This window comes from Panthera leo, chromosome B1, assembly GCF_018350215.1.
Source record: "Panthera leo isolate Ple1 chromosome B1, P.leo_Ple1_pat1.1, whole genome shotgun sequence".
In the NCBI taxonomy this organism is placed as follows: Eukaryota; Metazoa; Chordata; class Mammalia; order Carnivora; family Felidae; genus Panthera; species Panthera leo.
This window is the reverse complement of record NC_056682.1, coordinates 150,945,125-151,017,213: the sequence shown is the minus strand read 5'-3', so window position 1 is coordinate 151,017,213 and position 72,089 is coordinate 150,945,125.

Here is a 72,089-nt window from a genome sequence, read left to right as displayed (position 1 = left end):
ACTATGATATAGTGCCCTTCTGCCTCTCTTGTTATAGTCTTTATATTAAAATCTAGATTGTCTGATGTAAGTATGGCTACTCCAGCTTTCTTTTGGTGACCATTAGCATGATAGATGGTTTTCCATCCCCTTACTTTCAATCTGAAGGTGACTATAGGTCTAAAATGAGTCTCTTGTAAACAGCAGATAGATGCATCTTGTTTTCTTATCCATTCTAATATCCTACGTCTTTTGATTGGAGTGTTTAGTCCATTGACACTTAGAGTGAGTACTGAAAGATATGAATCTAATGCCAGTGTGTTGTCTGTAGAGTTGGAGTTTCTGGTGTCTCTGGTCCTTCCTATGTTGCTTTTGGTCTTTTTTTGCTTTGTTTCATCTTCTCTCCCCTCAGAGTCCCCTTAAAATTTCTTGCAGGGCTGGTTTAGTGGTCACAAACCTCTTTAGTTTTTGTTTCTCTGGGAAATTCTTTATTGTTCCTTATACTTTGAATGGCAATCTTGCTGGATAAAGAATTATTGACTGGATATTTTTCCAATTCAGCATGATGAATATATCCTGCCACTCCTTTCTGGCCTGCCAACTTTCTGTGGATAGGTCTGCTGCAAACCTGATCTGTCTTCCCTTGTAGGTTAAGGCCTGCCCCCCACCCCCACTGGCTGCTTTCATAATTCTTTCCTTATCTGTGTATTTTGTGAATTTGACTATGATATGCCTTGTTGATGGTCAGGTTTTGTTGACTCTACTGGGAGTCCTCTGTGCTTCCTGGATTTTGATGTCTGTATCTTTCTTCAAGTTAGGAAATTTTCCCACTATGATTTACTCACTTAAAACTTCTACCCCCTTTTCTCTCTCTTTATCCCAAAAGATATGATTCAGATATTATTCCTTTTTAAAGACTCACTGAGTTCTCAGATTCTTGTATTGTATTCTTTTGCCTTAGATTCCCTCTTTTTTCTGCATGATTATTCTCCATAATTTTGCCTTCTATATCACAGAAAGACTTCTGGTGGTCCTCTAGGACCAGTGCTTGGTTGGCACAATTAGACAGGGCTTGGTGTAATGGCTCCGTTCTCCACTAGGTGGTGCTGCTTAGCTTACTGAGGTGGATTGATGAGTAGGAGAGGTGAAAATGGCATCCCAGTCTCTGGCACCAGAACTCTGTGCTCTCAGTGACCAACAGTCAAGCACCCCTCCTTTGTCACCAGCTTCTGTCTACTCCCTACTTCTACACTGCCTGCACCCAAGCCACCTGTCTGCAAGGCAGCATCTCTCTCTTGAATTATATCTCCTATGGGGCTGTGTTTCCAAACCCCTCACTTCTGAGAGCCCCACAGTTTGGACCTACTCTGACCCTCTGGGGGAGGGTCTCACTGGGCAATGGCTGGGTGCCATCTTCCCCGAGGAATGTTCATGTGGTTGCGCTGTTGTAGAGGTTCAGAGATTGTAACTGAGTGCCTGCTTGTCCCAGAAAAAGTTCACGTGATCACACAGCAGCAGAGGTTCAGAGATTCTGGCAAAACACAACACACAGCCAGCGCCAGGTTTCACAGCATCTTGGCATCTTTGTCCCAATGCCAGCAAACGTGGCTGTTCTCCAGGATCTTCTGGGACCTTTGCCTGTGGGGAGGCCATATGGCCTCTACCAAATGTCCTTCTAGCAGGGGAGCTGCTTCTCCTCGTGTGGTCTGCAGACCCATTGGACCTTGCTGCCTGTTCCTGGGGATTTGCCCTTCCCACCAGAGCACCACCAGAGCTGCAGAATTTCTGATTGCTCTCCTGTTTATATAGTCCTAATGGTATTGAAACCCTCTACTTTTTCCTTTCTCCCTTTCTTGTTCAGTTCCTTATGGGTGTTTCCACTATTTCACTTTCTCTCCAGCTACTTTGCAGGGAGTGCTTTTCCTATACTCACCCTCCTTTCTCTGTCCTTTCTCTGCAAAAACATCCCTCTACTCTCTGCGGCTTTTCTTTCCCGCAATTTACTTCTTCACTAGTTATGCAGATTGTTGTATTAGTCCTCAGATCAAATTTCTAGGTGTGTAAAATGGTTTGGTGCTGATCTAGCTGCATTTCAGGAACAAGAGAAGCTGTGAACTTCCATGCTGCTCCATTATCTTGGCCCCTCCCCACAAGAAACAACTTCAATGACTTTCTTTGCCAGTTCCAGGCAATATCAGAGAAAAAGCAAAGGTTTTTCTCGTTTATTATGATGATGATTTTATTTTTTTATATTAAAATTATGAATCAGGAAGGGAGATTGTCATGGATGGAAAATATTTGAAATGCTAGCAAGAGATTAGTTGACATTCTTTCATGGATTTCTGTGGATAAAAAAAATCAAAATGAATTAAGATGATAACCATGTTGAACAGGGACGTTGATTCAGAGAAAATAGGAAAAGTCAAAGATTGTTCAGGTTCTAGTAGGAGGAAGGACAATAATAAGTGAAAGTAAGTAACAGAGAGAGGTAAAATAAAAATAAGTGAAACACAGTGGAAAGCTATCAATGGAGAACATTAACATTACTATCAAAATTTTGTGATTTATACATGCCATCAGGAAATTTCCTGTGGTGAATTATTGACAATTTATAGTGGCCAGAAATCATGTAGCTTAGTTAAATATAGATTATAGCTAATTAAATTATAGAAATGGGATTTTCTGGAAGACAATCCTAATAAAATATCCATATTGAAATAGGATTAGAAATGGACAAGTGGATTTGAATTATAAGAAAAGGCATATAAGGCTTATAAACTAAATGGGTTGGGGGGACATTCCTCTTAAATTTCCTGAAAGAGTCTTATTCATGATTTTATGTAGTCATTTTTTGAAAATTTTAATTGCAATACAGTTAATATATAGTATATTAGTTTCAGATATATAATACAGAGGTTCAACAATTCTATAGATTAATCAGTTCTCATGATAAATGCACTCTTTTTTAAACAATTTCTTAAAAACATTAATTTTTTTCTATATATAATTTTTTATTTTCAGTTTTTAGTTTAATTCTAGTTAGTCAACATAACTGTAATATTAGTTTTGGGAGTAGAATATAGAGATCCATGACTTAAATATAACACCCAGTGTTCATCACAAGTGCCCTCCTTAATACCTATCACCTATTTATCCCATCCTTCTACCCACCAATCCTCAGTTTGTTCTCTACAGTTAAGAGTCTCTTTTGTGGTTTGCCTCTCTCTTCCCCCCACCCATGTTCATCTGTTTGTTTCTTAAATCCCACATATGAGTGAAATCATATGGTATATGTCTTTCTCTAACTGACTTATGTTGCTTAGCATTATATACTCTAGCTCCACCCATGGCACTGCAAATGGCAAGATTTCATTCTTTTTGATGGCTGAGTAATATTCTATTGCATGTATATATGTATGTGTGTATACATATACGTATATATATATACACACACATATATACACATATACATATATATATACACACACATATATACACATATACATACACACATATACACATATACATATATATATGTATATATATACACACACATATATACACATATACATATATATACACATATACATACATATATATAACATATATACATACACACATACACACACACTTCTTTATTCATCAGTCAATGGACATTCGTTTTCTTTCCATAATTTGGCTATTATAGATAATGTTGCTGTAAACATCAGGGTACATGTTTCTCTTTGAATCCATATTTTTGCATCCTTTGGGTACATATTCAAGGTACGATTACTGGATTGTAGGGTAGTTGTATTATTAATTTTTTGAAAAACATCTATACTGTCTTCTATAGTGGCTGCACTAGTTTGCCTTCCTACTAACAGTGCAAGAATGTTCCTTTTTCTCCACATCCTAACCAACACTTGTTTCCTGAGTTTTTAATTTTTCTCATTCTGACAGGTTTGAGGTGATATCTCATTCTGGTTTTGATTTGCATTTCCCTGGTGGTAAGTAATGATGAACATCTTTTCATGTGTCTGTTTGCCATCTGTATGTCTTCTTTGCAGAAATGTCTGTTCATGTCTTCCCATTTTTTAATTAGATTATTTGTATTTTTTGGTGTTAAGTAGTATAGGTAATTTTTATATTTTGGATAATGATTCCTTAATATATTTATAATTTGCAAATATCTTCTCCCATTCTGTTGATAGTTTCTTTTGCTGCACAAAAGCTTTTTATTTAAGTGTACTTCCAAAAGTTTGTTTACCAATCATTGTTTTCAATCATGAATATTTCAGTAAGAAGTATTAACATTAAACCCATAAAAAAGAATACTTAAAACATAATTTGTGAAAAATTAAAATATGAGTCAAATAAGATACTCTAGAATTGTTTTCCCTGGGTTAACAGATATACATAAATGTTGCATGCATATAGGGAGGAGCACATTTATAGATTTGAGGCAAGAGGCCAGACATTGTATGGCAAAGATTAAGAAGATGTTTAACTTCCATCCTTCACCTGAAGGTACCTTGGGATTTCCTACAATAGTCTCACTTTCAGTCTCTTCATCTTGGCCAACAAGTTTACTCAACCTACAATCTCCTGGGAGGAGAAGTAAGCAGGGTTTGACAATGATTAACTATATAGAGTCTCTATTATGGAGCAAATGGATAGAAGTATGTATGATGTTTTCAGAGCCTTTTGAAAAGATGAGTGAATAAATGGATAAAAAGGAATACAAGTAAGGATTATGTTAAAACAGAAATTATAGAGGATAAGATAGCATATAGTTCAAACCTCTAAAAAATTGTAAAAATGGAGAATGATCAATTGGAAATAAAAGTATATGAATGTGTGCACTTTTCTACCAATTCTCCATAGGAAATGTGAAATAATTATTGTAAAAGATATCTTAAGATTACTTCTATTCTTTCTTTGAAACATTGGCCAACAATAGATGTTTTTTCTACATTGATCTTATTAGATGCTATTTTTTAAATGTTTATTTACTTCTTTTGAGAGAGACAGCAGTGAGCAGGGGAGGGGCAGAGAGAAAGAGAGAGAGAGTCTCAAGCTGACTTCACTCTCAGTGTGGAGCCCAATGTGTGGCTCAGTCTCATGAACTGTGACATCATGACATGAGCTGACATCAAGTGTCAGATGCCCAACCCACTGAGCCACCCAGGAGCCCCCGATTTTATAATATACTCTCAAACAGAGGCACATTAAAGAGTATACACACACACACACGCACACATGTACGTAGATACATTTATATATTTATTTATATATTCATTTATGCATATAATTTATATGTTTATTCATTTATTTAACTTGCTCTTAGTGTATAATGATGAACAAATATTTGTTAACAAAAATGTAGGTAAGATTATCCAACAAAATTTCTTTAAAAAATTTTAAAACTGTAGTTAAAAGTGTATTTTTTTAAATTTTAGAGTGAGAGCATTAGGAAGAGAGGCAGAGAGAGAGAGACTCATAAGCAGGCACCATGCTCAGCATGGAACCTGATGTGGGGCTCGATCCCATGAGCCTGGGATCATGACCTGAGCCAAAATTAAGAATGAAACGTTCAACCAATTTAACCCACTCAGGTACCCCTAAAAGTGTATTTTTATAATGTAATGATAATAAATGCATAGAGCTTATAGAATGACTCTTAAATGTTCTTGAAGCATGTAAAAAAGTAAAAGGATAGTTATATGGATAATATTAAATTGGATATGTTAAAGAGTAGGTTCATAGTTAGAAATTAGACATATCTTAAGACATATTTGTAAGGAAACGTTTTTAATGGTAGAGCAGGAAAACAGGGTCATGTAAATATTATTTCAGGACCATATTTATTTTTCTAGTTTATCTTTCTTTCCTTCCTCTGATGTTAGGAACCTTATGTAGACTATAAGTAGATGTGGTAAATCTTTCTTGGCAAAAGAAGAGCAAATCAGAATGCAAATTCTCCAGAAATCCTCTAAGGAAACATGTCAGGTTTCTTTTGCATGCATATGGAATTATCTCCTCGAGAGAAAAAGAGAACAGGAAGAGGAAGGACAAGATCTTGCATGTAATATTTGCTAAAATCTCATTACATAGACTTTGAGTTTTCCATTTTCCCAATAGAAGCTATTATTCATTTCAAGTTCAAATATATTGCTCAAAATTAAAAGATTTTCGGGCATTTTTTATTAAAAATCCAGATGTTCTAGCTGTCATAACTAGATACTGCAGCATCTTAAAGCCTGTATGTTCCTGGGATCCAAATACTTTTAAGAGTATATATACAGATCACTTTCTTGGATTTAACTTCTTTTTAAAAAAATTTTTTTTATAACATTTACTCATTCTGGAGAGACAGAACGACAAAGCATGAGTGTGGGAAGGGCAAAGAGAGAAAGGGAGACACAGTATCCAAAGTGGGATCCAGGCTCTGAGCTGTCAGCACAGGGCCTGACACAGGGCTTGACACAGGGCTTGAACCATGAACCGTGAGATCATGACCTGAGCCAAAGTCAGATACTTAACCGACTAAGCCACCGAGGCACCCTATCTTTTTTAAATCAATACAAGGAAGAGGTGCTTTATTCCTATTTCCTAAATTTCATACAACCATGTATCATCATAGCTCATCAATTTTCTCTGACATATTTGAAAATAAATATTTTCTAACTTGTCAAATACCTGGAGTGAGTAGGTTCTTACCTTGTCTTACTAAGTCTTACCAAGACTTACCAAGTCTTTTTACTATGGCACAAATAACCAACACTATATTCACTTACATTGGATGTGAATTCATTTTGTTCACTTTTATGAAGTCTGATTTAGCATACTCTAATAAACAAATATTGCTTAGTAGAACATGTGGGTAAAGACTGCTTAGAGAAAATCTAGGAATAAAATTATTTAGAAGTATAATTTTCATAATTTGTTAATAATAAATCTGTAAAACCTGAAAAATATTGTCTCTTAATGGACCACTGAAATGAAAGCAAACTTATTTGGAGCGAATTAGTTTGGAGAGGTTGAGGCCTCAAATTTTAATTGAATGTAAATGGTGCATTCAGTATGCAAGGCACCATCATTTGAACAGTCTTGAAAAAGATTAAAAGAAGTCTCTCTGTTCAGGAAATAGCACATTAAAAAGCTGTGTATAGCCTAGTTATGTCAGTAAACCATATTATGTGTGTGTTAGCAGACCACCTTAGTGGATGAGATGTATTATAATCAGGATGTTTATCATACATAATTACTGAACAGGAGCTGTATTATATGGCACTGACAAGCATGGATCCGTAGTTCTAGATTTATGTCCTTTTAGGTTCCTGAGCAGAGCTTGTTATGTATAAACCAGCAGAAGCAGATGGACTGCTCTCCAGAGTACAATAGAGCAACATAGGATTTTACAGGAGAGAAAGTTTCCTTTAGCAAAACCACAGAAATGTAGATGGCTACAGAGACAAATTCCACAACTGAGCAAAAAGAACCGTTGGTCACACTTAAAATTTGATTGATAGATATTAAAGCTGATGAGCAGATGCTTGTGAAAAAAGAAAGGGGGGAGAAGGAGGGGAAAGAGGAAGAGGGAGAGAGAGAGAGTGCATTTCTTATCTAAAAATTAGCACAAACTTGACTGTATCAAATAAACCCTGAAAGCACAGACTCTAAAGCTACTTTTTTTTTTTTAAAGTTCATTTATTTATTTTGAGACAGACCGAGACAGTAGAAGTGGGGCAGGGGCAGAGAGAGACGAGGAGATAAAATCCCAAGCAGGCTCCACGCTGTCAGCACAGAGCCCAGTGCAGGCTCTAGCTCATGAAACTGTGAGATCATGACTTGAGCTGAAACCAAGAGTCGGATGCTCAACAAACTGAGTCGCCCAGGTGCCCTAAAGCTACTTTTTAATAGATGTGTAACATTGGACACATTTATTTACCTCTCATCCAGTCCCTCTTCCGAGATAGAGACAATAACTGCACTGGTCATAGAGATGCCATAAGGATTAAATGAGATGAGAATGAAATAGTCACCTCTATACAAATGTTGGTTGTAATTATTATCCTGATTTTATTGATGAGTAAAATTCTCAGATTTTAAGGGCCTTAGCCAACATTTCCCAACTCCTAACAGAGTACAAAGCAGATAATAAGTGCCTCAATTATCTGTTGCTGTATAACAAATCATCCTAAAGTTAATGACTGAAAACAAGAACAGTGTATGATTTCTCACAATTCTATTGGTTGACCAAGTGGTTCCCCTGCAGGTTGTCCTTGGGTTCACTGTGCAGCGGTATTTCCCTAGTGCTTCAGCTGGGCACTTAACTAAAATAGCTGAGATGAGAGGGCCTTTCTTCCCAATATTTTTAACGTATGTTTTTTCTCAGGACTTCAAGTGATAAGCCACCAGTCTACAAAGACCTCATCACATCTCTGTTTGCCTTACATTTACTGATGTCACATTGACCAAATTAAGTCCCATAGGCAAGTCCAGGGTCAATATGGAAGAGGACTACCCAAGGGTATAGGTAGCAGAAGGTGTGAGTTATTGGTGGCCATCATAAAATCAATTATCCACATCTATGGATCTGAAAATCCTTTGATTTTTTATGTGCTCCTTTATTTATATAAAATATGTTTATATAAATATAAAACATTTATATTTATATAAAATACATACTTTTGATACTTTTTATTTATATAAAATATATTTATATTTATTTAAAATAATTATGTACTTTCGACACTTTTTTCAGAATGAAGAACCTCTGTGTATTTGTGTGTGTGTGCGTGTGTGTGCATGGCACTTATACACGAATGCTTACATGGGGAGTATGGCTGAAAATTCTTGAAATCTACGATTTAACTGGAAAAAAATCTGCATAATGTTCTAAAAATTTGTGGCAAACAAAGTAATAATAAAATTGTTAAAGTAGGAATTTATTCAGAATACAGGTACATCGATATTAAATCTTGCCTGTGCCACTAACCTGTTAATTGATTACCTGCTGATGGGTATTTGGTGATAAGAATATGTAAGGCAGTGGACATTTGCTATCATACTGAATGCTTTACTCATCTGGAAAGGTGATTATCAAATAATGTATATATATATATATATATATATATATATATATATATATATATATATGTGTGTGTGTGTGTGTGTGTGTGTGTATTTATTTATTTTAATGTGCCCATGATTAATTATATATATTTGTCTCAAGTGAATTCACTTTTTTGTTTTTTTGCGATACTCCTTCATTTATACCACATGGTTTCCTCAAAGTTTTTGTTTCCCTTCTCTTTCAAATGCAGCTAATAATATCTACTATGATACCAATTTCTTTTTTATTTTTAGAATTAGCGACGTTGTACATCAAGAATCTGTCATAATGCTTGGCCCCCCTTAATAGGCACTAAATAAATCTAGCAACTGCTCCTCTGTTTTGCTGCTGCTAAAGCTCTCCCTCCTCCTCCTCAAAGTCTGGTCTCTCCCTTCCTTCTTCCCCTCCTTCTTCCCTCTCTCCTTGCCTTGAATTTTAATTCTAGTGTCTTTTGCTATGAACCATTTTAAATATTTATTTAGTAATATATAACAATATTCACCTACATAGCTTTTGGATTACAACATACTTAATAAGTTTATAGCCATAAAGTATTTTTTTAATATTCTATATTTTCTTCCAATAGTATATAGTTTTTGAAAGTGTTTAAATTTTAAATCCACCATAGTTTTTATGCATATGCTTGGGCATATGTTTGTTATAGAGTCAAGCTCTGCATTTTTTAATATATATATGTGTAGCTAATTATCACACAATCACTAATTTAATATCATCTTTACCATATGCTACTTTATCATTTATACATGCTTTTATATCTAGACCTAATCTGTCCCATTAATGCATTTTGCTATCCTTAAACCAAAAGCACACATTTTTAATTACTGTAACTTTCCCATGCTGTGACATCTGGTAGGGCATGTTTATTTTCTCTTATTCAGAGTTTCTATTTTTTTAAATGTTCTTGGATATTTTTGTATATTTTATTTTACATATGAATTGTAAAGTCATTTACTACTTTTTTATTGATTTTCTTCTGGAATTGTTCTCATCTTCCAGAATTCTAATTAGACAAACATTTAATTTTCTGAATCGTCAATGTTATGTAACATTTTATTGTGATATTTTTCCTCTATGTTTTGCACTTTATACTTTAGCTCACTTCCTTACTTATATATTTTGTATTATATAGTCAACATTCATGTATTTGTATTTTATTACATGGTACTCAATTGATAAAAAATATCAGAAATTATATTTTAACTCCATAAGCTTTCTTATTCTTGATTTTTCTTATTCATTATGGAATTTTTCTGTTTTTTTCCTTTCTTTCCAAAATATTTCTAGGGATACTAAATAATTTTTAAGGTATTTTCTTGGTCCTGATTTTGTATGCATTATAACTAGACTAGTTATTTTGCTTTTTTATCTTGATCCTTTTATTTTATGTTCTTTATTTATCATAAATATCCGTTAATCCTTAACTGGTAATTCATATTTATTAATGGGAAATGGGCAATTATTCAAAGGTAGCTGATATTATTATTAATAATAATGGCTAATACTTATAATGCTCTTGCTGTATATAAGGCCATTATATGTTCATTAATATCTTCATTAAATGAGGTAACATGTTCATTATGACTATGAAAAGCTTTAATATGGAGGTGTTTTTCTCTATTTTGTCACTAAAATTAGTTACTTTTTTTTTCTTATGTACAGATTCTTTCATTATACCCAATAAGATGGTTTGAATTATTTTGACTGGTATCTGCCTCAGTGTTTGATCTCATCACCCAATCTCCCTAAGAGAGCTCTCTCTAGGAAAGTGTTACACTTTGCAGTTCTTGGGCTCTATTATCATGAAGGCAAACATCTAAATACCTGCTCTGAATATTCACAGGGAAAATCTGCCTAGCTATTCCACAGACAGTAGTTTCTCTGATTATCATAATGATAATTCCCAAAGCAATTTTTTTGAAGAGTTGATATACTTTATGCCACATCAGGGCTATTAACACATAGTAATGCTATTTAACATTATGATGTTTCATCTATACTTTCATCCACTCCATATCTCCCTCCTTTATTATTATGACATATTAAAAGGGTCTTGAGAACATTTACATACATTAAAAGGCACAAATGTTGAATTTTTTCTTATAATCCAGTGGGTTTTTTTTTTTTTTTTGTATATTCAGAGTTGTGCAGCTATATCAATAATCCGATTTTAAAGTATCTTCATACCCCCAAAACACCCCATTAATAAGTAAAAGGCCCTCTTCATATTCCTCTAAACTCTCCCTTTCAGACCTGGGCTACCACCAATACACTTCCTGTCTCTATTAGTAAAAGACGAACTAGGTTCATGAAAGTTTTCAAGAGTTTATTTGAGCATACATCAGTTAGAATTGGGCAGCAGCAAACCAAAAATTATGAGCACTCCACCTACAGGAGGTAGAAGTTTTTGTAGAGAAGATACAGAAGCAAAACAAACAAAACTATTTAATTGCTATAGTTCAAACAGGTGCTTTATTTATATAGCAAGTTGGCTGTTTGTGATTGGTTGTTCTTAATTTTCATTTTCTTGGATGTGAGTTCATTTAGTCTGGCTTAGGTTTTGGTTTGCTTACTGGGCTACCAAAGCATTAAGGCCACCCCAGTCTAATAGGCTCCTTGTTTAATTAATTTAACACTATAAATTTGCCTATTTTGGACATCTCCTATCAATGGAATAATGAAATTTATGGTCTTTTGTGAATTTTCTTTCACTTAGCATAATGTTTTTGATCCATCCATGTTGTAGCATGTTATCAGTATTTTTTTTTACTGCTAAGTAATATTCTATTGCAAAAAATGCACATTTTGTTTATCCATTCATCAGTTGATGGACATTTCGATTGTTGCATTTTTATTAATTATGAATTGATTTTTTCATATGCATGTTTCCATTTCTATTGAGTATATACCCAGAAGTAGAATTGCTTGGACATATGGTACCTCTATGCTTAACATTCTGATATACTTCCAAACTGTTTACCAATGTAGTTTTACTGTTCTATATACCCACCAGTGGTGAGTGTTATGGGTTCTAGTTTCTCCACATTGTCACCGACACTTGGTTTATGCGTCTTTTTGATTATAGCCATCCTAGTGGATATAAAGTGGCATCTCATTACTCTGTTTACTTACATTTCACTAGTGACTAAGGATGCTGTTCATCTTTTCATGTGCTTGTTGACCACTTGTGTATATTCTTTGGAAAAATATATTTAAATCCCTTTGCCCATTAAAAAATGAGCCTTTGTCTTTTTGTTTAATAAGATGATATATTCTGGAAACTAGACCCTCGTCAGATAAATGATATGCAAGTATTTTCTCCAATGATGTAAGTTGTTTATGTTGATTCTCTCTCATGATGGAGTCCTTCACAGTACAAAAGTCTTCAATTTTAATGAAATCTAAATTTTTCAATGGTTACTAGTTCTTTTGGTGTCATACCTAATAAATCAGTGCTAAATCCAAAGTCACAAAGATTTACCCCTATGATCTCTTCTAAGAGCATAAAGTTTTTGCTCTTACATTTGGGTCTATGATCAATTTTAAGTTAACTTTTTGTGTGTGATGTGAAGTAGGGATCCAGATTAATTATTTTGCCCTTGAAAATAAGTGTCCCAGAATAACTGGTCAAAATGACTATTCTTTCTCCACTCATTAGTCTTAGCATCTTTGTCAGAATTAATTGATGGCATATGAGGGGTTTATTAGGCTTTCAGTTATATCTCACTATCTATCCTTAAATCAGTACACTTTACTGATTACTGTAAATTTGTAGTAAGTTTTGAAATTGGGAATCATGTCTTCCAACTTTATTCTTCCTTTTCAATGTTGTTTTTAGCTTTTTTGAGTCCCTAATAATGCCATTAGAATTTTAGAAATAGGTGTGTGTATGTGTGTGTGTGTGTGTGTGTGTGTGTGTGTGTGTGTTTTAATATGGCAAAAGACCCAGCTGAGATTCTTATAAAATGCATTGAATCTAGTTATGGATACATTGCTATCTTAACAATATTAAGTCATACAATTTATGCTTATGGGATGTCTTTCCATTTATTTAGATTTTATTTAATATCTTTCAACAATATTTTATAGATTTATGTACACTCTTTATACTTTTGTTTATTAAATTTGTTCTCAGGTATTTTATTATTTCTGATGCTATTGTAAATAGGTGATTTCTTAATTTCATTTTTGAATTGTTTGTTGATAGGGTATAAAATACAATTGAATTATTTATATTGATCTTACATACTGTAGACTTACTGGAATTGTTTATTATTCCTAATAATTTTATTGTGGATTTCTTCAGATTTCATATTTTGTATATTAATGATTATGCCATCTATAAACAGAGATAGTTATACCTATTTCTTAGAAATGTTTATTTTTCTCACCTAATTGCTCCGGCTTCTATCTTTAGTAAAATTTTGAATAGAAGTTGCAAGAGTGGATGTCCTTGACTTTTTCCTTGATATAGGAAAAAGTGTTCTATTTTTCACCATTTCATATCTATATTTTAGTTGAGGATTTTAATTGGATGCACTTTATCAGCCTGAGGAAGTTTCTATCTCAATTTGTTAACTTTCTTTTTTCAATCACAAATGGTGTTGGATTTTGTCAAATATTTATATGTCATTGAGATTATCAAATAATTTTTTCTTTTATTTGTTGCAAAATATGTTGCATTGCCTTAATTGATTTTCAAATGCTAAACCAACCTTCATTCCTGGAATAAATCTACATGGTAATCAAGTAGCATTTATTACAGTTCTGCATTGGGTTTGCTAGAATTTTATTGAAGATTTTTGATTCTATGGTCAAAGAAATATTGGTCTGTGGTTGTCTTCTTGTGATGTCTTTGTCTTGTTTTGTGTTAGGGCAATACCATGCTCATAGAGTAGGCTGTGAAGTACTCCTTCTTCTAGTATTTTATGAAGGAGTTAGTGAAGAATTGGTATTAATTCCTCCTTTAATGTTTTTTAGAATTCACCATTGTAACCATCTGGGCCTGGGTTTTTCTTAGTAAAATGTTTTTGTTTTTTTTTTTTTTTTTTGTTACAAATTACAAATCTTCTCTTATAGGTCTATTCTGATTGTCTTTTTTTTGAGTCAGTTTTTCTAGTTTGTGTCTGTCTAGGAATATATTTAATTCACCTAACTGATTGCACATGGATGTTAATAGTATTCTCTTATTATTGTTTTAATTTCTGTAAAGTCATTTTTATGTGTTTTCTTTTATTCCTGACTGCAATAATTTGTTTTCTCTCCTTTTTCTATGATCTATCACTTTTAAACTTTTTTTTGAAAGCCAACTTTTTGTTTTATTACTTTCCCCCAATGGTGTTGTATTCCCTATTTCACTTACTTATAATCTAGTCCATATCATTTCTTTTATTTCTCCTTCCCTTGCACTACTCTGATCATTTTAATTCCTTAAGGTGGAAAGTCAGGTTATTGATTTGAGATCTTTCTTATTTTTAAATATAAGTATTTATAATTACATATTTCCCCTAAGCACTGTATTAGAAGCATCTCATTAGATTCAGTATGTTGTTTTCACTCACCTTAACATGTTTTGTAAGTTCCCTTTGATTTCTTTCTTATTCTATTGGTTTTCTAGGAATATGTTTCATTTCAGGATATTTGGGAGTTCTCCTAATTTATATATATTTAAGTTTTTATTTAACTTCCAGTTAGTTAACACCCAGTGTGATATTAGTTTCAGGTGTATAACATAGTGATTCAGAACTTGCATACAGTACCCAGTGCTCATCACAAGTGCACCCTTAATCCCCATCACCTATTTTACCCATTTCCTCACCCACCTCCCCCCTGGTAACCATTAGTTGTTTCTCTATAGTTAAGAGTCTGCTGCTTGGTGTGTCTCTCTCTTTTTTCCCTTTGTTTGGTTTGTTTCTTAAATTCCACATATGAGAAAAATCATATATTTGTTTTTCTCTGACTGATTTCATTTAGCATAATACACTCTAGCTTCATCCACATCTCTGCAAATGGCAAGATTTCATTCTTTTTGATGACTGAGAAATATTCCACTTTATATAGTTGTAGTCCACATCTTATGTATTCATCAGTAGATGGACACTTGAGCTTTTTCCATAATTTGGCTGTTGGAGATAATGCTGCTGTAAACATCAGGATGCATGTGTCCCTTCAAATTAGTATTTTTGTATTCCTTGAATAAACACCTAGTGGTGTAATTCCTGGATTGTAGGGTAGTTCTATTTTTAAAAATTAAAAAAAAATTCTCCTAATGTCTCTTTGGTTTCCAACTTTAATTCCATTGTAGTAAGAGAACATATTTTTATTATTTCAATCTTTTAAGTCTATTGAATCTTGTTTTATAATTTAGCATGAAGTTTATCCTTAAGAATGTTACATGTGCACTTCAGAAAAACATGTGTCATCCTGTTTATCTGAGGAACATTGCATAGTTGTTAGTTATGATTAGGTTTATAGTGTTACTCAAGTCTCCTACTTTTTTGGTTGGTATTCTGCTTAGTTTTCTACCAATGTTTTAAGTGGGATAATATTTTAAGTGTCATTGAATTGTCTGTTACTCTTTTCTGTTCACTCATACTTTGCCTTATTTATTTGGGGACTATATTGTTAGGTGAACATATTTTTTGTAATTATAAACATTTTCTGATGGTTTAACTGTTTTATCATTATAAAATCTCCTTCTGTCATTAAAATTATTTTTGTCTTGAAGTCTATTTATTTCTGGTAATAATGTAGGCTACCCAGCTCTCTTTTGGTTATTGTTTGTGTAGCAAATATTTATTATTATTATATTTTCACCTGTGAATGTGTGTTTGAACCTATAAAGTATATATATTGTAGATAGCAAATAATTGAATAATATTTTGTTTTATTAAAAAAAATTTAACATTTATTTATTTTTGAGAAACAGAGAGAGACAGAGAATGAGCATGGCAGGAGGGGAGAGAGCACAGAGAGAAGAGGAGACACAGAATCCGAAGCAGGCTCCAGGGTCTGAGCTGTTAGCACAGAGCCCAACTTGGGGCTGGAACCCACAAACGATGAAATCATGACATGAACCAAAGTTGGACGCTCAGCCAACTGAGCCATAGAGGTGCCCCTATTTTGTTTTATTTTTTAAATATATGCTGCCAATCTCTGACTTTTTATTACAATGTTTAATCTATTTGTATTTTATATGGTTACTGAGAAGAGCATTTACATCTGTCACTTTGTTATTTGTTCTTGAAAAAATAACAGGGGTAGCTTGATAACTTAGTTAAGAGTCTGACCCTATGTCTTTTGATTGGAGTGTTTAGTCCATTTACATTCAGAGTTATTACTGAAAGATATGGGTTTAGAGTCATTGTGGTGTCTGTAGGTTTCATGCTTGTAGTGATGTCTCTGGTACTTTGTGGTCCTTGCAACATTTCACTCACAGAATCCCCCTTAGGATCTCTTGTAGGGCTGGCTTAGTGGTGATGAATTCCTTTGGTTTTTGTTTGTTTGGGAAAACCTTTATTTCTCCTTCTATTCTGAATGACAGACTTGCTGGATAAAGAATTCTTGGCTGCATATTTTTTTCTGTTCATCACATTGAAGATTTTCTGCCATTCCTTTCTGGCCTGCCAAGTTTCAGTAGATAGGTCTGCCACTAGTCTTATGGGTCTCCCTTTGTAAGTTACAGCCTGTTTATCCCTAGCTGCTTTCAGAATTTTCTCTTTATCCTTGTATTTTGCCAGTTTCACTATGATATGTCATGCAGAAGATTGATTCAAGTTACATCTGAAGGGAGTTCTCTGTGCCTCTTGGATTTTAATGCCTTTTTCCTTCCCCACATCAGGGAAGCTCTCAGCTATGATTTGTTCAAGTACACTTTCAGCCCCTTTCTTTCTTCTTCTTATGGAATTCCTATGAAATGGATGTTGTTCCGTTTGATTGCATCACTTAGTTCTCTAATTCTCCCCTCACACTCCTGGATTTTTTTATCTCTCTTTTTCTCAGCTTCCTCTTTTTCCATAATTTTATCTTTTAATTCACCTATTCTCTACTCTGCCTCTTCAATCTGTGCTATGGCCACCTCATTTTATTTTGCACCTCATTTATAGCATTTTTTAGCTCCTCATGACTATTTCTTAATCCCTTGATCTTTTGTAGCAATAGATTCTCTGCTGTCCTCTATGCTTTTTTCAAACCTAGCGATTAATTTTATGACTATTATTCTAAATTCTTGTTCCATTATATTGCTTAAATCATTTTTGATCAATTCGTTAGCTGTTGCTACTTCCTGGAGTTTCTTTTGAGGAGAGTTCTTCCATTTTGTCATCTTAGGTAGTCTCTTCGGTGGCTCACAGCTGCAGGGCACTTCCCTTGTACTGTCCAGAGTAACTTGTATTGGTGGGCGGGGCCGCAGTCAGACCTGATGTCTGCCCCCAGCCCACCACTGGGGCCACAGTCAGACTGGTGTGTACTTTATCTTCTCCTCTCCCAGGGGTAGGACTCACTGTGGAGTGGTGTGGCCCCTGTCTGGGCTACTTGCACACTGCCAGGCTTGTGGTGCTGCTTCAATGGGATCTGGAGTGTTAGCCAGGATGGATCCACAAGGTGCACAGGGGCAGGAGGGGCAGGCTTAGCTCCCTTTGCCATCAGTGGTCCCATGTGGGAGGGGCCCTGTAGCACCAGGAGGGAGGCAGACCCATTGGAGAGATGGATCCACAGAAGCACAGCATTGGGTGTTTGCGCGGTGCAAGCAAGTTTGGTGACAGGAACTGGTTCCCTTTGGGATTTTGGCTGGGGGATGGGAGAGGGAGATGGAGCTTGCCAGAGCCTTTGTTCCCTGCCGAGCTGAGCTCTGTCTTGTGGGGCTCAGCAACTCTCCCTCACAGTGCCCTCTCGCCCTCCCCGCACTCTGAGAGCATAGCTGTTGACTTTTAACATTCCAGATGTTAAGTCCCACTGGCTGTCAGAACTCACACAGTCCAGCCCCTCTACTTTTGCAAGCCAGACTTCGGGGTTTCTGCCTTGCTGGGCAGGCTACCCCTCCACCGCCCCAGCTCTCTCCAGCCAGTCCATGTAGTGTGCCCTGCCTCTCTGCCCTTCCTGCCCTCTTCCATGGGCCTCTTGTCTGCACTTGGCTCTGGAAAGTCCATTCTGCTAGTCTTCTGGAAGTTTTCTGGGTTATTTAGGCAGATGTGGGTGGAATCTAAGCAATCAGCAGGACAATGTGAGCCCAGCGTCCTACTACACTGCCATCTTCCCTCCAAATCTCTCTCTTATTTCTTCTTTGATGTCATTGATCTTTGTGTCTGTTTTTATGCTGATACCATGCTGTTTTTATTAACTATAGCTTTGTAATATAGTTTGAAATTGGGGACTCTGATGCTCCCATCTCTTCTCTTCTTTCTCACAAGCACTTTGGCTATTCAGGTATTTTTGTGATTCCATATAAGTTTCATGATTGCTCTGTTTCTGTGAAAAATGCCCCTGGAATTTTAATAGAGATTGCATTAAATCTATAAATTGCTTGTGGTAGTTTGGGCATCTAAGATAGCATTAATTCTTCCAATCCATGAGCATGGATATTTTTCACTTATTTGTGTCTTTTGAAACTTCTTTCATTAATGTTTTACAGTTTTTCAGTGTATAGTTATTTCACTCCCTTGGTTAAATGTATTCCTATTTTCTTCTTTTCAATTCAATTATAAATGGGATTGTTTTCTTAATTTTTCTGATAGTTTGTTATTAGTATATAGAAACAAGTTCTTGTATATTGATATTTTATTTTGCAAATTTACTGAATTTGTTGATTAGTTCTATTACTTTTTTGCTGGAGTCTTTAGGGTTTTCTATATATAACATGTCATCTGCAACTAGTAATAGTTTTACTTTTTCTTTTCCAATTAGGATGTCTTTAATTCCTTTATATTCATTGATTGGTTGCCTAATTGCTCTGGGTAGGGCTTCTAATGCTATGTTAAATAAAAGTGGCAAGAGTAGGCATCCTTGTTTTGTTTCTGATCTTAGAGGAAAGTCCTTTTCAGCTTTTCACCACTGGGTATGATGTTATCTGTGGGCTTATCATAAATGGCTTTTATCAAATTGAAGAATATTCCCTCTGTCACCACTTTCTTGAGACTTTTAATTATAAATGGCTGTTGAGTTTTGTCAAAAGTTTTTATTTTTATCTATTGAGATGATCGTATGATTTTATTCTTCATTTTGTGATGTCATGTATCACATTGATTGGCTTGTAGATGTTGAACTATCCTTGCATCCTTGGAATAAATTTCACTTAATTGTGGTATATGATATTTTTAATGTGTTGTTGAATTTGGTTTGCTTATATTTCATTGAGGATTTTTGCATCTATGTTTATCAAGGATATTGGTTTATAGTTTTCTTTTCTTGTGGAGTCCTTGTCTGGTTTTGGTATCAGCATAATTATGGCTTTGTATAATAAGTTTGAAAGTATTTCTTCATCTTTTTTTTCAAAGATTTTGAGAATGATTGGTATTAATTTTCTTTAAATGTTTGGTAGAACTAACCAGTGAAGCCATCTTGTGCTGGACTTTTCTTTGTTGTGAGGTTTTGATTACTGATTTGATCTTTTTGCTAGTAATTGGTCTGTTCTAATTTTTTATTTCTTTGTGATTAAATCTTTGTGGTTATATGTGTCCATGAATTTTCAATTTCTTCTAGGCTATAAAATTTGTTGGTGCATAATTGATCACAGTAATCTATTATAATACTCTTTATATCATTCATTTTTGAAGGATATAGAATTTTTCAACAATTTGCTTCTTTCACCTCTTTGAATAGTTCATCTTCCTGGAAACCTCAGTTTCCAATAAGAAATCAATTTTTTTATTGATTATTTATTGTATATTATGAATCATTTTTCCAGCTACTCCAAAATTCCCCCTTTGGCAATTTGACTATAATGTATGTAGTGATAGATTTCCTTGAATATAACCTACTTAGAGCTTATTGAGTCACTTGGTATGGATATAAGCGTTTTTAATCAAATTTGTTAAGTTTTTTTGTTCCATTAATTCTTCAAATATTCCTTATGCCCCTTTGTCTGTCTTCTCTTCTTCTGGGCTTCTTCTGGGCTAAGCAAATGTTCTTATGCTTGATGATGTCTGTGTTAGGTTTAAAAAATGTCTCCTTTCTACTTTGAATTTGCTGCTGAGGCTGCTAATTTTTTTTTTATTATTATTTCAGTATTGTACTGTTCAATCCTAGAAACTTTTCATTTTTTTAATTTTCTCTTTTTTTGATATTCACTATTTAGTGAGTCACCATTGCCATATTTTCTTTTAATTCTTTACATATAGTTTCCTTTTGTTCTTTGAACATATTTACAATGCTCCTTTAAAATTCTATCTAGTAATTTAAACATCTGGGCCCAGTAGATACAGTTTCTCTTGAATCATTTTCTTCTTGTGTATGAACAAAACATTTTTGTTTATTTCCATTCACATAATTTTTGTAGAATACTGGTCATTTTAAATGATGTAATATGCAACTTGAAATCAGATTCCTCCCTCCCCAGGATTTTTTCATGTTTTTGATATTACCATTAATATGCATAGTGAATTTCCTGGACCAGTTCCATAAGTCTGTGTTCTTTGTCATGGGTGAGCACAGAAATCTATGCTCAATTAGCTCAATGGCCAGCTAATAGTTTTTCTTAAGTTGCTTGAACCAATAAGACTCCTAGCCTGGAAATCCAGGGACAAAACCCTTTATGGATATTGCATTCTCCAGATTTTCTTTTTAAGATTTTTGATAGCTTCTTGTTTGTACTATATAATATAGCTACCTCAGGTAGCCATGATGTAAAGCATTTACTGCTGATTGTTTTTGACACATACCCTCACTGAATAAGGTTGGAGTCAAGTCAAATAAAGGCAAGTTCCATAAATGTAGCTTTTCTAGAAATAATCTAGCAAGGTCATATAGTGACATTTCTCTGAGAATATTTTTAAGAGGCTCCAAGCCCATCTTCTCTCTCCAGTGGTGGCTAGCCTCCTGATTTTCACAGCTGTAATTGTCTCAAGGTTGCTGTTTTGTAAGGATACTTTAGTGCTAGAGACTGGGGAATTGTAATAAGAAATGTAAATGCTTACCAAGATTTAACTATTTTCTTGAAAAAAACTCCTCAAATTTTTGTAAGCTGTGGTTATTTGCAGAGTTCCAAAACATTTGATTTTGACAATGTTTGTCAGTATTTGCAAACTTTTAGCAAGGATTTAGAAAGCCACATTCTAATGTTCCGGAAATACCCATGAAAAAAGCAGTCCTGTGATTTTTCTAATAGTTGAGTCCAATTTTGTTCTCTAGTTTCTGTTTAGAAGTATACAACCCTTATTAAGAGAAGGACTCTATTGTTTTTTGGTTACAAGTTTCTTCATTCGGACTTATCCATTACCCTAATGTTTTCAGTTTCTACTTTCCAGAAATAACATACAACTCTTTTAATAGCATCTCTTTATTTAGGCAGTTCTTTTGTTTAAACAAACATGTTTATTTAAATTGATTTTCTCTCATTTCAATGGGGTTATGAGGAATGGAATCACGTATGGATATTTGGTCTACCATCTTGAAGTAGACCTCACATTCATTACTTATATTGAATCTATAAAATACATATATGCATAGATTGATAATGAACATGATCCTATCATTTAATAAATATCTCGCTAAAGGCTGTATTAAATAAAACACCTTTTCATTTTTGAGTGTTCTTATTGTTCATGGACACTTTTACAAAAATTAATGATTTGAATAACGAAACACCAAAAGGACAATTAACAGACATATCTTAGAAAGTAAGAGAGAGATTCTTGATTTATAAGTGCTTGCTGTGGTATATAAAGTTGTGAGTATATATGCCATTAATAGAAATGCCAGTGTAAGCTGAACATTACTCTATTGAAGCTAATGAGTACTGAAGATATATAAATTCCATTCTTCAAATGTATTTATGTATAAAATTAAAGCACACTGATATATGAAAAGAATACTATTATCTGATTAAAAATCAACAAGTAGCCAAATAATTTCTAAATGTGAATATTGAGGTATTTTGAGCAGTCAGAAAAATTTATGTGAAGACTCTACCATCCATAAGTTTTTACTTGAAAAATGTAAATTTTCCTCATGAACTTCCAATATATTTCAATTATAATTACACATCATTACCAGTGCTTTTGTACCTCTCTTTTTTATTCATTTTACTTCTGAGGACTGTACTAATTAATAAGAAATATTTGAAGATAAAACACTTATTGAGATTGGAGTTAACTTTATCATTTTGATCTGTTTCCATGAAATGCAGACAAAGGCTTTTGGATTCCAGGGGTGTTCAAACAGTTTGGAATTGTGGAATTCCGAATTATGCAAGGATAAGTGCTCATATTTTAACCATAACCAGAGTGTGTACCTTATTCATGGGTATAAAGCAATCTAAGGAATTACTTCTCTTGAAGGGACAGATAATCAACATTACTACTATGAGCTGTAGGTAAAGTATGGTTCTATGTGTTAATAAAATATTTCTCTTCATAAACTATTCCCCTTACAGTATTTGAGTGCTAGCTTTAAGAATATTATAAATGAGGGGCGCCTGGGTGTCTCAGTCGGTTGAGTGTCCGACTTCAGCTCAGGTCATGATCTCGCGGTCTATGGGTTCGAGCCCCGCGTCGGGCTCTGTACTGACAGGTCAGAACCTGGGACCTGTTTCAGATTCTGTGTCTCCCTCTCTCTCTGCCCCTCCCCCACTTGCACTCTGTCTCTCTCTGTCTCAAAAATAAATAAACATAAAAAGAAGAATATTATAAATGATGGGGTGCCTGGGTGGCTAAGTTGATTAGGTGTCCGACTTTGGCTCAGGTCATGATCTCAGGGGCTTGTGGGTTCGAACCCCACATCAGGCTCTGTGCTGAAAGCTCAGAGCCTGGAGCCTGCTTTGGATTCTGTGTCTCCCTCTCTCTCTGCCCCTCCCCATCTCATGCTCGCTCTCTCTCTCTCTCTCTCTCAATAAACATTGAAAACATTTTTTTAAAGAATATTATAAGTGATGCATGTCTATGTCTGTATTGTCTGAATTGTGTGGGTGATTGTTTCTTTTCAATTTTTCTTTGCTAGTCTTTCTTTACTAATCTTCATCTTCTCATAACTACTTGCCTTTCCCTGTGCACCCAAAGATATATCCTTCTTGCTACAAGTCTCCATTCTTAGACCCTTGAGTCCAATCACATCTTTAGAAAACATGTATTGTTCTCATGAGTATGTCAAATACTAAGGGGGCTTGAAAAAACAGGGGAAGGTTAAATCATTATGTGTCCTTAAAAGAGAGGAACATGGAGGAATGCCCACTACCAATTACAAAGAGGAAGCTATGAAGTTTAATTTGATAAGCTTTGCATTTCATTTTCTTAATAGAGGAAAACATCCCAAAGATGAACAAAAGTAAAAAGGGCCACACTGTGTTACTGAAACAATTCTCACCATATTTTGGAAATCTTGCTGATGAACCACCAATAATTATTAATTTAAGATAGCAGAGAAGTCCCAACTTACTAATACATTATATTCTAATTATCCAGTAGCCTTCAGGAGTAGCACAATTAAATTCAAATATCAGATATCCCAAAGAACATTGAATTAGTTGCAGATACTCATAACAATAACCATCTCATCTAGAAGAATAGTGAAATAATTATAAGGAGACAGTGTTCCCCTAACGATATAGAGAAGACCTGAAACTCAGGCTAGGTATATTTTGAGGAGAAAGAAAGAGCAGCTCAGATTGTAAAGGGGCTTCCTGATTAGGGTATGGAATACCATAGCATGCTGGCTAACAAATTCACTAAACATAACCCTAAGCAATCCAATAAACATTTTCACTCTCTCTCTCAAACACATATGACAGTAGAAACTGTAAAATAAATTGACCCCAATGTGCAGTTAAGGGTGAACCCCCTGGGATGAGTCCAGCCATGTGAATGGAAGATACTTATGCCTGGCAACAGCTAGCCTAGATTTTACTTCTCCAAGAAAGAAGACCTAACTATTAATTAGGAGAAAAAAGTGGGGGAGGGAAGGCTTGAGGAGGATAAAATTTTATCTATCAGTTTTATATTTTTTTCTTTCTACAAGGATTCATTTTTAAAGATTTCTACAAGAAAAACAAATTTTGAAAATATAAAGCAGTACTCTTTGTGTCTCAGTCTGAAGGCTCCTCTCATTGCGGCATCTCACAAGATGCCATACTTGTAAGACAGGGAAGCTTCTTTTGCTGATCTCCCTTGATATAACAAGAAATAGGAGAGTAAATAGAATGCTAACAAAATGATCTTTCTCTCTCCTTTTCCATATATTATTCATTTCCTGATTATTTTTTATTATTTCTACAGAAAAACTGTATGGGCTACAAAATTAAAAGGCTTTAATTTTGGAGTACCAGGGTGGCTCAGTCAGTTAAGTGCCCAACTCTTGATATCGTCTCAGGTTATGATCTCACAGTACTGGGATCGAGCCCTGTGTGGGGCTCTGCACTATGTGGAGCCTGCTTGGGATTCTCTCTCTCTCTCCCTCTCTCTGCTACTCCCCCACTCGTGTTCTCTCACTCTCAAAAATACATAAACTTAAGGAAAAAAGGCTTTAATTCTGAATATATTTCTAGACTTAAAACTGTTCATCTCTCCTTTGTTTCCTTGCTTCTTTTATACTGCCTTTTTCCATGAAATTCAAGCTGCATGAGTGCCAAGACTTGTCTTTTTTGTTCATTATTTTATTATAAATGTTTAGGCCAATGCCTGGGACAAATATTGAGCTCAATAATTTTTAAGTTTATTTTATTTTTGAGAGGGAGAGAGAGTAAGTGAGCAGTGGAGGGACAGGGTGAGAGGGAGAGAAACAATCCTAAGCAGATTCCCTGCTATCACATGGAGCCTGAAGAGGTCTTGATCTCACAAACCAGGAGATTGTGACCTGAGCTGAAATCAAGAGTTGGACAATTAACCAACTCAGCCACCCAGGTGCCCTGAGCTCAGTAATTTTTAGTAGGTATGTTACTGGAACTTTATTCAATGACATTGTACAAATACTGACATAGACCCAATAAGTTGCAGCGTTCATATAGAAAAGCAAGAAATTCTCCAAGTTTGTTATGCAATCAAGTTATTAAGAAAAAACATTAAAAAAAAGGATTTTACTTCAGTTTTATCTTGTCAAAAATCTCTACTTTTTGTATCCTGTTAGTATAAATCTTGACTTTGAGTGATATTATGATTGTTTTTCCTAACAAACTGACCTGTTGTCAAGATGTTTAGAAAATTTCAATATAAAATATAGGGTTAGATTACCTGTGGCTTAGAGTTTTCCTGTAACCCTAGGATTCTAAGATAACTTTGATTTCTCAACAAATGAGAGCCTTTTCAGAAGAGGTTGGCCAATTAGTAATTGCCTAGCACTAGATACCATGTAATTTATTTTGTGAACTGGGACGCTTTCAAAAGTGCAATAAGATGCTTTTAATAATTAGACCAGAACAACTGGAATTACAGATACTATCTAAGGAAAACAGATTTTTATTTCACACTGTCGAGGATGATATTATTTAATCAATTACTATCAATTCTCAGAGGTGAAAAAAATCCTGAGTCTGAAGATGAATATATTTCTCTCTCTCTCTCTCTCTCTCTCTCTCTCTCTCTCCCACACACACACACACACACACACCCAGAGAGAGAGAGGATAAGAAAAGCTGGGATTTCCCAGTCTCTGGAATGTCTTAGGACACTGTGTTCTTCAGTAGGCAAAAAAATGGTCTAGTTGAGAATATAGAGAACAGAGTTACTATCTGACTGACCATCCTACTCTTGGCATCTGTTTCATTGAAAAACTTCTACCTATCCATTTTGCCAAAGGTTTCATGGTATGAGTTTTGGGAAAATAACTCAGTGGAACTAAACATTATAATCACAGAGCCAAGTTCACAGTATTCAGAAAGATTTAGCAAATGAAAAACTCAATTCAAAAAACATTGATAACCCAACAAAAAGCTGAAGGGATTAATACATATTGTAACCTGATTCAAACCAAACAGTAGCACATGATAATGACAACTGCCTTGTAAATTTGTGACCAAGATAGGATTATCTGAATGTCTGGATTTACTTTTCTAGTCTCCAAAGAGTTTATTTAAATTATGTTTACTAAAGTAGCCTTACTTTTTATCTTTGAAATAACTGGCTTGCATCTGACCACTCTTTATTTTTTTATTTATTTTTTTAATATATGAAATTTATTGTCAGATTGGTTTCCATACAACACCCAGTGCTCATCCCAAAAGATGCCCTCTTCAATACCAATCACCCACCCTCCCCTCCCTCCCAACCCCCATCAGCCCTCAGTTTGTTCTCAGTTTTTAAGAGTCTCTTATGCTTTGGCTCTCTCCCACTCTAACCTCTTCTTTTTTTTTCCTTCCCCTCCCCCATTGGTTTCTGTTAAGTTTCTCAGGATCCACGTAAGTCTGACCACTCTTTATAGATAACCTATTTACTATAATGCTCACAGGTCTGATGATTGCATCTAATACAAAATTGCAGTATTACGATTCACACTCCTCTAGTCCTCTTCATGACATATTCGGGAGTGCTCTTCAGAATGGAAAGAACAGATAAGCTCTTAAGAGTGACAGAAATTGGGGCACGCGGGTGCCTCAGTTGGTTAAGCATCTGACTTGGGCTTTGTTCATGATCTCATAATTAGTAAGTTTGAGCCCCGCATCCGGCTCTGTGCTGATAGCATGGAGCCTGCTTTGGATTCTGTGTCTCTTCTTGCTGCTCCTGTTACCCACCCCCTCACTCTCTCAAAAATGAATAAACATTAATTTTTTTTTTTTTTAAAGAGTGATAGAAATCATGTGAATAACTTCAAGACCAGAATAAGGAAAGGATATTCCTGAGGATTAAGAACTCAGACTACTTCCCAGGAATACTCACTTCATTACTACTGACTCTAGTGTGGATTAAGTTATACTCGTTATGTCTTGATGCATAAATGAGTGCAGAAATTAGCTGGAAGATTGATCACAGTGATCAATTATGTTTGTATGCATCTGCAAGTGTTCTCTCTTTTTTTTGCAAGCGTTCTTTATTGTTGTTGCTTATTGACCATTTGTATATCTTTTTATTCTTCAGTTTTTAATATAATTTATTGTCAAGTTAGCTAACATACAGTGTATACAGTGTGCTCTTGGCTTCGGGAGTAGATTCCCATGATTCATCTCTTACATACAACACCCAGTGCTCATCCCAAAAAGTGCTCTCCTCAATGCCCATCACCCATTTTCCCCTCTCCCCTGCCCCTCCATCTACTGTCAGTTTGTTCTCTGTATTTAAGAGTCTCTTATGGTTTGTCTCCCTGTTTCAAACTATTTTCTCCCCTTTCCTTTCCCATGGTCTTCTGTTAAGTTTCTCAAATTCCACATATGAGTTGAAACATATAATATCTGACTTTCTCTGACTGGCTTATTTCACTTAGCATAATACCCTCCAGTTCCATCTACGTTGTTGCAGATCAGGGATATTGGCCAATAGTTTCCTTTTCTTGTGACTTCCATCTCTGGACTTGGTATCAGAATAATGCTGCCCTCATAAAATCATTTTGAAAGTACTCTTTCCTCTTCTATTTTTTAGGAAGAGTTTGAGAAGGATTGGTATATATATTTTTTATTTTTATGATTGTTCTTATCCTATTTACATGTAATGTATATAATCTATAATTTGTAACAACTCTTTTTTTTTAATTGATTGGTATCACTTTTTAACTAAGAGTCCAATTTATTTTATAGTTTTTATTTTTTTTGTTTTTGTATTTATTTAATAAACTATTTACTTATTTTTATTTAAATTTTAATGGGGCGCCTGGGTGGCTCAGTCGGTTGGGCGTCCGACTTCAGCTCAGGTCACGATCTCGCGGTATGTGAGTTCAAGCCCCGCTTCGGGCTCTGTGCTGACTGCTCAGAGCCTGGAGCCTGTTTCAGATTCTGTGTCTCCCTCTCTCTCTGACCCTCCCCCGTTCGTGCTCTGTCTCTCTCTGTCTCAAAAATAAATAAACGTTAAAAAATTTTTTTTTTAATTTTAGTTAACATTCAGTGCAATATTATTTTCAGGAGTAGAATTCAGTGATTCATCATTTATATACAATATCCAGTGCTCATCACAACAAGTGTCCTTCTTAGTACCCATCACCCATCTAGCCATCTTCCACCCACCACCCTCCACCATACCATGGGCATTGCTAAAGATTGGTATATTATTCTTATTTGAATGGTTGGTAGAATCACTAGTGAAACCACCTTGTCCTTGACTTTGGTTTGTTGGAAAATTTTATATTACTGGTTCATCTCCTTATCAGTAATCAGTCTGTTCAGACTTCCTAATATTTTTGTAGTTTAGTCTTTGCAAATTGTATGTTTCTAAAGGTAATCAAACTTTTTGGCACATAATTATTCATAGTAGTCCTTTAAGATCTTTGTATCTGTGTTGTCAGTTGTAATGTCTCTTCTTTTATATCTGATTTTGAGTCCTCACTTTTTTTCTTGGAAGTCTATCTAAAAGTCTGTCAGTATTTTTTAATCTTTTCAAAATACTTTCATTAATGTATTTAATTTCTTTTTTAGTCTTTACTTCAATTACTTCCACTCTGATCTTTATTTTCTTCCTTCTACTAACTCTGGACAATGTTCTTTTTTCCCTAGCTTCTTGAGATATAAAGTTACATTCTTTATTTGAGACTTCTTCATTCTTATGGAATGCATTTATTGCTATGAACTTCCCTTTTGCATCCCATAAAGTTTGATATGTTATATTTCCATTTTATTTCTCTGAAGATTTTCTTTAATATAATTTATTGTCAAATTGGCTAATATACGGTGTGTAAAGTGTGCTCTTGGTTTTTGGAGTAGATTCCCATGATTCATTGCTTGCATACAACACCCAGTGTTCATCCCAATAAGTACCCTCCTCAATGCCCATCACCCATTTTCCGTCTCCCCCACATCCTCATTCACCCCCAGTTTGTTCTCCATATCTAGGAGTCTCTTATGGTTTGCCTCCCGCCCTCTCTGTTTGTAACTATTTTTGCCCTTCCCTTCCCCCATAGTATTCTATTAAGTTTCTCAAGATCCACATATCAGTGAAAACATATGATATCTATTCTTCTCTGACAGACTTATTTCACTCAGCATAATACTTTCCAGTTCCTTCCATGTTGCTGCAAATGGCATGATTTCATTCTTTCTCGTTGCCAAAGTAGTATTCCATTGTATATGTAAACCACATCTTCATATCCATTCATCAGTGGATGGGCATTTAGGCTCTTTACATAATTTGGCTATTATTGAAGTCGCTGCTATAAACATTGGGGTACACGTGCCCCTATGAATCAGCACTCCTTTATCCTTTGGATAAATTCCTAGTAGTGCTATTGCTAGGTTGTAGGGTAGTCCTATTTTTAATTTTTTGAGGAAACTCCACACTGTTTTCCAGAGTGGCTGCACCAATTTGCATTCCCAACAACAGTGCAAGAGGGTTCCCATTTCTCCACATTCTCGCCAGCATCTGTAGTTTGCTGAGTTATTAATTTTAGCCACTCTGACCAGTGTGAGGTGGTATCTCAGTGTGGTTTTGATTTGTATTTCCCTGATGATGAGTGATGTTGAACTCATGTGTCTTTTGGTCATCTGGATGTCTTCTTTGGAAAAATGTCTGTTTGTGTCTTCTGCCCATTTCTGCACTGGCTTGTTTTTTGGGTGTTGAGTTTGATAAGTTTGTTTAGATTTTAGATATTAACCCTTTATCCAATATGCCATTTGCAAATATCTTTTCTTATTCCATTGGTTGCCTTTTAGTTTCTTTGGTTGCTTCCTTTGAAGTGCAAAAGCTTTTTATCTCCATGAGGTCCCAATAGTTTATTTTTGCTTTTAATTACCTTGCCTTTGGAGATGTGATGAGCAAGAAATTGCTGTGGCTGGGGTCAAAGAGACTGTTGCCTGCTTTCTCCTCTAGGGTTTAGATGGTTTCCTGTCTTAGATTTAGATCTTTCATCCATCTTGAGTTCATTTTTGTGTATGGTGTAAGAAAGTGGTCTAGTTTCATTAGTCTGCATGTTGCTGTCCGGTTCTCCTAGCACCATTTCTTAAAGAGACTGTCTTTTTTCCATTGGATGTTCTTTCCTGCTTTGTCAAAGATTAGTTGGCCATACATTTGTGGGTACAATTCTGGAGTCTCTATTCTATTCCATTGGTCTATGTGTCTGTTTTTTGTGCTAATGCCATACTGCCTTGATGATTACAGCTTTGTAGTAGAGGCTAAAGTCTGAGATTCTGATGCCACCAACATTGGTTTTCTTCTTAAATACTACTTTGTCTATTTGGGGTCTTTTGTGGTTCCATACAGGTTTTAGGATTGTTTGTTTTAGCTTTGGGAAGAATGCTGGTGCAATTTTGACTGGGATTGCATTGAATGTGCAGATTTCTATGGGAATTATTGCCATTTAACAATATTTATTCTTCCAATCCATGAGCATGAATTGTTTTCCATTTCTTTGTGTCTTCTTCAATTTCTTCATAAGTGTTCTATAGATTTTAGCATACAGATCTTTTACATCTTTGGTTAGGTTTATTCCTAGGTATTTTACGGTTCTTGGTGGAATTGTAAGTGGGATCAATTTCTTGATTTCTCTTTCTGTTGCTTCATTATTGGTTATAAAAATGAAACCTATTTTTGTACATTGATTTTGTACCCTGCAACTTTGCTGAATTCATGTATCAGTTCTAGCAGTCTTTTGGTGGAGGTTTTCAGGTTTTCCATGTAGAATATCATGTCATCTGTGAATTTTGATGCCTTTTATTTCATTTTGTTGTCTGATTGCTGATGCTAGGAAATCCACCACTATGTTAAACAACAGTGGTGAGAGTGGACATCCCTGTTGTGTTCCTGACATCAGGGAAAAAGTTCTCAGTTTTTCCACATTGAGGATGATATTAGCTGTGGGCTTTTCATATGTGGCTTTTATAATGTTTACGTATGTTCCTTCTATCTCGACTTTCTAGAGGGTTTTTATTAAGAAATGATGCTGTATTTTGTCAAATACCTTTTCTGCATCGATTGACAGGATCATATGATTCTTATCTTTTCTTTTATTGATGTGATTATCACATTGATTGATTTGTGAATATTGAACCAGCCCTGCAGCCCAGGAGTGAACCCCACCTGATCATGGTGAATAATTCTTTTTATATGCTGTTGAATTTGATTTGCTAGTATCTTGTTGAGAATTTTTGCATCTGTGTTCATCAGGGATATTGGCCTGTAATTTTTCTTTTCTGTGGGGTCTCTGTCTGGTTTGGAAATCAAGGTAATGCTGACTTCACAGAATGAGTCTGGAAGTTTTCCTTCCCTTTCTATATTTTGGAACATCTTGAGAAAGATATGTATTAACTCTGTTTTAAATGTCAGGTAGAATTCCCCTTGGAAGCCATCTGGCCTAGGACTCATATTTGTTGGGAGATTTTTGATAACTGACTCAATTTCTTCACTAGTTATGGGTCTGTTCAAATTTTCTATTTCTTTCTGTTTGAGTTTTAGTAGTGTGTGGGGGTCTCAGAATTTGTCCACTTTTCCAGGCTGTCTAGTTTGTTGGCATGTAATTTTTCATAGTATTGTCTGATAATTGCTTGTATTTCTGACAGATTTGTTGTGATAAATCCATTTCATCATGATTTTATTTGGGTCCTTCCTTTTCTTTTTGAGAAGTCTGGCTAGGGGTTTATCAATTTTGTTTGTTTATTGATTTATTTATTTTTTTTTTTTTCAAAAAACCAACTCTTAGTTTCATTTATCTGTTCTGTTTTTTTTTTTAATTCTATATTGTTTATTTCTGCTCTGAGCTTTATTATTTCTCTTCTTCTGCTGGCTTTGTGGTTTCTTTGTTGTTCTGCTTCTATTTCCGTTAGGTGTGCTGTTAGATTTTATATTTGGGATTTTTCTTGTTTCTTGAGCTAGGCCTGGATTGCAATGTATTTTTCTCTTAGGATTGCCTTTGCTACATCCCAAAGGGTTTGGACTGTCTCTTTTCCTTTTCATTTGTTTCCATATATTTTTAAATTACTTCTTTACGGGGCGCCTGGGTGGCGCAGTCGGTTAAGCGTCCGACTTCAGCCAGGTCACGATCTCGCGGTCCGTGAGTTCGAGCCCCGCGTCAGGCTCTGGGCTGATGGCTCGGAGCCTGGAGCCTGTTTCCGATTCTGTGTCTCCCTCTCTCTCTGCCCCTCCCCCGTTCATGCTCTGTCTCTCTCTGTCCCAAAAATAAATAAAAAATGTTGAAAAAAAAAAAAAAAAATTTTAAATTACTTCTTTAATTGCCTGATTAACCCATTCATTCTTTAGTACGATGTTCTTTAACTTCCATATATTTGGGGGTTTTCCAAACTTTTTCCTATGGCTGATTTCAAGTTTCATAGCATTGTGATCTGAAAGTATGCATGGTATTATCTCAATTATTTTATAGTTATTGAGGGCTGCTTTGTGACCCCATATGTGATCTATATTGGAGAATGTTCCATGTGCACTTGAGAAGAATGTGTATTCTGCTTTAGGATGAAAAGTTATGAATATATCTGTCAAGTCCATCTGGTCCAGTGTATCATTCAGGGACATTGTTTCTTTATTGATTTTATGTCTATATGATCCATCCATTGCTCTCAGTGGAGTATTAAAATCTCTTGCAATTACCACATTCTTACCAATAAGATTGCTTATGTTTGTGATTGTTTTATGTATTTTGGTGCCTCTGAATTTGGTGCATAAGAATTTATATTTGTTAGCTCTTCTTGAAGGATACATCCCATAATTATGATATAATGTCCTTCTTCATCTCTTGTCACAGCTTTTAGCTTAAAACCTAGTTTGTCCGATATAAGTATGGCTACTCCAGCTTTCTTTTGACTTCCAGTAGCATGATAGATGGTTCTCCATCCCTTCACTTTCAATCTGAAGGTGTCCTAAGGTCTAAAATGGGTCTCTTATAGACAGCAAATAGATGGGTCTTGTTTTTTTTTTTTTTTTAATCCATTTTGATACCCTATGTCTTTTGATTGGAGTGTTTAATCCATTTACATTCAGTTATTATTGAAAGATATGGACTTAGTGTCACTGTGTTATCTGTAGATTTCATGCTTGTAGTGATATCTCTGGTACTTTGTGGTCCTTGCAACATTTCACTCACAGAATCCCCCTTAGGATCTCTTGTAGGGCTGGTTTAGTGGTGATGAATTCCTTCAGTTTTTGTTTGGGAAAACCTTTATTTTCTTTCTATTCTGAATGACAGACTTGCTGGATAAAGGATTCTTGGCTGCATATTTTTTTCTGTTCATCACATTGAAGATTTCCTGCCATTCCTTCTGGCCTGTCAAGTTTCAGTAGATAGGTCTGCCACTACTCTTATGTGTCTACCTTTGTATGTTAAGGCCCTTTTATCCCTAGCTCCTTTCAGAATTCTCTCCTTATCTTTGTATTTTGCCAGTTTCACTATAATATGGCATGCAGAAGATCGATTCAAGTTATGTCTGAAGGGAGTTCTCTGTGCCTCATGGATTTCAATGTCTATTTCCTTCCCCAGATTGGGGAAGTTCTCAGCTATGACTTGTTCAAGTACACCTTTGGACCCTTTCTCTCTCTCTACTTCTGGAATTCCTATGATATGGATATTCTTCTGTTTGATTGCATCACTTAGTTCTCTAATTCTCCCCTTTTGTTCCAGAATTTTTTTAATCTTTTTCTCAGCTTCATCTTTTTTCCATAATTTTATCTTCTATTTCACTTATTCTCCCTTCTGCCTCTTCAATCCTCGCTGTCAACACCTCTAGTTTATTTTGCACCTTGTTACAGCATTTTTAAATTCATTATGACTATTTTTGGTTTCTTGATTTCTGCAGCAATAGATTCTCTGCTATCTTCTCTGTCTTTTTCAAGCCCAGCGATTAATCTTATGACTATTATTCTAAATTCTTGTTTAGTTATATTGTTTATATCTGGTGTGATCAATTCTTTAGCTGTCATTTCTTCCTGGAATTTCTTTTGAGGAGAATTCTTCCATTTTGTCATTTTGGCTAGTTTTCTGTTCCTGTGCATTTAAAAGATTGTTATATGCCCTGCACCTGCAGGCACTAGATATTAAAGAGGGGTCATACACTGTCTAGGGCCTGGCACTTCAGGAGGTGTTTTTGGAGAGTGTTAGTTGCTCTCTATTCTTATGACTTTGATTACTTTGTCTCCCTACTGATAGTGATGTTTTGGACCCTTCACCAGGTGTGCTTTGATTTGTTCCTTGAAGTATCTCTTGAAAGGAAAACAAACAAAAAAGAAACAGAAAACAAAAACAAGCAAACACACAAACAAACAGAACAAAAAACCAGAAACTCCAGCTACAAGTAAACAATGGGGAGGATGCAGTGCTCCTCCCTTATCCCATACAAAGAGCGAAATGGAAGAGGCCTTATCCCATACAAAGAGAAAAATGACAAGGGCAGGGGAAAAGAAAAGAAAATAAAAAATTGTTCAGACAGAGAAACTATATGGCTTAATCCAGAAAGAGAGTAAAGAAAATAAAGAAGGAAGCGGGGAAAAAGAAAACTGACCAAAGAAACTGTACAGCTTAATCCAGTGAGAGAGTGAGGAAAATAAATAAGGAGGTGTAGAACATGTATCAAGAGAATTAATTAAATATGTCTGCTTAAACAAACCAAGCAGAGTAACCAGACTAGAGGAGGGAACAGATTAGAAGGAGAAAAGGAAGGAAGAATATATCAATTCTTATTAAAATAAGAATTGCCTGAGAATTAAATCAGGCAATGAAACAGTGAGGGTCAGGAGGAAGGTCTGTGTGGCTCTTCAGTGTCAATCCCACTCGAGTAGATACCAGTTATCAGGCGCAGAAGGGTGTGGTTTGGTGTAGGCAGGTCTCGCCTCCACTGTGGGCCCCCTATCCATTCCCTGAAGCCCCACCTTGTTGGTTATGGGGAGAAAAATGGCAACACTCCAGTTTCTCCTCCCCAGACCAGGTGTCCCAAACCACTGTTTAAGCCATCCTCACTGTGTCGCAGGTACAAATGAGGCGGTTTTTCCTGCTCTGCTGACTCTCTCACCTTCCTGGTGCTTGGCTGGGATTTAAACCCTGATGCCTTAATAATTCCTGCTCTGTGTATCCTGGTTCCAGGGAAGAGCTGCCCTGCCACCTCACAGTGGCATGTGTGCGGATTGTCCCACTCCACTGGGACTTAAACCCTGATGTCTTTAAGGTTCTCACTCCATCTGCCCCAGTTTTGGGGAAATGCTGCTCCTTTGTGTGGATATATACTTTCTTCTCACAGCACTCCAGGGCAGGGATCACTTTCTCCTACTGTGAACTGTGTTTTTGAACTAGTTACTGAGCCCAGGACTGGCTCCCCATCCTTCCCAGGTGCGGGGTCTGGGCAGCTGACCCCAGTCTGGAGAAAGCCCCACAGTTGGAGATTGGATCTTTCTCCATCCAAAGTTTTTCTCCTGTTTAGATACGCTTCCCCAGCCTCTCTTTTTCTTCCCTTTGTCTCTACAGAATTGTATCCCTCCAGTCCATTCATTTTCTCTCTCCAAGTTTACAATCAAGCATGTATAGCCTGTCAGGTTGTCCTGGTGGGTCCCTGGAAGCAACTGTCACTTTGTCTCCTGGACTCTTGGAGTTCAAAGTCCTTTGGCCTCAACACTGCTGTGTTTGAGAGAAGAGGGAACTTTGGATCCCCCTACTTCTCTGCCATGTTAGCCTCTCCTTCTGTATCAGATCTGCCTCTGAGCCACCCCGACCGCCTGAGACTTTGCTACCTCCACCTTGGAGTCCTTTTTGCCTAATTTATCTTTTAATTTTTTTTGACCCACTGGTCATTTAGCAGCCTATAGTTTAGTCTTAACATATTTGTGAATATTCCAATTTCTTTGTGTCACTTATGTCACTGATATCTACTTTCATACCAATGTGGTAAGAAAAGGTGCTTGATATATTTGCAATCTTAAACTTTAAAAACTTGTTTTGTGACCTAATTTATGTCCCAACCTGGAAAATGTTTCATGTGCATATGAGAATAATGTGCATCCTGTTGCTTCGGGATGGAATATTCTGAATATATCTGTTAAATCTATCTGGTCTAACGTATCACTTAAAGCCAAAGTTTCCATATTAATTTGCTATCTGAATGATCTATCCATTGACTAACATGGGTTACTAAAATCTCTTACTATTATTCTTTTCCTATTTTTCTCTGTAGGTTTGTTGATATTAGTTTATATATATTTTTAACTACTCCTATGTTGAGTGCTTGTAAAAATTTACAAATATTATAATATTTTCCTCAATTGAACACCTTATAATTATGTAATGTCCTTCTTTGTCTCTTATTACAGTCTTTGTCTTAAAATCTATTTTGTGTGATATAAGTATAGCCACCCCAGTTTTCTTTTGGTTTCCATTTGTATGAAATATATTTTCCATACCTTTACTTACAGTCTGTATATATCTTTATATGTGAAGTGATTGTCTTATATGCAGTATATAGATGGATTTAAAAAAAATATTCAGGCACTGTATGTAATTTGGACTATTTCATTTGCATTTAAAGAACTTATTGATAGGCATATACTTTCTGGCTGTATTGTACTTCTTTTTCTGTACCATTCTTCTGGTCTCTTCCTTCATGATTCATTGATTTTCTTTAGTTGTATGCTTAGATTCTTTTTTTCTGTCTACTATTACTTTTTCTTTGTGCCTGCCATGTGGCTTACAAATCATATTTATAAGAAATCTTATAAGATATTTTTTTTTAAATTTTTTTAACGTTTATTTATTTTTTGAGACAGAGAGAGACAGAGCATGAATGGGGGAGGGTCAGAGAGAGGGAGACACAGAATCCGTAACAGTCTCCAGGCTCTGAGCTGTCAGCACAGAGCCCGACGCGGGGCTCAAACTCACAGACCACGAGATCATGACCTGAGCCAAAGTCGGCCGCTCAACCGACTGAGCCACTCAGACGCCCCTAAGATATTTTTTATAAGATATTTTTATATTTTACTTGTTAGCAACTTGTTTGAATTCATTTTAAAGCTCTATATTCCCATCTTCATGTTTTATGTTTTTTTTTAATGTTTAGTTGAGAGAGAGAGCACATGAGTGTGGGGGGAGGGGAAGAGAGAGAGGACGAGAGAGAATCTCAAGCAGGCTCCAAGCTGTCACTGTGGGGTTCCATCTCACAAACCATGAGATCATGACCTCATCCAAAATCAACCAGTTAACTGAAGAGCCATGCAGGAGCCTCCCACGTTTTATGTTTTTAATGTTATATTTGTCATCATCTATCTTTTCTCTGTTTTGTCCTCTAATGTTCATATTAGCTTTATAAGTGATTAATCCACTACCTTTATAATTTTAGATTATTCTAAGTTTTCATACATATTTACCTTTATCAGTGAGGTTTGTACTTTCATATGTTTTCTTTTTTTTTTTTTTTTTTTGTTTATTTATTTTTGAGAGAGAGTGACAGAAAGAGAGCATAAGCAGGGGAGGAGTAGTGACAGAGCCTGAAGCAGGCTCCAGGCTCTGTGCTGACAGCAGAGAGGCTGATGCGGGCCTGAAACCCAAGAAATGGGAGATCATGACCTGAGCTGAAGTCAGATGCTCAACCGAGCCACCCAGTGCCCCTCATATGTTTTCTTGTTACTAATTAGCACCCTTTCTTTTTAACTTAAAGCAGTCCCTTTAACATTTCTTGTAAGCCTGGCTTAGTGATGACATACTCCTTTAGCTTTTGCTTGTCTAGAAAACTTTCTCTCTCCTTCAGTTCTGAGAAAAAACCTGGCCAGCTACTCTTGCCTGGAAGTTTTTTTTTCTTCTTCTTCTTTCTTTCTTTTAGCACTTTGAACATATAGTGCTACTCCCTTAAGGCTTGCATCGTTTCTGCTGAAAAAACTACTGGTGGTCATATGTGGATTCCCTTGTATATGACAAGTTGTTTTTCTTTTGCTGTTTATAAGAGTCTTTTCTTGGCTTTGACATTTTAATTATAATGTGTCTTGGTGTGAATTTCTCTGGGTTCCTCATATTTAGAACTTTCTGGGGACTTCCTGGATCTAGACATCTGCTTCTTTTCCCACGTTAGGGAAGTTTTCAGCCTGTTTCTCTCTCTCCTCTCCCTCTGGAACCTCTAAAATGTGAATGTTAGTCCTCTTGAAGTTTCTTAGGCTATCTTCACTTTATTTCATTTTTTTCCCTTTTGCTGCTCAAATTTTATGCTTTCCACTTTCATGTCTTTGAGTGTATTCTTTCTTCAGCTTAATCTAATCTGTTCAAATTCTCTAGTATATTTTTTGATTTCAGTTATTCTTTGTGACTTTTTTTTACTTATATTTTCTATCTTTTTGTTGAAGTTCTCACTGTGTTCATCCATTCTTCTTTATAGAGTTCAGTAAGCATCTTTATGGTGACATTTTGGAACTCTTTAGCATTCAATCACTTATCTCTATTTCATTAAGGACTTTTTCTAAGGTTTTTCATTTGGAACACATTCCTATTTATTTCTCTTGCCTGTCTGTATTGGTATCTATGCAGAGATGAAACAGCTACTTCTCTCATTGTTAAAGAAATGGACATGCAGAAGATAAGCCTTATCATTCCACCCTGCCCTAGCCCTGGGTTGTCTTTCAAACCTTTGTGACTGTCTAAGCAGCTTCCTTTAATTTTAGTGGCTTCCAGTATTTGTGAGTGTGCCACGACCCATCAATGTCCTTAAGGGAGGATCTCAGCAACTGGATTCAAGTGGACTGGAATCCAGATCCACAGGCAGCAGCTTTTAATTTTTTTTAACGTTTTATTTATTTTTGAGACAGAGAGACAGAGCATGAACAGGGGAGGGTCAGAGAGAGGGAGACACAGAATCTGAAACAGGCTCTGGGCTCTGAGCTGTCAGCACAGGGGCCCAATGCGGGGCTCGAACTCACGGACCGCGAGATCGAGACCTGAGCCGAAGTCGGTGCTCAACCGACTGAGCCACCCAGGCACCCCAAGGCAGCAGCTTTTAAAGTGTGCAAATATATAGAATCCAGTGGGATGACAAGCATAAATTCTGCTGGCCACCATTTCCAGGTGATCTAGCTGAGTCCCTTTTATGGCTGTCACAAAAATTAGCCCAGAGAAGTATACAACACCTTTCTAGGAGATACCAGCAACCTGGAGTGAAGAAGAGGGAGAACACAAAATTGATATCCACTAACCACTAACCTCTGCCCCTGGAGTAGTCTTATAGGTGTATGCCAAATTAGAAGCCTGTGGACACAGGTCCTTTTGAGATGAAAGCTAGATGTTTCATCTGTCAAGTGCAGGTCCCAAATGTTGAGTTGCCCAAGGTGGGATTCAAACCCTTCACTTCTCAGGGAGAAGCTCCAAGGTTTGTGTTCTTCCTGATTATAAACGGCCATGCTGAGGGTGCAGTATATGGTGAGATTGCATCCCCGCATCTTTCCCTCTTTTGTCTGCCCTGATGTGGGATTTTTTTTTTTTAGTTTCCTTAGTGTGTAGCAGTCATTTAGCTTATTTATAGTTTTTGTTATTTTTTTCAAAGAAAAATTTTCCACATGTAGCTATAGATTCCGTGTGCCTGTGGGAGGAGGTGACTTCAGGATCTTCCAATGTTACCATCTTGAACCACAACCTCTCCTCATTGTTTTTATCATGAAGCACTTCTAGTTGTATTAATATAAATTCTGAAAAAAAGAGTTTCTCAAGTTTTTTTTAATCCTAATAACTGTAGTTATAGAAGGGTGTGATTTTGTTTTTCTGTGAGCATTATATAGACACATTCAATACGGTATAATTAGAAGTTTAATCAGGCTGGTGGAGTGTAAGCCATTACACAGAGAGTATAGTTCCTGAGGCAATAGAAATCTTATGTAGAAATGTACACTTACTACCTTATTGAGAGTGTTTGGGTTTGCAGTTTACCAAAGTGTAAATAGCCAATGGCTTTTATAAGTTGTATGTAACTTGATTAGCCAATAAACCATACTAAAGTACAAAATAAGCCATTTTACCACATACAGTTACCCATTCAAGCCTGTCATTCATTGAGCTGTGCATAAAAGGACATTTGCAGGATAGTGTATCTACTTCTTTATTGCAGAGTATCTTTGTTTATGTATCAGTACACAAAATTTAGTAATTAGCAGTAGGTCTCAGTTCATTTAGTGTAAATGAGCATGATCTCAACTCTACTACATTCTATTAGGGTGTAATAGCTCTCTTGACCTCCACTTAGGAACAAGGTATTTCATCCACCACCAGGGGAAAATGAAAATAGCAATGGCTTCTTTTCTCTTCATGGAAATGCAAAGCACCTTTGTGTATTAATCAATGAAAAAAATATAAGATTACTTTTATTTATCAGACTCAAACTGTAGTAAATAATTCCATGAATGTGCACTTTTGGTGGTTTAAGCAACAAATTGAAGTCAACAATATTTTTGCCTTTTCTTTATGAATAGAAACTTCAAACATAAAATAAACATTTCAAATTGCTTTTTCTCTCAACATGCAGGAAGAGAAACAATTTTCTGAAGTTAATAACATTTCTGCAAAGGCTGTGGGGAAATCATGCAAAGCTAAACTCCATGGTATGGAAGGATGCTAAACAAAAAACTTTTGGAACTTCTATTACATTTCTTTTCTTTATTGTTCTATGAGATTTAAAGTACTTTGAAAGAGTAACCATGTTTTAAGAACCTGGATGTCTTATACATTTTAGAGGAGACATTTAAACCCTCATGAACTCTTACATCAATTGTATTTATAAAGGTAAAGTTTTTCAGTTTCTTTTTACTCCTCTAGAAATGTATAGAAGTACTATTATTTTTAATGCATGTCTTAATAGATAAGGAAAGTATTATATTAATGGATTATAACCTTTTGGATTAGACATTATTTTTCAAAATTATTATTTGATATGAATATTTTACATAATGGAGGATATATATATTTTGAATATTTGGGACTTTTTACAAGGAAAAGATTCCTACGAAAAAAATGATGTGGAATTTTAATGTCTTATGAACAACAAAATCATATGTCTGAAATTGCCTTGCTCCCTAATCTGACTCTAGCCAGAAATCACATTATAGCTGACAGTCACCTTGCTAAGTCTAGCACCTCTTATGGGTAGAACTAAACATTAAAACTCTCACTCTGTCATCACAGGCTTAAGACAGATGTCAGCAAACTTTTCTTAAAGAACCAGAGAGTAAATACTTTAGTTTGTGTGGGTCATATAGTCTCTACAGCAACTACTCAAATCCACTCTTATAGTATTAAAACTGGCATAGAAAATATATAATATATTCTTTTTACTTTTCCAATCATTTAAAAATGTAAAAACCCTTCTAATTTGCAGGCCATTCAGACAAGCAATGGTCCACTTTTGGGCTGTGCGTCATAATCCAGCTGAATTCTGGCTTAATATACATCCCTGACATTGTGCTGGCTAAAATAATTGTATTTCTGAAACATGTTGTACAATCTTGCTTTAATATTTTTTACAGAGAAAGAAATGGAATTTATTTTAAGAGATCACAAATAATCTCACTATCCAAAGATAATAGTTATTATCATTTCAGTAGGATCTCTTTCTTTGCAGATATATACTACATATTCTTCCAGAAGCTGTCAGTCCTTTTGAGGAGACAGAAAGATAAGTTATAATACAAAACACTAAGTACTATGAAAAAAATGCTATTAAGCAGAAAAGTTAAGTATACTCTCTTGCCGAGTTAGGGAGTATAACAAAAGGTGAACTTATTTTTTGTTTGTTTGTTTCAAGTTTTTAGTTAAATTATAGTTCATTAACATATAGTGTAATATTAGTTTAATGTGTAATTTAGTGATTCATCACTTACATATAACACCCAGCATTCACCCCAGCAAGTGACCTCCTTAGTACTCAGCACCTACTTAACTCATCCCCCTACCCACTTCACCTCCAGCAACCCTCTATTTGTTCTCTATAGTCAAGAGTCTATTTTATGATCTCCTTCTGTTTTTTTTTTTTCCTCCATATTCATCTGTTTGATTCTTAAATTCCATATTTGAGTGAAATCATATGGTATTTTTCTCTGGCTAACTTATTTTGTTTAGCATAATACTCTCTAGCTCCATCCATGTCATTACAAATGGCAAGCTTTCATCCTTCTTTATGGCTGAATAATATTCCATTGTGTGTGTATACCACAACTTCTTTGTCCATTCTTAAGTTAATGGACATTTGGGCTCTTTCCATAATTTGGCTATTGTTGATAATCCTATCAAAAACTGGCTGTACCAGTTTCTCTTCCCACCAACAGCGGAAGAGAGTTCCCCTTTCTCTGCATCCTTTCCAATATCTGTTTCTTTCCTGTGATTTTCATTTTAACCATTCTGATGAGTGTGAGGTGATATATTACTGTAGTTTTTATTTGTATTTCCCTGATGATGAATAATGTTGAGTATCTTCTCGTGTGTGTCAGCCATCTGTATGTCTTCTTTGGAAAAATGTCTTTTCAGGTCTTCTGCCCATTTCATAACTGGGTAGTTTGTTCTTTGGGGTGTTCAGTTTGGTAAGTTCTTTATAGATTTTGGATACTAACCCTTTATCTTATATGTCATTTGCAAATATCTTCTCCCATTCCACTGGCTGCCTTTTGGTTTTGTTGATTTTTTACTTCACTGTGCAGAGGCTTTTATCTTGATGAAGTCCAGTAGTTCATTTTGGCTTTTGTTTCCCTTGCCTCCAGAGACTTGTCTAGTAAGAAGTTGTTATGGCTAAGGTCAAAAAGGTTGCTGCCTATGTTCTTCTCTAGGAGTTTGATGATTTCCTGTCTCACATTTAGATCTTTTATCCATTTTAAATTTATTATTTTGTTTGGTGAAAAAAGTGGTCCAGTTTCATTTTTTGCATGTTGTTGCTCAGTTTTCCAAACGACATTTGTTGAAGAGACTATCTTTCCCCAACTGGATTTTCTTTCCTGCTTTGTCAAAGATTAGGTGAGCATATAGCTGTGTGTCCATTTCTGGGTTTTCTGTTCTGTTCCATTGATCTATGTGCCTGTTTTTGTGCCAATACCATACTGTCTTGATAACTACAGGTTTGTAATATAGCTTGAAGTCTGGAATTGTAGTGCCTCCAGCTTTGCTTTTCTTTTTCAAGATTACTTTGTCTACTTTGTTCTTTTGTGGTTCCATACAAATTGTGGGATTGTTTGTTCTAGCTCTGTGAAAAATTCTGGTGAAATCTTGATAGGGATTGCATTAAGTGTATAGATGGCTTTGGGTAGTATAGACATTTTAGCAATATTTGTTCTTCCAATCCATGAGCATGAAATGTTTTTCCATTTCTTTCTGTCACCTTCAATTTCAGAGTACAGATCTTTTACTCTTTGCTTAGGATTATTCGTAGGTATATTCCATTATACACACACACATACACACACACACACACACACACACATGTTTTTTGGTGCAATTGTAAGTGGGATGGATTCCTTGATTTCTCTTTCCACTGCTTCATTATTGGTGTATAGAAATGCAATGTATTTCTGTACTTTGATTTTTTATCCTACAATTTTACTTAATTCATGTATCAGTTCTAGCAATTCTTTGGTGGAGTATTTCAAGTTTTCTGCATAGAATATCATGTCATCTGTGATGGCTGAAAATTTGGCTTCTTGCTTGCTGATTTGTTGGCATTTTATTTTTGTTGTCTGATTGCTGAGGCTAGGATTTCCATTACTATTTAAATAACAGTGGTGAGAGTGGACATCTGTTTTGTTCCTGACCACAGAGGAAAATATCTGTTTTTCCCCTTTGAGGATTATATTAGCTGTGAGTCTCTCATATAAGGCCTTTATTATGCTGATATACATTCCCTCTATCCCTACTTTTTTTGAGGGTTTTTGTAAAGAATAGATGTATTTTGTCAAATGCTTTTTCTGCATCTATTGAGAGGATCATATGGTTCTTATCCTTTCCTTTTTAATGTGGTGAATCACTTTCATTGATTTGCAAATATTGAGTCACCTTTGCAGCCCAGGAATAAATTCCACTATATCACGGTGAATAATTCTTTTAATGTACTGTTGGATTCAATTTTCTTGAATCTTGTTGAGGAGATTTACATCCATGTTCACCAGGGATATTGGTCTGTAATTCTCCTTTAAAAAAATTTTTTTTTATAACGTTTATTTATTTTTGAGTGACAGAGACAGAGAGCAAGCAGGAGAAGAACACAGAGAGAGACACAGAATCTGAAGTAGGCTCCAGGCTCTGACCTGTCAGCACAGAGCCCAATGCGAGGCTCAAGCCCATGTACCGTGAGATCATGACTGAGCTGAAGTCAGTTCTTAACTGACTGAGCCACCCAGGTGCCCCTATAATTCTCCTTCTTTGTAGGGTCTTTGCCTGGTTTTGGAATCAAGGTAATGTTGATCTCATAAAATGTTTCAATTTTTTGCAACAATTTGAGAATAGGTATTAACTCTTCTTTCAATGTTTAGCAGAATTCCCTTGGGAAGCCTTCTGGTCCTGAACTTTTGTTTGTTGGGAAATTTTTGATTACTGATTAAATTTTTTGCTGGTCATTTGTCTGTTCAAGTTTTCTATTTCTTCCTGTTTCACTTTTGGTAGTTTATATGTTTCTAGGAATTTAACCATTGCTTCCAGATTGCCGATATTGTTGGCATATAACTTTTTAATAATATGCTCTTATAATTATTTGTATTTCTGTGGTATTGGTTGGTATTTCTCCTCTCTCATTTGTGATTTTATTTATTTCGGTCTTTAATCTTTCTTTTTGTAAGTCTTGCTAGGGGTTTATCAATTATATTAATTCTTCAAAGAACCAGCTCTTGGTTTCATCAGTCTCTTCTGTTATATTACTTATTATCCTAATCTTTATTATTTCCCTTCTTCTGCTGGCTTTAGGCTTCATCTGTTCCTTTCCTAGCTCCTTTAGGTTTAAGGTTAGGTTGCATGTTTGAGATTTTTCTTTCTTCTTGATATAGACCTATATTGCTATATATTTCCCTCTTATGACCATTTTTGTTGCATCCTAAAGGTTTTGGGCTACTGTTTTTTTCACTTTCATTTGTTTCCATGGATTTTTTAAAATTAATTCTTTAATTTCCTGTTTGAACCATTCATTCTTTAGTGGGATGTTCTTTAACCTCAATGACTTTGTGGTCTTTCAACATTTTTTCTTGTGGTTGACTTCAGGTTTCATAATGTTGTGGTCAGAAAATCTGCATGTTATGATCACAATCTTTGTACTTGTCGAGGCCTGATTTGTGACCTATTCTGGAGAATGTCCCATGTGCACATAAATAGAATGTGTTTCTGCTGCTTTACAATGAAATGTTCTGAATGTATCTGTTAAGTCCATCTGTTTCCTTGTTCATTTTCTGCTTGGATTATCTGTCTGTTACTGTAAGTGGGCTGTTAAAGTCCCCTACTATTATTGTATTCTTACCAATGAGTTTCTTTATGTTTGTTATTTTATATATTTGGCCACTTCCATGTTTGGAGCATATATATTTACAATTGTTAGATCATCTTGTTGGATAGTTCCCTTTTTAAAGATATACTGCACTTTTTCATCTTTTATTATAGTCTTTGTTTTAAAATCTAGTTTCTGATATAAGTATGGCTACTTCAGCTTTCTTTTGACGACCATAAGCATGATAAATGCTTCTCCATCTCCTCACTTTCAATATGGAGGTGCCTTTAGGTTTAAAATGGTCTTTTGTAGGCAGTTTATAGATGGGTCTTGTTTTTGTTTGTTTGGTTGGTTCAGGCTCTGTGCTGACAGTGTGGACCCTGCTAGGGATTCTCTCCCTGTCCCTCTCTCTCTAAAATAAGTAAATAAACTTTAAAAACATATTTAAAAATAGACCACCATTGTTATCACTGTGCCGCTTACTGAAGTTGGTTTATACTGAGGGGCAGGGGTGGGAAATAGTGCCAGTCCATTCCTTCATCCCTGGGGAGGAGAGTTTGCACCCACGACTGTCTGGGAAGACCTCACACAAGAGCAAACCATCTCTGATCATGTGTTCATCAGGTCCTTGCCTTCACCCTATCTATGTCCAGGACATCTGCATGCTTGGGAGCAGAGTGCACCTGTGTTTTATCCCAGGCAGGCTGGCTGAGTTTCAAAACTCAAACTTTAGGGACTTAGCAAGGCACAGATCTGCACAAATCTTGGTTCATTAAAACATAGGTATAGCAAAATTTCTTAATATATTCTCAATAGCATACATACTGATTGGCCATGTTTAGGCTAAATGCTTCGCAATGCTTCATATTTCTCTGTGTGTATAATTTTAATTTGTTCCACCCAAACTAACTCTCCTATAAACAGCTTTACGCTGGAGTTATAAGATCATTTCATGTTATATTTATATGTTAAGGAGTAAAGACAAATATTCTAGATTTTAGTTTTCCTGTTAATTTTTTTATGATCTCAGATTTCTTAGAAATTTGATGAAAAGGCATAACAGGAATTTTTAAGTAGTTTTCAATTAATGTATATAAGTGCAAGAGAAATGCAATGAGCCAAGTTTTGGGGGAAAGTATATTCAGTGGCCCATGATAATACCAGTTTCTACATTTCTACCCTAGGAAATCACAACAAATGAGTATTTTTTCATATAAAATTTTGTCATAGTTATGTTGATTTATCTCCTGTTAAAATACATCTTTCTAGAGCTACATCCAAATTCATGTTAATATCTTTCTTGCTGGCAATTACTTATACATTCAGCTTCTTTTATCCATTGCATGTCAGATAGAACCAAATTGCTAAATCAAATTTAATGGTACAAAACAACATAAATAGGTGCTGAAGAAAAATGTACTAAATATGCTCCTAATATATGAAAGTCTAACTGGAACCTATTTCATCTGAAATAATTAGGCCATAACTGGAACATGACTGTTATTTAAAATTCCAATTTGTTATAGAAATGTAATAGAATAAGTGTGTCATAGGAAGCAAGGATGAATGTGCCTTCAATGCTCAATTCTTTGTGTAGAGTATTATATCTATAACTTCTTTTAAAGACACATAAAACTTTTGCATTTCCAAAGAACAGAAGTGTTAAGGAATTGTTGAATAAAGAGAAATGTTGCACAGGAAATCTAGATTTTTTTTTTTCTGAAGAAAATGCTAACAATAGAAGTCTGCACCAAAAATATTTAGAAAAATAAAATATTTAGAAAAATTCTGGAATTTTTTTTTGTTGGTAAAAAGCACATTAAAGGAGATTTGTCTTGAAAATTCTTTGGTAATATTTAATTCTATAATCTTTAACAAAATAATGATACTATTCTGTAGTTTTTGCATATGGAGTTTAGCGACCTACAGAGGCAGTATGGATGCCCCCCCCCAAAATATGGTCCAGATTTTCAAACTCATGTATGCCACAGCAAGTGGTTATAAAAGGTATATTATTTACATAATGTTTTAATTTTTTCCTGGGGTGATCAAGGCAGGCCTCTCAAGCTTGTGTGAGTATGGCTTGAGAAAATGTGAAAAGGAGACTATTTTTGGTGTTTTATTGTGCTGCAGGGCCTATGACCAGGGTTAGGATTTCTTTATGCAGCCATTCACTTATATGGTTTGATTCTCCTACCCACACTAAATGAGGTAGCATTCAGGCTTCTTAGAGTGGTGACACTTAATGTAAAAATAGCAATCAAATATCAGAAGATGGAATCAGAATATTCATTACAATTTACTTAATGTGAAAAGTAAAATTATACGATTTTGGAAGTCTTTTTATTTTTATTTTAGTAACTAACAGAATCAGTATGGTATTAAGTTTCTAAGAAGTCAAATGAACAGCAGACAATTATCTAGTGCCTAAAATGTGCCAGACATTGTTACCATTTAACATGTGTTAAATAATTTTCGCTACAACCTAAACTTAATAACATGTTCATTAATACATGTCCAAGTAGAAATTGATGAAGTAAATATTTATATCCAGATAGACTAATAATAGAATCTGTGTTTTAACCGTATGTCCCACTTGTTGATGATGAGCTATGTAAGTAAATGGATTCATTTTTGCTCCTGCATTCCATTACTTATACATTTTATTTTATTTAAAAAAATTTTAATGTTTTTATTTATTTTTGAGACAGAGAGAGACAGAGCATGAGCAGGGGAGGGGCAGAGAGAGAGGGAGACACAGAATTTGAAGCAGGCTCCAGGCTCTGAGTCGTCAGCACAAAGCCCAATGTGGGGCTCGAACTCACGGACCGTGAGAAACTGACCTGAGCTGAAGTCGGATGCTCAACCAACTGAGCCACCCAGGTTCCCCCATTACCTATACATTTTAAATTAGAATTCTATTTTATGTCTATAAATACAAAAATTATTCTATATAGCTTTAAAAAATCATATATTTCCATCACTGTGTATTCTCATTTCAATAAAGACTATAACATTCATAATAGGTTTTTAAATGAGAGTAAAAACTGTAATTTTATTGCATTTAATTAACAGATATTATGGGCTTAGGTTTTAATCAAAGCAGTAGTAAATCAGGGCTTTTTGTGACAATTTAGAGTATAAGAAATCAAAGATATTTCTATTTTATCCTTTTTATTAACATCTGTTATTGTCATTTCTGTATCAAACCACTTTTCTGTTCTTTCATTTCAAATATTTTTTATTCCTTCAACATTATTATTTTTAAATTTCATATATATGCACATATATATGTATATATATGTGCATGTATATGTATATATATACATATGCATATATATATATATATATTTTTTTAATTCCAGTATACTGTATGTACAGCGTTTATTAGTTTCAGGTATAGAATATAGTGATTCAACAATTCCATACATCACCCAGTGTTCATCACAACAAGTGCATTTCTTTATCCCCATCACCCATTTCACCAATCCCCCACCCACCTCCCAACTGGTAACCATCTTTGTTCTCTACAGTTAAGAGTCTATTCCTTGGTTTGTCTCTTTTGCTCATTGATTTTGTTTCTTAAATTCCATATATGAATGAAATCATATGGTATTTGTTTCTCTGACTTATTTTGCTTAGCATCATATTCTCTAGTCCATCTATTTGTTGCAAATGGCAAGATATTATTCTTTTTTGTAGTTGAATAATATTCCATTGTGTGTGTATGTGAGTGTATGTACATATATACCACATCTTCTTTAGTCATCTATCAAAGGACACTTGGGCTGCTTCATAGTTTAGCTATTGTAAACAATGCTGTTATAGATATAAAGGTGCATGTATCTCTTTGAATTAGTGTTTTTGTTTTTGGTAAAAAAAAAAAACAGTATTAAAATGACTGGATGATATAGTAGTTTTATTTTTAAATTTTGAGGCAATTCCATACTGTTTTCCACAGTGGCTGTACCAATTTGCATTCCTACCAACAGTTCAAGAAGTTTCCTTTCTGTCCATATCCTTGCCAACACCTGATGTTTCTTGTGTGGTTGATTTTAGTCATTCTGACAAGTATGAGGTGATACCTCACTATAGTTTTGATTTGCATTTCCCTGATGAGTGATGTTGAGCATCTTTCCATGTGTCTTTTGGTCATCTGGATGTCTTTGAAAAATGTCTGTTCATGTCTTCTTCCCATTTTCTTTTTATTGGGTTATTTGTTTTTTGGGTGTTGAGTTGTATAATTTCTTATAATATTTTGGATTCTAACCCTTTGTCAGAGATATAATTTACAAATATCTTCTACCATTAAGTAGGCTGCCATTTAGTTTTATTGTTTCCTTCACTGTACAAAAAGCTTTTTATTTTGATGTACCAATAGTTTGTTTTGCTTTTATTTCCCTGTCTCAGGAGACACATCTAGAAAAAATTTTGCCACAGCTAATGTCAGAATTTACTGCCTGTGTTCTCTTACAGGATTTTCTTGATCTCAGATCTCATATATAGATTCTTAATCCATTTTATTTTTGTATTTGGTGTAAGAAAGTGGTCCAGTTTCATTCTTTTGGATATAACTCACATTTTTTGAGTTTTACCAGCGCTATTTGTTGAAGAGACTTTTTACCATTGGATATTCTTTCCTGTTTACTCAAAGATTAATTGACCATATACTTATGAGTTTATTTCTGGGTTTTCTGTTCCATTGATCGATATACCTATTTTTGTGCCAGTACTTTATTGTTTTGATTACTACATCTCTGTAATATAACTTGAAGTCTAGAATTGTGATATCTCCAGTTTTGCTTTTCTTTTTCAAGATTGCTTTGACTTTTCAGGCTCTTTTATGGTTCCATACAATTTTAGGATTGTTCAAGCTCTGAAAAATGTCTTTGGAGTTTTGATAGGCATCACATTAAACCTGTAGATTGCTTGGGTAATATAGACATTTTAACAATATTCTTCCAATACATGAACATGGAATGTCTTTCCATTTTTTGTGTCATCTTCAATTTTTTTCATCAATGTTTCATAGTTTCCAGGGTGCAGGTCTTTCAACTCTTTGGTTAGGCTTATTTTTAGGTATCTTATTATTTTTGGTATAATTGTAAATGGTATTGTTTTCTTCATTTCTCTTTCTGCTACTTCGTTGTTATGTATAGAAAAGCAACTGATTTTTGTACACTGATTTTGTATCTTGTGAGTTTTACAGCAGTTATTTGGTGGAATCTTTGGGTTTACTATGTATAGCATCATGTCATTTGCAAGTAGTGAAAGTTTTATTTCTTCCTTATTGATTTGGATGCCTTTTATTTCTTTTTGTTGTCTGATTGCTGTGGCTAGGACTTCCAGTACTGTGTTGAATAAAGTTGGTGAGAATATATATCTTGTTTTGTTACTAACATAGGGGAAAAGATCTCAGTTTTTCCCCATTAAGGATGATGTTAGCTGTTGGTTTCTCATATTTTTCCTTTATTATATTTAGGTTTGTTCCCTCTAAACCTAATTTGTTGAGGATTTTTTTTATGAATAGAAATGTACTTTGTGAACTGCTTTTCCTGTGTTTATTGAAATAATCACATAGTTTTCCTCCCTTCTCTTTGATATGATGTATCAAGTTGATTGATTTGCAAATATTTAACCACTCTTGCAGCCCAGGAATAAATCCCACCTGATCGTGGTGAGTGATTTTTGGATTATTATTGGATTATTGGATTTGGTTTGCTAGTATTTTGTTGAGGATTTTTGCATGTATGTTTATCAGGGATACTGACCTTTACTTCTCCTTTTTAGTGGTGTCTTTATCTGTCTTTGATATCAGAGTGATACTGGCCTCATAGAATAAATTTGGACGTTTTATTTCCTTTGTTATTTTTTCAAATAGTTTGAGTAGAATAGGTATTAACTCTTCTTTAGTGAGGCCATCTGGTCCTGGACTTTTATGTGTTGGAAGTCTTTTAATTACTGATTCAATCTCCTTGCTGGTAATCAGTCTGTTCAAATTTTCTTTTTCTTCCTGCTCCAGTTTTGGCAGGTTATATGTTTCCAGGAATTTGTCCATTTCTTCGAAGTTGTCTAATTTGTAGGCATATAGTTGTTCATAATATTGTCGTGCAATTGATTGCATTTCTGTATGTTGGTTGTTATTCTCCTCTTTCATTTGTGATTTTGTTTATTTGACTCTTCTCTCTCTCTTTTTTTTATGGGTGAGTTTGGCAAGAGCTTTATCAAATTTATTGACCTTTTCAAAGAACAGTCTCCTGTTTTTTTTTAATTAATTAATTTTTAGTTTCTATGTCATTTATTTCTGCTCTAATCTTTAATATTCCCTTCCTTCTGCCAAAATTCAAATTCTGGGTTTAAATTTTGTTTGTTCTTTTCCTAGCTCCTTTAGGTGTAAGGTTAGAGTTTTTGAGATTTACTTACCTACTTACTTATTTTTCCTTCTTAAGGTAGGTTTGTATTGATATAAACTTTCCTCTTGGAATTGCTTTTGCTGCACTTGAAAGATTTTGGACAGTGTGTTTTCATTTTCATTTGTTTCCATGTACTATTTAATTTATTCTTTGATTTCTTAGTTTACCCATTCATTATGTAGTAACATGTTAATGAACCTCTATGTATTTGTAGTCTTTATAGATTTTTTCTTGTGTTTAATTTAATAGTGCGGTGTTTAGGAAAAAAAAAACATGGTTTACTTGATCGACTTGAATTTGTGGAGGGTTGTTTTCTGTTCTAATTTGTAGAGAACCTTCTGTGTGTATTGAAAAGAATATGTATTCTACTGTTTTAGAGTAGAATGTTCTGAATATATCTGTTAAATCCATCTGGTCCAGTGTTTTACTCAAAGCCATTGTTTACTTATTGATTTTCTGTTTGGGCAATCTGTCCACTGATGAAAGTGGGGTGTTAAAGTCGCCTGATATTATTGTGTTACTATCAATTATTTCCTTTATGTTTGTTATTAACTGTTTTATGTTTTTGGGTACTCCCATGTTGGGTACATAAATATTTATATTCATTATATTTTTTATTCCCTTTATTATTATATAATATTCTTTGCTTCTTTTTAAAGTCTTTGTTTTAAATTTTTTTTGTCTAATAAAAATATTTCTTGTCTGGCTTTCTTTTGATAGCCATTTGCATGATAAGTTTTTTCTATATCCCCTCACTTTTAATCTGCAGTTTTATTTAAATCTTAAACGAGTTTCTTGTCTGTAGCATATAGATATGTCTTGTTGTTCTTTTTTTTTTTTAATCCACTCTGTCACCCTATGTATTTTGATAGGAGCATTTAGTCCATTTACATTCAAAGTAATTATTGATAGATATGTATTTACTGCCATTTTGTTACTTGCGTTTTTTTAAATATAAAATTTATTGTTAAATTGGTTTCCATACAACACCCAGTGCTCATCCCAACAAGTGCCCTCCTTAATACCCCTCACCCACCCTCCCATCCCTCCCACCCCCATCAACCCTCAGTTTCTTCTCAGTTTTTAAGAGTCTCTTATGCTTTGGCTCCCTCCCTCTCTAACCTCTTTTTTTTTTTCCCTCGTCCCCTCCCCCACGGTCTTCTGTTAAGTTTCTCAGGATCCATATAAGAGTGAACACATATGATATCTCTCCTTCTGTGTATGACTTATTTCACTTGGCTTAACTCTCTCCAGTTCCATCTACATTGCTACAAAAGGCCATATTTCATTCTTTCCCATTGCCACATAGTATTCCATTGTGTATATAAACCACAATTTCTTTATCCATTCATTAGTTGATGGACATTTAGGCACTTTCCATAATTTGGCTATTGTTGAAAGTGCAGCTATAAACATTGGGGTACAAGTGCCCCTATACATCATCACTCCTGTATCCCTTGGGTAAATTCGTAGCACTACTATTGCTGGGTCATAGGGTACATCTATTTTTAATTTTTTGAGGAACCTCCACACTGTTTTCCAGAGCAGCTGCACCAGTTTGCATTCCTACCAACAGTGCAAGAGGGCTCCCGTTTCTCCACATCCTCTCTAGCATCTATAGTCTCCTAATTTGTTCATTTTAGCCACTCTGACTGGAGTGAGATGGTATCTGAGTGTGGTTTTGATTTGTATTTCCCTGATGAGCGATGTTGAGCATCTTTTCATGTGCCTGTTGGCCGTCTGGATGTCTTCTTTAGAGAAGTGTCTATTCGTGTTTTCTGCCTGTTTCTTCACTGGATTATTTGTTTTTTGAGTGTGGAATTTGGTGAGTTCTTTATAGATTTTGGATACTAGCCCTTTGTCCGATACGTCACTTGCAAATATCTTTTCCCATTCCGTTGGTTGCCTTTTCGTTTTGTTGATTGTCTCCTTTGCAGTGCAGAAGTTATCTTCATGAAGTCCCAATGTTCATTTTTGCTTTTAATTCTCCTGCCTTTGGGGATGTGTCAAGTAAGAAATTGCTGTGGCTGAGGTCAGAGAGGTTTCCTGTCTCACATTCAGGTCCTTTATTCATTTTGAGTTTATTTTTGTGAATTGTGTAAGAAAGTGGTCTAGTTTCATTCTTCTGCATATTGCTGTCCAGCTCTCCCAGCACCAATTGTTAAAGAGACTGTCTTTTTTCCATTGGATATTCGTTCCTGCTTTTTCAAAGATGAGTTTGCCATACATTTATGGGTCTAACAGAAAGGGAAGGAAAACTTCCAGACTCATTCTATGAAGCCAGCATTACTTTGATTCCTAAACCAGACAGAGACCCAGAATAAAAAGAGAAGTATAGGCCAATATTCCTGATGAATATGGATGCAAAAATTCTCAATAAGATACTAGCAAATCGAATTCAACAGCATATGAAAAGAATTACTCACCATGATCAAGTGGGATTCATTCCTGGGCTTCAGGGCTGGTTCAACATTTGCAAATCAATCAATGTGATACGTCACATTAATAAAAGAAAAGAAAAGAACCATATGATCCTGTCAATCGATGCAGAAAAAGCATTTGACAAAATTCAGCATCCTTTCTTAATAAAAACCCTCGAGAAAGTTGGGATAGAAGGAACATACGTAAACATCATAAAAGCCATTTATGAAGAGCCCACAGCTAATATCATCCTGAATGTGGAAAAACTGAGAGCTTTCCCCCTGAGATCAGGAACAAGACAGGGATATCCACTCTCACCGCTGTTGTTTAACATAGTGTCGGAAGTGCTATCATCAGCAATCAGACAACAAAAGGAAATCAAAGGCATCAAAATTGGCAAAGATAAAGTCAAGCTTTCACTTTTTGCAGATGACATGATATTATACACGGAAAACCCAATAGACTCCACCAAAAGTCTACTAGAACCGATACATGAATTCAACAAAGTTGCAGGATATAAAATTAATGTACAGAAATCAGTTGCATTCTTACACACTAACAATGAAGCAACACAAAGACAAATAAAGAAACTGATCCCATTCACAACTGCACCAAGAAGCATAAAATACCTAGGAATAAACCTAACCAAAGATGTAAAAGATCTGTATGCTGAAAACTATAGAAAGCTTATGAAGGAAATTGAAGAAGATATAAAGAAATGGAAAAACATTCCATGCTCATGGATTGGAAGAATAAATATTGTTAAAATGTCAATACTACCAAAGCTATCTACACATTCAATGCAATCCCAATCAAAAGTGCACCAGCATTCTTCTCAAAGCTAGAACAAGCCATCCTAAAATTTGTATGGAACCACAAAAGACCCCGAATAGCCAAAGTAATTTTGAAGAAGACCAAAGCAGGAGGCATCACAATCCCAGACTTTAGCCTCTACTACAAAGCTGTAATCAACAAGACAGCATGGTATTGGCACAAAAACAGACACATAGACCAATGGAATAGAATACTTGTGGTTGTTTTTATAGTTTTTCTCTGATCCTTTTTCTTTCATGGTTTACCAGTTTTCTGTAGTGATACATTTGGATACATTTGATACATTTGGATACATTCTATTTTTTGCATATCTGTTACTGTTTTTTGATTCGTGGTTACCATTTAGGTTATATATTTTACCATCTGCATGTAGCAGTCTGTATTAAGGTGATGATGGCTTAAATTTGAACTCATTCTTTACTCCTCTCCCCTTCATGTTTTAGATATTTGAATCATATTTTACATCCTTTTGTGCTTTTCTTGACTGATTTTTACAGATGGTCTTAATTTTTTTTCTCTTCTGTTTCCTATTTTTCTTACTCTTATATTAAGGGAGATTCTGTGAATGCAAAACAAAAACCATTTCTTGTACAGCTAGTTTAGTGGTCATGAACTCCTTTAATTTTTTTTTTTTTGGGGGGGGGAATTCCTTAACTCTCCTATTCTAAATATAATCTTGCTGCATAAAGTAGCCTTGGCTACAGATTTTTCCCTTTTAGCACTTTGAATACATCATGCCACTCCCTTCTTGCCTGCAAAGTTTTTGCTTAAAAATCAGCTGATAGGCTTATGGCGTTTTCTTTATATGTAACTGTCTTTTTTCTTGCAACCTTTAAAATTATTTCTTTATCACTAGTTTTTGTCATTTTAATTACTACGTGTCTTGGTGTGGACTTCCCTGGGTCGAATTTATCGAGGACTTTCTGTGCTTCCTGAATCTGGATCTCTGTTTCCCTCCCCAGTTTCAGGAAGTTTTCAATTATTATTTCTTCAAATACATTTTTGGCTCCCCCCTTTCTCTCTCTTCTCTTTTTTAGAACCCTATAATGCAAATGTTATTATTCTTGATGGAGCTATTGAGTTCTACCTATTTTCATTATGCAGCAGTCTCACCTGTTCAGCTTGATTGTTTCCCGTTACTGTATCCTCCAGGTTACTGATACATTCCTCTGTTCCCTATAGCCTGCTTTTTATTCCATCAGTTGTATATTTTTAATTTCACTTATTGAGTTATTCGCTTCTGGTATTTCATTTTGTATCTCTTTGTAAAGGGTCTCATTGATGTCCTCCACTCTTTTCTGAAATCCAGTGAGTAACTTTATAATAATTACTTAATTTAATTCTCTATCAGGCATATCACTTATTTCTGTTTTGCTTAGATCTCCTGTTTGTTCTTTCATTTAGGACATATTTCTTTATTTCCTTATCTACCTCTCTGTGTATGTTTCTGTGTTTTAGGACAGTCATTTAAACCTTCTGCTTTTGAAAATAGCATTTTTATGAAGAAGAGGACCTGTAGTGCTCTGCAGTGCATTGTCCCCTATTTACCAGAGGAGTCTATGTGTGCTGTTTACATCCTGCTATTGTGTCTGAAGCACTTTTCTTTCTGTCCAGATATCTGTGTTGAGTCTCTGCCTGCTAGGGGCCTCTCTGTGATGTAAATAAGACCCAGTCGGGCCAACTCTGCCTGGGCATGACCATAGGAGGCCTCAAGAGGTGGGGCAGCAGTGTTAGCAGAATTTGCACTGCACCACTTGTCCTAGGCTGGTTACCCTGTAGCATGGGGGCTGCTAGAAACATGGAGGTGGCAGCTGGATGGAGAGAATGTGGTGTTAACAAAATTTTCTCTAAGCCCAGGGCCAAGGCCAACAGGCTTGGGATGGATGAGTCCTCAGGAGAACAACACACTATAGGGCACACCACTAGCAGGTTAGGCATCAAGTTTGTCAGTGTTTATGCTGGGGGACAAGGGAGGAAAATGGATCCTGTCATTTACTTTGTTCTTAGGGAAGTCCCCCTGAATCAGTAGGAAAAGATATCCCTCCCATTTATCCCCTGGTATTGTGTAAACTGTCACTTCTACAAGCTGTTCTCTTTAAGGTGAGAACCCAGCTATCACAGGCTCTCCCCTCTTGCCCAATGAAAATCAGCTGACTTTTAAAGCTCCAGGCTCCAAGTCCCACTGGTTATACAAACTCACAGAAATTAACCCCTCTGGTTTCAAGGCCTGACATTACAAAATTCTTTTTCCCTGCCTGGGCTCACTGGTGCTTTCCCCTCTCCATACCCACAACCAGTTCCCTACCGTTCTTTCTGTTCTTCCTTATCTCTCCAATGTAGCTTCTTTTCTACATTTAGTGGTGGAATTTGTTCTGCTAGTCTTTGGGTAATTCTCACATTTACTTACTCCATTGTGAGTGATATGATGGGATGAGGTGAGTTTAGGGTCCTCCTACTCCACTATCTTCACAAACTCTGCTTCCATTTCAAAATTTTGACAGTCCAAAAGCATTTTAACCTCAAGTAAGGTAATTTAAGTCAAACTGGCATTGCAACTTAACCAATCCATCTACATGAGAGTAAAACTTACCAAATACTATATAAAATAGAAAAATACAGCATTAAATACAAGGAGTTAATCATATTACAACATTTCATTTCTAACATGGTAAAGGATAATGGTTAAACATTTTGACTCAAGAATGTTTCAAAGGTTATTTAAGACAATATATAAAAATAAGTCAGTTTATAGTCTCAATATTTCTCCACACTAATGTGGAGATGAAACAGCATGCTAGTAAGTAACCATGGGTAAAAAGAAATCAGAAAAGGAACCAAAAAAAACCTAGAGACAAATGAAAATACAACCAAGTAAAATACAGAATGCAGCAAAAACAGTTGTAACAGGGTAGTTCATAGTAATAAATACCTACCTAAAGAAAAAGAAAAAACTCAAACATGCTACCTTTACACCTTAAGGAATTTTTGTTTTTCAATGAACAAAGCCTAAAGTTTGTAGAAGGAAGGAAATAATGAACAACGGAAATAAAACACAATAGAGGAGATTTTGGTTCTTTGAAAAATAAAACTGACAAACCTTTTAACTACCATCACCAAAAAAAGAGAAGACTCAAGAAACAAAAGAAGAGATGTCATGATCCTGTGTATTATTGTGGTATCAGTTATAAGAGACTTTTATGCACAATTTCGTGCCAACAAATAGGACAAACTAGAAACACGGGTACATGTCTAAAAATGTTCAACGTACTAAGATTGGTATAGTAAAGACATTGACCAGTAATAACAAACATCCCAACAAGTCCAGGATGAGATGGTTTCACTGGTGAATTCTACCCAATATTCAAAAGAGAATAATACAAAATCTTCTCAAACTTTTTCAAAATAATAGAAAAGGAAGGAACATTTCCAAACTTATTTTACAAGACCAGCATTACCCTGATACAAATACCTGACAAACACTACAGAAAATAAAATTACAAGCTAATAACCCTCATGAATATAGATACAAAAATCCTCAAAACATATTAGCAAACGAATTTCAACCTAAAATTAAAATGATCATACAACTCTGAAAATAGTAAGATTTTACTGAAAGAAATTAAAGTCACCACAAATAAATGAAAAGATAGTCCATGCTCATGGATTGGAAGAATATTATTAAAACGTCCACACTACCCAAAGCAATTTACAGATTGAATGTAATCCGCATCAAAATACCAATGGCATTTTTCATGGAACTAGAACAGAGAACTTTAAAATTTGAATGGAACCACAAAATATTCCAAATAACCAAAGCAATTGAGAGAAAGAACAAAGCTGAAGATATCACACTCCCGGAATTTAAACGATACTACAAAGCTATAGTAATCAAAATTGTATGGTGCTGGCGCAAAAACAGAAATATAGGTCAATGGATAGAGAGCCCAGAAAGAAGCCAGTGCCTATATGGGCAATTAATCTATGGAAAAGAAGGCAAGAATATAAAATAAGGAAAGTTTCTTCGGTAAATGGTGTTAGGAAAACTGGACAGCTACCTGCATAATCATAAAACTAGAGTGCTATTTTATACCATATACAAAAGTAAGTTCAAAGTGGATTAAAGACTTGAATATAAGACCTGAAACCATAAAGCTCCTAGGAGAAAACATAAGCAGTAAGCTCACTGAGATCTGTCTTAGCAATATGTTTGATGGGACCAGTCTCCTTAGGCAAGGGCAACAAAAACTAAAAACAAATGGGATTATATCAAATGAAAAAGCTTTTGCAACAAAGGAAACCATGAACAAAATGAAAAGGAAATCTGAATGGGAGGAGATATTAGCAAATCATGTATCCAATAACAGGTTAAGATCCAAAATATATAAAAATATATACAACTTAATAGCAAAACATCAAACAGCCCAATTTAAAAATGGGCAAAAGAGTTGAATAGACATTTTTTTTTCAAAGACATTCAGGTGGCCAACAGACACATGAAAAGATGTTCAGCATCACTAAGCATGAGGGAAATGCAAATCAAAACCACAATGGGCTATTACCTTACTCTTGTCAGATGGTTGTTGGCAGAAATACCCAAAGAAAAAAGTGTTTCCCAAGGATATGAAGAAAAGTGTATCCTGTACACTGTTAGTAGAAATGAAAATTGGTATAGTCACTATGGAAAACAATATGGAGTTTCCCAAAAATGAAAAATAGAAACACCATATGACCCAGCAATTTCCCTTCTGGGTGTTTATATGAGAAAACAACACCAATCCAGAGTTATATATACCCTTATGTTCACTGCAGCAATGACTATTTATAATAGTCAAGATATGAAAATAAACAATGTTAACCAATAGAAAAATGGATAAAGAAGGTGTGATTACATATGGAGATTATCTATCCAACTATCTACCACCCAATGGAATATTAATCATAAAGAATAATGAGATCTTGGCATTTATGACAATATGGATGGACCTAGAGAGTATCACAATAATTGAAATAAGCCACACAGAAAAAGACAAAACAAACCAGAAACAGACTCATAGGTGCAGAAAAGAAACTGGTGGTTACCAGAGGGGTCTTCTAGGGTTTGGGAGACAGGTGAAATACACAAAGGGTATTAGGAGGTACAGACTTTGAGGCTTAAAATATGTGATAGAGGGGCACCTGGGTAGTTCAGTTGGTTAAGCCTCTGACTTCGGCTCAGGTCATGATCTCATGGTTCGTGAGTTCAAGACCGTGTTGGGCTCTGTGCTGACAGCTCGGAGTCTGCTTTGGATTCTGTGTCTTCCTCTCTCGCAAAAATAAATAAACATTAAAAAATAAAGTATGTCAGAGATAAAATGTACAGCATAGGGAACATAGTAATGTAATAACTATGTATTATGACAGATGGTAAATTATTGTGGAGATTATAATGTGTAAAACTATCAAATCAATATGATATACACCGGAAACTAATAGGAAATTGTATGTCAACTATACTTCAATAAAAATAAAATGAAATTATTTTTTAAAATATCATATACCATGTTTAAGTGGAATTTTCCAGGGATGCAAGCATAGTTCAATGTAATACATCACATTAGTAAAATGAAGGATAAAAATCCCATCAATATACATTCATAATAAAAACTCACAATAAAGTGGATATACAGAGAATGCATCTCAACAAAGTAAAGGCTATATATGACAAGGCCTCAGTTAACATCATACTTAATGGTAAAAAGCACAAATCTGTTTCTCAAAGATCAGACACAAGATAGATACCCATGCTCATGACATTTATTCAACATAGAAATTCTAGCCAGAGCAACTTGGCAAGAAGAAAAAAGAAAAGGCACCCAAAGGAAGTAAAACTGTCACCAATTGCAGATGACCTATTATCATTGATTAGGATTTTCTCTTAATAATATAAGTGAAGTTTCAAGGTACAAAATCAATATAAAAATTTATTGCATTTCTATACTGTAATAGTGAACATAGATAAATTATGAAAATAATATCATTTATAGTTGCATCAAAAAGAATAAAATACCTGGGGGTAAATACCTGGGGGTAAATAAATATAAGGTAGTGAAAAACCAGTAGACTAAAAACTCTAAGACCCTGATGAAAGAAGTTGAAGAAGACAAAAAATTGACAAGATACTTTTGTGTTCATTGATTGGAATAATTAATATTGTTAAAATGTCCATACCACCCAAAGTAATCTATAAATTCAATGCGATCCCTATCAAAACTCCAACTGACATTTTTCATAAGTAGAACATAAATCCAAAAATTTGTATAGAAGCATAAAAGTTGCTGAATAAACAAAGCAATCATAAGCATAAAGAAAAAAGTTGGATGCATTATGGTGATTTCAAATTGTATTATAAAGCAATAGTAATGAAAACAGTACGGCACTGGTATTAAAACAAACACATAGACCAATGGAACCAAATAGAGAGCCCAGAAATAAACCTATGTATATATGGTCAATTAATTTGCAGGAGAGGAAGAGAGAATATACAATAGGGAAAGGTCAGTCTCTTCAATAAATGATGCTGCGAAAACTGGACATCACACGCAAAAGAATGAATCTTATATCTGTTTCATATCATATGCAAAAACTAACTCAAAATGGATTAAATACTTGAATATAAGACCTGGAACCATAAAACTTCTAGAAGAAAACAGGCTATGAACTACTTGACATTGGTTTTGGAGATGATTTTTGTTTTGGACTTGACACCAAAAGCAGTCAATAAAAATAAACAAGTGGAACTACATCAAACTAAAAAGCTTCTGCACAGAAAAAAGATCATGTGCAAAATGAAGACAACCTACTGAATGGGAGAAAATATTTGCAAATTAGATATCTCATAAGGAATTAATATAAAAGATATACAAAGAAATAATAAAACTCAATAGAAAAAAAAAACCCACACTATTTGACAAAAAATGGGTAGAGGATCTGTATAGACTTTTTTTCAAAAAAGATATACAGATAGCCAAATGGTACAGGAAAAGGTGCTCCCTCTCTAAACATGAGGGGAATGCAAATCAAAACCACAATAAGATATCAGTTCATAGCTGTTAGAATGGCTATTATGGAGAAAAAAGGACTGGAAGAAATAAGTGTTGGTGAGGATGTGGAGAAAAGCGAATTCTTGTACTCTCTTGGTGGGAATGTAGATTGGTGAAGCTATTATAGAAAACTGTATGGAGGTCACTCAAAAAAATGAAAAAAGAACAACCATATGATTCAGAAATTCTACTTCTGGATATTTGCTTGAAGAAAACAAAAACACTAACTCAAAGATCTATGTCCATTGCAGCATTATCTACAATAGCCATGGTATAGAAACAACCTAAGTGTCCATCAAAAGACTATTATTAATAATATGGAATATTATTCAGCCATTAGAAAAGGAGACCCCTTGACATTTACAACAACATTCATCTATTTCATGCCATTTTGCTAAGTGAAATAAGTCAGAATTTATAAATACTATGCACGATCTCACTTATACATGGCTTTGAAAAGAAAACCAAACCTCGTGGATACAGAGAACAAATTAGTTGTTGCCAGAAATAGGGTTGAGGAGTGGGTGAAGGGGGTTAAAAAGTGCAAATTTCCAGTTATAAAATAAGTCAAGAGGATATAACGTACAGCATGGTGACTACAGTTTAAAGGGCGATACTGTTTATTTGAAAATTGCTAAGAGAGAAGATCTTAAAAGTTCTCATTGCAAAAAATGGAAAATTTGTAAGTATCAGCTTACTTCTACAATAAATCTGTTGCCCTGGTTTGAGAGGAAAAATAAGCCCCCAGGTTACTGTTGCTCTCAAATATGTAGCCAATAACTACAAAATGTAGCTAGCTAGTACATTTCATTTTCACTTATATCCTTAGATATTAGTTTCTAGATAGTATTTGTCAATGAGTGCGAAATTTAGAAGAGACACACAGAAATGTGCACATCATGTATTTCTATTGGGTTGAGACAAAGTCTTCAAACCTCCTCAGTTCAAGAATGTAAAGCCTTACCAAAAAACCCCACAAATTTTTAATTCCATAAATCTGGTTGACAGTTTTTAATACAAAAAGGTGATTAATATCAGATTAGGCATAATAGGATGTAAAGGGTTTATGGGTAGAATGGTATCAATAAACCTTTATTAAATACCTTTGATGTGCCAGGTGTTGGGTTAGGCAGGCAGATTCAAAATTAACATGATTTCTGTACTTAAGGAGAGATCCTGAGGTAAAAGACACACTAAAAAAAAATAACCAGTAATTAAGCACTATAAATTGTACGTTTATAAAAAGGCATACAGTGTACCATGAAAACATATAAAAAGAAGACCTAATCTGGTATGATGGTCACTGAAGAATTTTCTGAAAACATAACTTGTAACCATTAAATTGTTTGGTTGTAGTCCAATCATTTCCCTAGCCTAACAAAATAAAGATGAAGCACAGCTTTTTATACTTGAATTTTATACTTTCATCAGTTCTGGATGAGTCCATAATTCAACAAATATGTCCTCATTGATGTGATTAGTACAAATGTTGAAACCATGATTGATATTTCCTTCATACTGATACTAATCTATAGATTAACAAAGTTATACATATATTTACAAATTAATTTTAAATATACATTGTTTTTATGTTTTCCTCATAAGACTGTCATGAAAGATTTATGAAACACTCATCTAAAATCTTCATCGTAATAAGATGCCTTTCTATAATCTCCCAGTCTGGAAACTGTCCATGGAGAAAGAATAAAATTTATTTGGAATGTGTTACTGTTACTGAACATAAAATGTTTTTTAGTGATGGCATCTAAGTCCACTTGGAATTTACAAATCATTTCTGTGATAAACTGTCCAAAAGGTGCCCTCAGCAGTCATATGATACCCATTGGTAAATAAACTAATGCTTATTCATTTAAAAGCTATCTTTAGTTTTTGTTTTTGTTTTTTGTTTTGCACCAAATATTATTCTTTAGGCACTGTTATAGGCACTAACGAACATGAAGTAAGCTTCACTGACTGCCCTGAAGGAGTTGAGGCTTAATGTTTTCTGATCTTTATAGTAAAACCCAATGTCTTCAGAAGTGCCATTTCCATCATGTTTTATTTGCAAAAGTGCAAATTTCTATATTTTAGTAGTCTCTAATGGAGTTCATCAGCAATACCTAATCAAGTTGCCTCTGCATTTTAGTACATTTCTTCATTACTGAGCAATCAATGATTCGTTAGCAAATTATAAGAAAAGCCAAAAAGCCTTAAAATTAGGACAAGAACTACGTTTTAAAAAAGTGAATTTTAAAACAAAATTTTCTTTACGTAATTGCCACTTTAAACGCCTACTATGTGCAATACATGGTATGTGGGTATTATCTAACCTTCACAATACTCTACAAGGAAGATATTGTTTAAGTTTAACAGTGAATTTCAGAAATTTTAAGTAACTGGCACAATTTCACACAGCTAGTATATTGGTACCATCATGATATGTTTTTGATTCCATAGTCTATGTTCCTTCTGTGGCCTCAATATCTCTAAAGCTACTTTTCCTGCCTATTTCAGAAAACAGTCTGTGTTGTCTTTCGGCAAACTAATTTTTTAGGAGCAGCAGAATATTTTGGAACAAGTAGTATAATGTGATGCGAAGTAGTGGCTTGCATCAAAGAATGCCTGGCAAGAAGGTATATTTTATGAAATAGGCATCATTACAATACTTCTAAACTCACTGAAGTTGAAAACCTTATAGTGGCCTGAAAGAGCTAATATAATTTCAAAATTTTCTACATGGTTTCCATTGAATCATTTATCTATTGCAGAAATATACTGATGTCCACATGGGTTTATTGGAATGGCTGGCAAGTCCCAGATTTCACCTTTCTAATCACTGCAACTTACAGATTATTGTTCTTATTATTACTTGTACCCATGGTAAGAAGCAGCAGAAAACTGAAACAAATAACTACTATTGTTTGACTTGGCTCTCTAATGGTGATGATCTATTAGATTTTTTACAAAAATATTGAATTCAACATGTACTCTCAACGGTAATTCAGTAAATTTTAATATTTAGATGCTTTTCTTGTGGTACCCAACCTTCATTTCAGTAATGTCGCATTACATTTACAAAATACTTTGTTTTGTAAAATTACTCACAAATTTTCATTTATAATCCAGTGAGTACCTAATTCCCCCACCCCAGGTTCAGAATGGTCACTTTCATCTCTACAATTTAAAATTTCTATAATTTTTCTTTCTTTGTTGTATGAATTCTGATAGAACTGCGTACTCATTTCAGTTTTTGTATTAAGACTTTTGTCCAGTTGAGTTGGTACGTCACTTGTAATTACTAAGTATGGCACAAGAGGATATTCTATTTAATTCAACAGATGCATATTTGCTGTGTACTAGGGTTTAGGCATTCTGCTAGATGCTGAGGGAGACTGTTAGAAAACACATTAGATGAGACTTTTGTCCTAACATAGCTTATATTCCAGAGGAGGGAGACAGAAGGAAAATAATAATCTATTACAATGCATGCTATTGAAGTACAAAGGGATTAGGTATTCCACTGCATTTAAGAGCTCATTGTATCCATTAAATGAAACAGGTGCCTCTTGTGAAAAACAGAGAAGACCATGCCTTATTGCTCCATGGAAATTTTATCTACCAGTTTTCTCAGGTATTGAATAACATTTGTTTTGTCTTTTTAATCAGCAATTATACCAGAAATCTTATTTTTAATCAGTAATGAGGAAAAGCAAAATATATATAAAACAATGTTTTTCTTATGTTAGTTTTGCCCACATTTTAAGAAATGAGTTCTATTCTTGAATGAATGCTTACCAGTAAGGAAGTCCAAAATTCTAAGTGCTATTTTGGGACCTGGTGTTTAGCGATTTTTGAACCAGTCATTGAAGGCTTTCCAACTCCTTCCAAGATTATCTTTGTTAATTCTAAATAAATCAGTATCTCTTTTTTATTTTGTATATAATTAGAAGAATTGTTAGATGGTATTCATCATATTTTAACTATAAAACATTCCAACATCAGTGATAGAAATTGGATATTAAGAGTTGAAGTTACCTTTAAAAAATACACATCACCACTTGCAAGGTTTATTTTTTTGCAAATTATTCTAGCCTCATTTGTACATTACAAAGTTTGGCTTGTACTCTTTCCTAAGAGTGAGCATTCCCAGCAAGATGTGTTCATAAGAAATGTTAAATAGGGACTCCTGGGTGGCTCAGTTAAGCAACCAATTCTTGATTTCGGCTCAGGTCATAACCTCATGGTTGTGGGACTGAGCCTCACATTGGGCTCTGCACTGACAGTGTGGAGCCTGCTTGGGATTCTCTCCCTCCCTCTGTCTCTACTCCTCTCCAGCTCATGTGTGTACTTTCTTTCAAAATAAATTTAAAAAAACTTAAAAAATTAGAAAACTGGTCTGGTTTGAAGAGGCAGTAACACTGAGCAGGCTGCAATGTATAGGGTTTCATTGTGGTTATTGATAATGATGTTGTAACATTCAAATATCCTCAGTGCACCTTTAATTTTGCCTGTGGGGATTTATGAATTTTCTTCAGTTTCCTTTCACTAACTTTACTAAACACGTAGTGTCATTATTGGATTTTAGCTCTAAATCTACACTTCTACTCTCTGCAGAGTTGCTAAGCCTAGAATTCTAAAAACACCATTTATTAGACATCTTTGTCCTCTAGTTTACTGTTAATTTCTGCCAATGGAAGTGAGGGAGATTGGAAGTTAGGGGAAAGAAACAAGTGACTTCTTTCCTGTATTTCATTTCTGACACCATCCCTCTTCAAAAGAGAGCAGCTAACTCCAGATTCTTTTGGGTTTCCTGTCACCAGCACAAACTAGCCACTCAGAGGAAACAATTGCATCTTGGCCTTGACAATTGGAGTTACAGTGGCGGATGCCCCCTCATGGGTCTGAATGTCAAACACATTCCTCTCCACAGGGGCTCTCGCCATTGGTCCAAGGTCCTATAGGATTCTTCCTCTAAGCTCCCAGGTTCTGAAGAGCCCACACACTCTTCCTTTGGTTTCCCCAATCCTAGAGCGGAGGGGTAGCCTTTTCCTATAGTCATTAATCTGTGGGTAACGTCAGTATCCTCTATGTTCTTTGGGCTTTCTACTACCTTTGCAAATATCCTGTATTAAATAATTTTCTTTTGAAAAAGTAATGTTTCTTTTTCTTTCTGATTAAATTTCGCTCAATATACTCATGTGTGCTTTACATCATGTTTTACCCATAATGGGATCTTTGGTAACATATAACTGGCTCATGATGCAGTAAAACAAAGTTATCTAATTTTATTTTTAAAAAATTTTAATGTTTATTTTTGAGAGAGAGAGACAGAGTGTAAGTAGGGGAGGGGCAGAGAGATAAGGAGACACAGAATCCAAAGCAGGCAACAGGCTCTGAGCTGTCAGCACAGAGCCCAAGGCAGGGCTTGAACCCACAGACCATTAGATCATGACTGGAGCAGAAGTCGAATGCTTAACCATCTGAGACACCCAGGTGCCCCAAAAGTTATCTCATTTTATCTAAAACTCTTCAATATATGTTTAAAGAAGCAATTTTTAGTTATATATGAAAGAGGGAGGGGTGCCCCAGTGGCTCAGTCAGTTAAGCATACGACTCCTGATCTTGGCTCAGGTAATGATCTCATGGTTTGTGGGATGGAGCCCCTGCTGACACACAGAGCCCACTTGGGATTCTCTCTCCCCCTCTGCCCCTGCCCCACTCCCCTTCTTCCCCCCCAAAAATAAATAAAAAATAAAAATAGGGTACACATAGTACCTGAAGTGAGGTATATATGGAGGATAGATCCTTCATAAGATCATCTTTTTCACATGAGAAATAAAATTATGTTATTGGAAACCAGACAAGAACACCACCTCCAGGCCAGAATTATTAGATTTTTATCTGAACCAGAAAAGAGGCTGAAGAATGCAATACTGATCTGATTACTGTCCATATTTGCTCATATGCTCTCAGGGAATAATTAATCATCTCTCAGTTATCTAGCTCACTGAGCCAACTCCTTACTAATATACTGGAAGGAATTTACAACAGCCCATTGGCAACCAAAAAAGCTTACTTAAACCAAGTGGGACTTTTTTCAAAGATCTACATCTAAATAATTTCTGCTAATACTTCTGAAATATCTGAATCTAAGAATAAATTATAAGCTTATAAACAAAAAAGGATGCTAAGAAGGGAAAAGTCTGACATTTCTTGTCTGTAGTGTTAGCCTCTTGAAGATACATATTCTTGGATAGAAGACCAACACCTAACTATGATAAACCCTGCCAAGAAATGTTTCATTTATAAAGATGAAAAAAAAATATTTCCAGACTTGAAAGTCTCAGAATGTATGCCACCCATACAACTTCTCTGAAACACACTTCTTGAGGAAGTATTCCAGCCTAATAAAAATAGAACAAAGTGAAGTTATGCAGCCACAAAGATGGGGTTCAGTTTGAAAATTACTGTGATACAAATTTATTTTTGGAAAAAAAAAATTTATTTTTGGTAACACGTTGCTTTAAATTTAGTTTACATCCAAAGGAGCTAATAGCACAAATACATAGCCAGATAATGATGCAAGTGAGTCAGTCTAGCTGCACACTGCCTGAATTTAAGGCACACCCAAGTGCAAGGGTATTTTAGCCACATTTTAGAAAGAAATACCTATCAGGTCAGAGTGACTATAAACTGAGGCTTGCTATATTTTATCTCCCAATTAGCACAAAAAAACAACTTATACTGATACTAATGCAATCACACCCAACATCTAGATTTTGGACCTGAATTTGTCAGTATTTAGAAATTTCACCTTACCTGCATCCATATCTCAATATAAAATTATTAGTTTGTGCCATTTTAGGAGCCATAGCCAACCACATGCTTCGTGACACAGAGGTTTACTATGCAGGAGAGATAAATGACCCATAAAGCATTTTGCAATCTGTATAAAAATACTATACTGTGATATGTTGTTGTAAGATGGTTAACAGCACAGATGGTAAATATTCTCATTCATTCAAATTCCTGTTCTGTCTTATACCAACTGATTTACCCTGGCAGTCTCCTCTTTTCCGTATTTCCTTTATATTTAAAGAAAAGAGTTAATAATCATATTTAGCTTATAAGGTTATCATGAGTATTATATCGCTTATATTTTGAGTCTATAATGTTTGTAATGTGGTTTATAGCATACAATGTAATTCTCAAATCAAAACAGAATAACAATATTAATATTAGAAATAACTTTTACAATGGTGGCAAAAAAATTTAAAATATATTAAGGATGTTTTGTTAAGGAGTAGATATAAGCACATTTATAGTTGAATCTTTATATTTTGATATTTAAAAATAAGTAAAACTTCCAGTTCATGAGACAAAAAATAAGAAATATATACATGCAAACACAGATACCTATAAAGATGAATATTTCTCTAAAATATAAAATATTATCAAAATTGATTTTATAATCACACACACACACAAACACCTTTACCTATCTAAGTACAAATGTAATTGGGTTCATCTAACACCAATGTGATAAAATCTGATATCAGAAACCAATTAAAATTAACAGATTCTTCTAAAGAATAAAATGGGCTTTAAGGGGAAAGTGGGTGATGGACATTGAGGAGGGCACCTGTTGGTTGGGATGAGCACTGGGTGTTGTATGGAAACCAATTTGACAATAAAATAAATTTCAAAATATATATATATAACTTTATATTGAATATGTAATAAAAAGTTATGGAGCAAAATATAAATCAAAGATGAAATAAAGGCATAAATTACTGGATATTTACAGTTGTTTATTTTTTAAAAATCTAAGGAATGCAGAGTTAGCAGTATTCTGAGAAGCTTTCATAATATAACATATACTAAATACAAATGCATTCAATCTTCAAGTATTTAAAAAAAAGAAAAGAAAAGAATGATTTTAGCAGGAAAAATAACTAGCTTAGAAAATACTGGTAGAATTATTAGATATTATATTCATATATTTCTTTGAAAATATAGGGGAAAAACCCACAATCATGTTTGGGCAAATGAAAATGTTAAAAAAAATAAACACCAGGACTTGCTGGGAACATAGCAGAATGAGTGAATCTTAAGCTCACCTTGTCCCAGCAATACACCTAGATAGTACATCAGTGTAAATAATGCAGAAAATGACCTCAAGACCAGAATAGCAAACTCTACAACTAAATGTAAAGCAGAGGCCACAAGAGAGCAGGAAGGGCAGAGATGCACTGGGGAGCTAAATGGACCCCCAGAACTATCCACAGGAGGGAAGGACCTGCAGACATGGACAGGGGAGAGAAACAGACCATCACACCAGGGAACCTGCATGGGGAAGAGGGATTCCCCATAACATTTGGCTTTTGAAAAAACAGAAGGACTGAATTTCCTGAGTTCTTATAACTGGTAAGACTTAAAATCTGGATTTTAAAAATAAATGGGCTTGGCTCTAGGAGAGCCAGGAGGGCACAAGGAAACTGAGTCCCTGCCTTTAAAGAGACAACACAACAAACAACCTAAAGAGATATAGCATAGAAGCAGCAGTTTGAAAAATGGGGCACACAGGAAGGAAAATTGTTTACTAATGTCAGAGCTTGTGCTGGAGGAGCAGAACTATTTGGGAAACTTCTCCAGGACAAAAGGAGTGAACAGGGGCCATTTCCCTCCCCCACCTCCTAGCATAAATGCATGGCAGCCTGTGGGAACCAGCATGGTACCCACACTCCCTACCTAACCTGTTAACCCTGTGTCTCACCATGCTTCAAATGATTAGCCCCTCCAGCCAGGCCTGCCATAGTGCCAGTGGTGGTGGCAGCAGGTCCCCTCTCCCAGAAGACTAATGCCCAACTCTTACGAACACTGCACCCCCTCCCTCAGCACACACGCATACACTATGTGGATCCAACCTCTCAAACACCCTATTGAGCCCATCCACGGTGGTGCAAAAGGCTTGGCAGTGTGCAAACAGCCCCCAGAGGTGACAGCAGGACTCCAAAGTGATTCCTGCCCTAGGGAGAGGGAAAGATTACCACACATACTGGTCCAACCAGTCCAAGGACAGCCCCAGTAGGGTCTGAGAGCAGACAGCTGGTCTGACTGGAAGCACCAGCCACCAACAAAAGCTTCTCAAAGTACAACACAGGGAAAGCACCTTGCAAATGCCTGGCCTGATTCAACTCAAGCCCAAGGTAGCATTGGACTGCTCCACTAACACCACAGAGACTAAACACTGCCTACAATAGGCAATGAGAGCCACTGCAGATAGCTGGACTGAGGGAAAAAGTAGCTAAACCACAAAAACAGGGCACATGCAACACACGCAGGAGACAAATGACAGGTTTGAGTGAATAGGAGACACAGGAACTCTTCTTCATAAAGCCATTACATTCAAGGCCAAGAGATATACCGGACTTTCCTAACACAGAAATAGACCCACAGAGAGAAAATGAGGAGACAGAGGACTATATCCCAAAAGAATGAAAGGGACAAAATCACAGCAAGAGACCTAAGTGAAATGGAGATAAGTAATATATCTCATAGAGAACGTAATGATCATAAAGATACTCACTGGACATGAGAAGAGGACATCAGTGAGACCCTTAATAAAGAGATAAAAAGGA